We start from the raw sequence: 69,076 nt of genomic DNA on the forward strand, positions 1-69,076 counted from the left end.
TGGAAAGAGGAGGACCTTGGCAGGGCTGCAAGGGGAGCTGAAAAGTGAGGAGAGAGATATTTTTCTTTCTTTCTTTTCTTTCTTTCTTTTTAAAAGCAATTTCCATGAAGGTGTTTTGTGGTTTTTTTTTTTTTTCCAGACAAGCTTTCTGGGCACTTCCACAACGGGACTGTGTTCAGGCCTCGCTATTTCCTGAGAGGGCAGAAGCTGAGGTCGTTCCTATCGGCTCTGCAGACTTTTGTGGTCCTTTTGCTGCCTGTGAAATAGTAGCCTGAATACGATGACGGAGGGGAAAAAAAAAAAATACAAAATCTCCCCCCTCCCCTTTCCAACCCAAGGCCTTGCCAAAGCAATAAAAAACTTTAAACAATAGCCAGTCATGACATAAAGCAGTCCTTGAGCGGCCTGCCAAAATTCACCTCAAGAAAGTAGGTCCAAAAATAAACACTAACCTATAAAAAGCCCCACAGACTTAAAGATAGTCTTCCCGTTGTGCTAATGGCTTTCACATCTGGCTCAGAAATGAGGAGTGTGCCCGAGCGTGGAGAGGCCACCAATAACTCGCTTCAGCTAAGCACAAAAGCATGTGCGCAGCATCAGTCACGCGAGCCATCTCCTTCTACTCAGCAGATCTCAGATGCTGGGGCTCAGTTTCAAGTTTCGTGTTTAAATTGCAGGGAAATAATGGGGCCGGTCATGACATTAATAAACGGCACACGGTTAAATGCTTTCACGGGTGGGATATTTCAAGGCGAATATAGAGAAATGGGTTTCATTTCCCTTTCTTCCCCCCTCCGTCAGTTATCGCACCACAGCGCCGTCGGTCCTGAGCAGATTTTGCGTGGCCTCCTCCTTGGAAAGAAGTTGTCTCCCGGAGTGGTGGGAAGGTTGTGCCTTTGATAAATCAAGGGCTACACATCAAAATGGGCTGTACAATGGAAAATTAGCTGGGGACAGTTTCCTAAGGCCTTTCATAAGGCATGTAGTGATAGGACGAGGGGTAATGGCTTCAAACTGGAAGAGGGGAGATTTAGATGAGATCTGAGGAAGAAATTGTTTGCTGTGAGGGTGGTGAGCCCCTGGCCCAGGTTGCCCAGAGAAGCTGTGGCTGCCCCATCCCTGGAGGGGTTCAAGGCCAGGCTGGACGGGGCTTGGAGCAACCTGGTCTGGTGGGAGGTGTCCCTGCCCAGGGCAGGGGGTGGCCAAGGAGGTGACCCCAAAATGTCACCTTGTGCGAACTTGGTTGGAAGAACAAAGCTCCCCATCAGGCTCCTGGCAGGTCCCAGGGAGGCAGAGAAGTGGTGTGATGTTCTGCATCCTCTGCTCCGGGCTTGTGCTCGTCTTTTCTCACGCCGATGTCTAGGCTTTTAATACGACGATGAATCAGCGAGCGTGCGCAGGGCTGTCTCCTACTTGCTTGTACGCCCACTTGCTCGTGTGCTTGATTGAATTTGAATCCTTCTACGTTTTCTGAGCTCACGAATGCTGTGATTACATGAGTCGTCTGTGGCTTCACCTCGTGGATGCACAGCACGGCCTGCCCCGAGCATCTGTGGTTTGGTGGTTGTGACTCATCACGAGAGCGCAAGGAGGGATTTGTAATGGTTTATTCATGCCCCGTTTATTGTTTGGAAAGCTCAGTCAAACGCTGCTATGGTTAGACTGAATAATTCATCTGCCAGTTCTCTTTCTGATCTCTTTATCGGTTTCTCTCTTCGTTAAGAGCCTCGTGTTCGGAGGTGAGGATCCCCTAGGTCTAGAGGCAATATTCCATGCTTGATATCTTTGGAACCCAAAACTTTGAGGTTAGATTTGCAGTAGGTCTGGTCTTGCTGAAGGACTGAGGGTGTTTTCAAGAGAGCCCGGCTTCATCTGCCCTGGGTCAGTTAGACGTTTGGGTCTGGGTGTCGCTCTCTACGTCTCGTATGGGGTATGCGAGAAATGCACCTTCCCTTGCGCCATTTGCCTAATCCTTAAAAAAGCACCTAAGATAGTGCAGATAAAGGAGAGGCCTATTTCTTCCGACTGACTGTAAAAGAAAATTATGGAGGATGCAATGTCTAAACTCAGGTGAGGTGACTCCTGTTCAGCGTGTCCCCCATGAGCCAAATTGGGGCAGGTGGGCTCCTATCACACATCACGTGTAGCTCCTGAGCATCCCGAGCTCCAGGGCAATATTGTGTGAGGTGTATCCGCATAAAATGGCATTTGTGTCTCCACACAGCGGGTCTCGCTGGTTTAACTCCATCATTTTCTCAGTGCCCTTGAGAAATTTGGTGAAATGTCTTCTTGTAGATGAGACCTGATCCCTCAGTGGGGCTGGAGGTGGGACGTGCTCTGGTATCCGTCAGCACAAGGGTGCCAGAGGGATGGGAATGGCCACCCTGCCTTTGCACCAGGACAGTGAGGGGGTGGTTGGCAGGACAGGGCAGAGGTTTGGCTGTGCCTCCCCTCGCTGCAGCCTGCCCTTGTCCACTTGCAGTTGGCTCAAACACATCCCCTAAGTTTATTGATAGAGAAGCCAGGCTGGAAAAGGAGATGGGAGCTTCAGCAGAAAACGCAGGTTCTGGGAAAACCGTCACTAACCCCCTCCAGAATGTTAAAAAAAATGCACATGAAACACATAAATAAGGAATGATTCACTTGAGGTAACTGTCACTGATTTGTACAAAATATTTGGACTGTTGCTCATGCCTCTTCCAGGGCAATAGGATACACACAACATGCTTCCATCTCAGGGAAAGGAAAGGTTTCACAACACGCATTTTTAACAGTTTTTCTATGAACAGCTGCTGTGTCAGAACTGGGAGCAGGACGGGACGGCACATACTGACCTGCTGACAAGGCAAAGTGGTTTCTCGAGCCTTCGCCAGCACGTGCAGACAGTCCCGGCTGCACCGCAGCATCACAGAATCACAGAATGGTTTGGGTTGGAAGGGAGCTTAGAGATCATCTAGCTCCACCCCCCTGCCCTGGGCAGGGACACCTCCCACCAGCCCAGGTTGCTCCAAGCCCCGTCCAGCCTGGCCTTGAACCCCTCCAGGGATGGGGCATTGACTCAGCTGTGGGCTGGTTCTTCCCTGCCTTACGGTCTATTTACTGCAGAACATCTCATGGACATCTCGAAGGTCATCCCACCTTAAACCAAAGCACGGGAGAGGCGTCAGGTCCTGCTGGGGCAGCCTGCTGACGGATTGCGTTTTTGTAGTCATTGAAGGACAGCAAGGAAGTGACGCAAATGTTGGAATTAACCCCAGATTTGAGTTTGGCATTGCCCCTTATTTATACGTGGATATTTGCCCCGCTGGTCTCACCTGTCTGCCTGCAGAGTGCAGAGAGGTGCCTGCCAGCAGACTGGGGAGATGGGTTTTCTAAGAAGTCCAACCAGGAAGATGGTGGCACTTCCAGGTGCTGCTTGGAGCTGTGGAGGAGCCGGCATGAACACTTGAGCTTCTCCAACCACAGAGAAAGAACATAAGCTCTTTGAGGGGCTGTTGGCAGAGGAAGGGAGACTCCAGATGACCTCCAGTGGCTGCCCATGTCCAAAGCTGGCTCTTTCTCCTTGCCAACCTGCTCAGCCTTCTCTCCCTCTCCTCCATTTTCAGTGTCCAACTCCCCAACCCTCCTCCTGCCAGTCCCAGCCTCTGCTGTGGTGGCAGGGGGGCTCAGTCATGGCCATAACCATCTTTTTCCACTGGCCACGTGCAGAGATCAAAGCAGCCCAGGCCTCACCTCGAGGGTCCTCGGCCATCCGTGTTTTGTGGTCTACTCATCATTTTCACCAGAATGCAGAAAACCCAGGAAAACCTTGGAAAATCTGTGTCTCCTGGCCAGACGGATCCTGCAGGAGGACTAAGCCAGCCTTGGTTTCATAAGGAGATAAAATGTTGAGCTTCTTTGAATCCCTAAAGTATCCCTGGGCTGGACAGGAGCGTGCGCTGCCTATGCGCATCCTTGTCCTTTGGCGTGACAGCATGGGGTGCACCACACAGACTTTAACTATTTTCCGTCTTCCATCAATTAATGTGACTTTTGAAAATTATTCTGCTGTTGAATAGACAATTGATCCGGTGTCTACAGGAGAGAGAGGAACAGTCAAAAGTGGCGTAAAGCTGCGACTGGGTGATGTTATGGGTACGCGTAGACTCATGACGGATGCTAGAAAAGATCTGGATCTGGGTATTTTCAGAAGGGCAGCTTACGATCCAGCGTAATGCTATATTAATAGACGGCGAGAATGCAGAGCTGCGGCAGAAAGATTGACAGCTTTTGGCAGCAGATTTTGTACTTAGGTATCTAAATGTGTCCCTTGAAATTCCAGTTTAGTCAACTAAGGCAAACCTGGGCTGACGTGCTGAAAATCGCCCCCCCTGCTTAACGTCAGCCTCCATTTTCACCCTGGGTTAGTTTGTTGTTTTCTTTTTTTTTGTTTTTTTTTTTATTCTGAGCTAAAACGGTCAAGGCTTCGGGACAAACTTTGTCCGTCAAAACTGGACGTGCCCCACCAGAACCGGGAGTGGTAGTTTTGTAATTTTAGCGAATTTGCTGCTGTTGGAGTTGTCGTCATAATTAAGGAACCCATTTTAATTACTGTGTGAATAGTCTACTTAATTTGGTGTGGTACCCAGAGCACGAGGGATTTGGGGACCACTTAATGTGTGCCGTTGATAACTTCTTGCCTGAGGGTCCCTTAGCTTGTGGATTTGACGGTTTTACCCATGCCGATTTTCCTTGTCTTTGCAGCTTTTAGGTACGTCATGAGCCCTGCACTTGAAAAGCCGCTCCAGACGCGATGGTGGGACCAAAGCTTCATCCATTTTGGTGGGTGTCCCCTGCTGTCCCTCCCCATCGCGGGGCCCATGGGAGCTTCCCCAGAGAGCCCTGCTCTGCGTGCTTTGCAGAGCACCCCTGGGCCTTTTACGATATTATCTAATTATTATTGCTTAATTTAGCAAATACTTCGAAAATGGTGTGGTTGCCTACAACAATTAGTGGTATCCCTCGTCGTGCAGTGATTCATCTGAGCAAAATTAGCTCCGGGCAGGGGGGGAGAGCGGGTGAAGATGGAGGCCGGGAGGGTTGCGAGGACCAGAGAGCAGGGCTGGGCCGAGGGTCCTGCCGAGGGGCAGAGGTTGCCTTGCTGGAATTGAAATTCTTTTCCCTGGTTTAGCTATGGAAAAGCAGTTTGTGTGTGCTGAGATTTTTACTTCGGTTTGATTAAGGTGATTCTTCACCCGGCTAAAGCAAGAAGTGTGTTTAAGGTGAAATCAAAGCGTGCTAACCTTTGTAGACGCGAAAGAGTTTGAGCCATCTTTTCTGTCAGATCCCTGGCAGCAGAGGCACGGCTCTCCCGTGGAGGCCGGCTCCGTGTGTGTGTGCGCACAGAAAGCAGGAGCGCTGGGGCAGGGTGTCACTGCGCTCACGAGAAGCTGTAAAACATGTTGGTACGGTCTGAGGGGCTGGAGCGTGTCCAGAGAAGGGCGACGGAGCTGGTGAGGGGTCTGGGGCACAAGTCTGGTGAGGAGCGGCTGAGGGAGCTGGGGGTGTTCAGCCTGGAGAAGAGGAGGCTGAGGGGAGACCTTCTCGCTCTCTGCAGCTCCCTGAAAGGAGGGGGTAGCTGGGGGGGGTCGGTCTCTTCTCCCAAGGAACAGGCGATGGGACAAGAGGAAACGGCCTCAAGTTGCGCCAGGGGAGGTTTAGGATGGATATGAGGAAACATTTTGGCACTGAAAGGGTTTTAGGCACTGGAACAGGCTGCCCCGGGCAGTGGTGGAGTCACCATCCCTGGAGGGATTTAAAAGATGGGCAGACGTGGTGCTTAGAGATAGGGTTTAGTGATGCTTTTTGTCAGTGTTAGGTCGGTGGTTGGCCTCGACGATCTGAAAGGTCCCTTCCAACCTGGGCAATGCTATGATTCTGTGATTCAGTCCGCAGCTGCAAGAGCTGGGAAAAGGAGAGGCGACGGAAAACAGCTATGAGAAGACAGAGGTGTCAGCCTGGCACGAGCCATTCACACAGCTCACAGTTCATCTAAAGCGGTAAAATGAAGCCAATGAGAATGTTTCCTCTGGATAAAGCGGGACACAGAGGTCATGGCAGCAGACTTGATGGGTATTTTCAGCAGCTGGAGAGAAAGCCCCTTGGGTTAGCCGGAGCAGCTGTGCTAACCACCCCCGGCTGGGCTGGGCTCCTCCTCTTCCAATGCCTTTTCTCAGGCTAAAGCCTGAAATAAGTGGGGAAGGACCCTCTCCCAGGAGAAGTTCCCAGTGTCACTGGTGCACGGTGCCCTGGTGCTGCGAGAGGCTGTGCCGTGGTGGGGCTGCTGGGGACATCGTGCATCTCCTCACCAGCACCCCCACCATGGTCTACCTGCCTGCCCCAGCGAGCCCTCTGCTCGCCCACGGGCTGGCCCAGCAGCACCACTGCTGCCACCGCCTTGTCCAATGAGGGCACCAGTTTGCCCAGGGGTGGCACTTGGTTGCCCAGGGGTTGCACTCGGATGCCCAAGGGCTCTTTGGGTTGCCCATTGATGGTGCTGGGGGTTGTCCAGGCAAGGGATCAAGTTGCCCAGCAGAGGCACTAGGATGCACGCAGTCTGCACTGACTTGCCTAGGGGTGGCACTGGGTTGCCCACTGAGGGCCGTGAGTTCATAGGATCATAGAATGTCTCAAGTCGAGAGAGACCCATGAGGATCATCGAGTCCATCTCCCTGCTCCTTGCAGGACTACCTAAAACTAAATGATAGGACTAAGCCGCTCAACAGTTGCCCAAAAGCTGCACCTGGTTGCCCAGGGGCTGCAAAACCTGCCCATGGAGGGCAGTAGGTTGTCCAGGGCAGGATCTAGGATGCCATGTGAGGGTATTTTCTTCCCAGGGCTGGCCCCGGCTTGCCCATCCACAGCAATGCGTTGCCCAACGGCTGCATTGGGTTGCCATAGCGGCTGCAGGGAGTTGCCCGCGTAGAACCCGGTTACTGAGCACCCTGCGCCAGCGGCAACGCTGCCCTGGTTCTGTGACACAGAGGGCACTGGGGATGCTGCAGTGTCTGGCAGTGCTGCCACCCAACCTGACAGCACAGCACTGAGTAGCAGCCCCCCCCGCACACCCCCAAGCCTCTGCAGGGTGAGTATGTCCCTGAACTGGGAGGGAAAAAAACAGGTCATTCTCCTAATCCCCCTCCATATCTCTTCTGTCCTCTAAATGTACCCAGATGAGGTGGTCGGGGGCTCCTGTCGTGTGTCCGTGTTCAGGGGTGGCACAAAGTGTCGCCCTGGGATGGCTTATCCCAAGGGGGATGCAGGAGCATTTATTTCAGCTGGAAATGCAGGGAAAAGTAGCCCTGGGCCGTTCCCAAGGGGTTTTCCCTCCCTTTCCTAAACGTGTGTCTGTCAGTGTCTGAAAGGGCAGAGTTTATTTGTGGGGGTGGGAGCCAGGGAAGCTGCCTCCCACCCTCCCAAGGCTGTTTCTCAGGTATAAAGCGGCACGGAGCTAGGGAAAGCGCCGTCATTTATCCCTAGCCGGGACAAAAGGGCTGAAGGGAGCGGTTTGTGGGAAGCGGCACACACGGTGGTTTTTGTTGGACCTGAGCGCAGACATTTCGTCCTCGGTTCTGCCAAACTGGCTCGGAGGGTCGTGTTTGCGAAAGCTTTTTTTTTTTGCTAAATCTGAGGGTTTGAGTTTCCTGCTGCCTGTCCCACAGCCTCTTCGGCCGGGCTGGATCCCGGGGCGAGAGTCAGGTACTGGGGCAGCTCATGGCCAAAAACTGGGCAAGGCTTGAAAATCCCAAAGTGCCATGGTTTCCCAGCTGCAGGCCGTGCACTTTTGCCCTCTGACTCATCCCTATTTTTTTCTGATCTGCCCTGACTAAAGGACCTGTTATTCTCCTGCCTTCGCCCCTCCTTTCTTTTAATAGCTGCGTTTTGCGATGCTGCGCACCTGAGCGCATCAAACGGTTCCAGGCACGGGTGAGGGTTTAAAGTCACCTTTCCCCATAGCTAGGTGTTGGAAAAGGTGTTGTTTAATGAGTTGTGTTGTCTGCTCGTCACCTGGTGTAAATGGGCATGTCTCCAAGAGAGGTAAGGAATGGGCTGGAAGCATCTGGCATGAAAGAGGAGTAACAGCAGCTCACAGGCAGAGCCTGCCTGTCTCTGTACGTCTCCCATCCATCCCCTTTTAAGCTTTCCAGGAGGAAACCATGACTCCCTGGCACTGCCCTTGCGTAGAGTGAGGCCTCCCTTGTTGCAGAGGTGACTAAAATGAAAGAAACTCTCTTTCCCCAGGGTTTGCTGATTTTAAAAATCGGCCGGCCTCTCTCAGCTCGCCTACGCACGCAAAGTGATCAGGGTAGCCCAGGAGGAGCAATTAAACCTCTGGTCATGTGCTTGCCTGCGTGGATGCTTTGTTCTAGAATAAAAGAGAGTTTGTTCCATGCAAACATCCCATTTTTAAAGGAATAAAGTGGATTTCGTGCTGTAACAAATGGGATTTAGCACATGCTTTGTGTCAAACCCCACTCCCATCAGGGATCTTGCTGTAGCACACCCGTGTCCTCATCTTCCCCTGGGGCTCCGAGCCAGGCTGGGAGCAGTGGGGACGGGACGGTGTTAGGGGAAGGACACGTCAGGCTGGCTACAACAGCCGTATTGAGGGACTTATTCCTGCCCGTGGGTGACACTTGTAACCTCACAAGAGCTTCGTACCGAGCACCACGTACCCCTCCGGAGTGTTTGTCCTCAGATGAGGTGTGTTTGGTGGCCCCCTGCCTTATCTTGCTGATAACCATCGATTGACAGCCTCAAGCTGGAGAGGACAATATGCAATTCTTGGTAGCAAAATCTTCATGTGTGGCCATTCCTCCTAGGGCTACTGCAAGGCTGGTGTTTCCCAAGCGCTCTGAAAAGACTGTGGGCCATCTCCTTCCCACGCACACTGATCTTACACCAGGTGAGCCATCGACACCTTTCCTCCTTTGCAAGGCAAGAGGCGGCCCTTCTTTTGAGGCTGAAATAGGGGTGTGGGGGGGTCAAATTTGGATATAGTCCTGCAAAGCTCAGCTCACCTGCAGGCTCCTCACTCCAGCATTTAAGGCAAGGGAAGATAGAGGGGGTGAGGATGGAGTCCCTCACCCACCCACAAATGGCGCTGGGCCGGTAGCAGATGTGTGTCCAAAAGGGACGCAGCTCTCGGGGCTGGGAATGGAACTTTTACAGAGAAAATGACCTCTGGAGTATCAGAAGATCAGCAGATACGCCAGCCAAAAGAAACAAAGGAACAGCAGAGAAGGAGCAACTCCAGTTTGACTGGATTGACAGATTTAAGGAAAAGGAAGGCACGGTATCTGTCATTCTCCTTACGGCCGTGATTTGTTTTTCTCCGCATTCCAAGACCTGATGCTAGATACTAACAACCAAGTCAAACGCTTTTATATACAAATGTTTGGGATGCTGTCAGAAGGGATTTGTTTTCAAGGGGTTTAGGCCTGTTCAGGCGCTGTGAGGGCGCTCTGTGCGTCGCTGTTTGTGTTTGCAGTTGCGGGTGTTGCTGTAAGAAGTAAGGCAAGTGCAGGAGGTTGCTGAGGTTGTCCTCTCTCTCCTCCTCTGTGCAGGACACGGACGGGACACACGAATAGCAGCGGTGGAGCATGGAGTCTGTCGGCTCTCCCTTACCAGCAAAGTTCGCCCATCCCAGAGCCATACCCACCAGATTTCTCCCTGCCATCCACACCATGGCGTCAAGCTATAAGAACCGATTTCCTTACCGCCCCTTGCCTCAGAGCTACAGCCTCCCCTGGATGCCCAGCACCTACTACAAAACGGCTGCCAGCAAACCAACTTTGGCTGCCTTTTCCAAGAGTTCCCAGGGGATAACCGCCGGCGAGAAGCTTCCTTCCGTTTCCACCAGAACCACCGTCTTCACCCGCTACAGCCCTGAAGACTGGTACAAGTCCAACGTGACCAATTACAGGGAGTCGGAGGCCTCCCAGAAGAACGCGGAGCGCCTGAGAGCCGATACCTCCCGCTTGATTGACGACAAATACCAACAGACCAAGAAAACCCAAGTAGAAAGCACCAAAAACCTGGGAGTGCGCGCCAATGACATCGCGTTTTGGAAATCGGAGCTCTGCCACGAGCTAGATGAGGTGATCGGGGAGACCAACGCGCTCACGGAGGTGAAGACCAGGCTGGAGAGAGCCTTGGCCGAGGTGGAGGCCCCTCTCCAGGTAAGCACCCGTCCCGGCGCGCTGCAAGCTGTAGCCTACTGCTGAAACATCTGCAGCCCTTCAAACGTCTCATTAAGTTTCACTGCAGCTCCGGAACGTCTAGAAAGTTGTTATTAAGAGGCCATTAGTTAAGTTAGTAGTAACCAAACCCCCCTTGCCATCTGCTGGATCCCCTATCAGCACAGGCTGAGCACGTCAGAGCAGCGTTTACTTAACTCAATATTTTTAGAAGTGGTACATCCAGAATCCTGGTTTGGGAGACAAAAGCCCATGTCTTACCACGAGGCTCTGGCGAGGTGTGCGTCAAGGCTGACACAGGTCCCCCGTTTCAGCTGTGGCTGCACCAGGGACACGTCTGCTCCCTCATGATGGTTTAATGCTGATGTTGCAGCTCGGCTGCTTTTTTTCTGCAAAACCAGCTGCCCCGGGCCACTTTTTTCCCTTTCTTGTCATCTCCGTGCCCACCTAGAGTTTCTTTTCTTACATTACTGGAGATGGGGATGGTCCCCATAGAGAGCCCTGCCCCTGCAGCCAGCGGTGATGGCGTGTCCCCAACAGGTCGCTCAGGAGTGCTTACTTCACCGGGAGAAGAGGATGGGCATCGACCTGGTCCACGACAACGTGGAGGAACAGCTCTTGACAGTAAGTTGGGCAACACAGATCATGCGTTAAAGCTATTTTTGACCTAATCTGCCCTAAAACAGGCTTTGCAGCCTTGTTCCCTAACGGCCTCCTTAGTGCTGGTGAGGTGCCAAACTCTTCAAAGCCCCAAAACCTGCTGGGGCACGGGACGGGGTGTCCGCCCATGCAGCAGCATGTCCGCACGCATCTCTATCACACACATCCATCTCTCTCTCTCTATATCGCACACATATGCTCACACAGATACGGGGAAGGCAGCGTGTGCCTGATAACTTGCCCGGTTTTCCCGACTAGATTAGTAGGTCTAATAAAAGATATTCAATCTACCCCCAGCTTTGCTTTGCTCAGAGCGGCGCGGCCGCGGCAGGACTGCCGCTACGTGAGCTCAGCCAACGTATTTTATAGAAATCATGAAAACGCGCAGCCCTGCCTGCCTTTCTATAGTCTGCTTTAAATTACGAATAAAAAGCAAACACTGTATGAGAGCTGGCAGAGAAGATGGGCTCCTAACGCGGGGTACAGTGACACATAATCACGGCAAAGGCACCGTGAAACCGGGAAGGAAATCGCAGCCCCTGGGACTGTGAAGCCACTGCTCCGTTAGAAGATTTTTTCTGATGAGTCAGGCCCTAGAAAATTAAAAGATTAGTTTAAAGGTCATGAGATTTTAGGAAAACAATCAGAGCTCGTATCTCCACCGTGGATTTTAAGTGTTTGGGACACATTTAGGCTGTGCTTTTCAGTTGGCTCCTGCAGAGGGGAGGGCTTAAAAATTACAGGATTTGGAGCACTGATCACCTGCCTCCAGCAGCCGGAGCTTCACAAAGGCAATGGGTTTGTGCTGAAGTCAAGTGAGCTGAGAGCAACACACTTCCTCCGGTGGAGCTGAATGTGTCTCAGAAATTCAGCCTGGGCATTTACACCGAAGTCAAGTCCATCTCCTCTTGTCCCGTACGGATGGGATTCCTCCTGGGGAGGAAAACATTTTGGGAGCAAAAAGGGCAGGTGCTGATCTGGGGACGGAGGTGTGTAGTGGTCCAGGGAACCGCTCTGCCTGTCCACACCAGGATGTGTCCCTGTCCGTGCAGTGGGACTAACCACCGCTTGACACTGAGGTCAAGGTGAAAAAATCCTTATTGACCCACCCTGAAAGGGAACGCAAAGGCCGTGGCTGCAGCCACAGCACCCTTCTGTCCCCTCCAGGGCGCTGGGCGCAGGCTCAGCTGCGAGTTTTCCTGCCTGTTTGCTTTGGGCAGGAAGACAAGCAGGCAAGTTCTTGCTGTGTGCAGGGTTGGAGAGGTCCAAGGGGAGGAGTGTGACCAGGACGAGTGAGTATGGACACTGATGGGGTCCTCTTTTGCCTTTGCCCAGGAAGTTGATGTCATCGGGTCATGCCGGGAGAAGATGCAGCAGTTCCTGGACAAGGCCAAAGCCCAGATCACGTAAGGAGGAGCTCCTTCTCTCATGTCGTAGGGCTGATGTGCATTTCTGGTCACAGCAGAAGCCCAGCAGAAGCCCAGCAGATGTGAACCCCCAGAAGAACCCCGTCTATCCCCACACCCCGCAGGCGTAAAGCCCATGGAGGCTCCATGGCATGCGGACGGTGATGCTCGTGGGAGGACAGAGCTGCGCGGGGGGCCGGGAGCTGCTGTGGGGAGTGGAACGGGGAGGAAGCCATTCCACCCGTACGTCCCCACCGATGGCTGCTGTTTGCATGTTGAAGGTCCAACCGGGCGGCCCAGCACAACCTGGAGAAGGATCTGGCCAACAAGCAGGTGGCCCACCGGATCGACGACAGGTGCCACCACCTGATGAACACCTCCCAGGGCATCAGTTACTACCGAGGGGTGGAGCAGGTCGATGCCACGTGAGTGCATGCTGTCGGTCCCCAGCAGCAAGCTGTCCCCGGGATACGCGGTGCCTCTCCCTGGCAGGGAGCTGCTTGTCCCCAACCCAGATCCATCCGGCCTGGAGACACCTCCCTCAGAGCGGTCATTTCTCTCCGCTCCCCGGAAAGGGAGCACAACCCTCTGCTGACAGTTGGATGCCAAACATCCAGAGGGTGAAAGCCAGTCCCACCTCATTAAACATTCTACCAGGGGGTGAGAGATCAGCCTGCCAATTAATTCAGCGGAGCACCTCTGCTGAAACAGCTCATGAAGTTTATGCATATTTTCAAAGAGGTGTCAGTGCTTGCCTGAGTGCTCTTCATTGACGTAAAGTCTGGGGGGTTCACCCCGGCAGGGAGAGGGCCTGGCAGGGAGCCGAAATGACACAGGAGGTGAAGAAATAGAGAGCATGGTCCTGGGAGAGAGTTCAGCTGCTTTGGGATGCCAGGAATTCAGCTTTGGCTCTGCAGTAAATGAATGGTGACCTAAACCAGCACTCGCAGAGATATGCCCCAAGTGGCAAAGGGCTGAGGGAATAAATCTGCTGCTCACCCAGACGCAGGCACTTTAGGGAGGGGCAGAGATTGATTCAGTTTTTCTAATGTTTGAATAATTATTCACAGGAGAGCTCAGACATATTTAGACAGGGAAACGGATTGCAAAGGATTGCTGCTAAAATTCAGAGGGCGGGGTAAAATGTGCCGAGGATCAGCATGTTTTAAATGGAGCTTATGTGGTATTTAAGTCTTTTGTTGGCCTTGTTCTGGACTACCGCACCGGCGTGAACTTCATCCTGAATGCACAGACAGGGAATTGAACATTATCTCGTGCTCCCTCGGTTTAGTAGGAAACTGAGATAAGTTATGAGCAAAACGAATCGATGGCAATCTGCGCGTTGTCATGAAGCTGTGAATCACTTGGCCCTTAAATGCCTTGAATGTCTAGATTAAAATCTCTGTTCTTCTGGGTGCATGTTTTGTTTTGAGTTTTCCTAAGTATCACAGTTGTTTTCATGAACACTTCATCATTTGATAAGCGTTATTAAACAAGTGGTGTCCAGATGTTTCGCTTTCATATGGTGTCCTGGTTTCAGCCGGGAAAGAGTTAATTTTCTTTCTAGTGATTGCTGCGAAAGGAATGTCAACAATGCATATTGTCTTAGTTGTTGCCAGGCGATGTTTATACTTTTCAAGGACTCTTTTGTTGCCAGGCGATGTTTATACTTTTCAAGGACTCTTTCCAACTTCCCATAGAAGTGAGGAGGAGCATAGGCAGAACAAGGGAAAGGCCAACGGAATATTCTGTACCATAGATGCCATGCTCAGGATATAAATGGGGGTTGGTGCGGGGTGGGAATATGCGGTCGGGGCTCGGGAAGGTGCCAGTTCACTGGGTGGTGAGAGTGACTTCTCTCATTATCATTATTATTATTATTATTATTATTATTATTATTATTGTTCATTTCTGTTACTGTTCTATTAAACTGTCCTTATCTCCACCCACGAGTTTTTCCCTTTCCCCTCCTTTTCTCCCTCTTCTGCCTTCTGGGGGGAAGGGGGAGAACTGCACCAGCGCATGCGTGGTCCTGGCTGCTGGCTGGGGTTAAACTATGACATACAGTCCAATTAAAAGTGTAGATTTAAGCTATAGTGAATCCACGCTGCTCCCTGGCAGGGTCCATGCCTGCCCACATCCAGCTTACCGGGGGCCTCTCCTTTTCCCCGCCAGGATCTCGGTGCCGCAGTCCTGGGCCAAGTTCACAAATGACAACATCCTCCGCTCCCAGAGCGAGCGGGCGGCCTCCGCCAAGCTGCGGGACGACATCGAGAACCTGCTGGCGGTGACGGCCAGCCAGATGTGGCGGCAGTTCAACGCCGTGAACGTCGCCTTCGCCAACCGCATCGCCGAGACGGCCGATGCCAAGAGAAAGATTCAGACCCACCTGGCCAAGGTAGCCTGAACCCCTCCCTTTTGGTGTGACACTGTCACTTCCCGGTGACACCTCCAAAGCGGGACCCTCCACGCAGACCTGGCCCCAGCAGAGGAACGGTCACCACAAGAACCTGGTTATAGCATCATTTAGAATCATAGAGTCATAGGATGTGTTGGGTGTGAAGGGACCTCTCAAGGCCACCTAGTCCAACCCCCTGCAGTCAGCAGGGACATCTTCAACTGGATCAGGTTGCTCAGAGCCTCATCCAGCCTGGCCTTGAATGTCTCCAGGGATGGGGCCTCCCCCACCTCTCTGGGCAACCTGGGCCAGTGTCTCACCACCCTCAGTGCAAAGAACTTCTTCCTAACGTCTGATCTAAACCCGCCCTGCTCTAGTTTAAACCATTGCCCCTCGTCCTGTCGCTACATGCCCTTGCAAACAGCCCCTGCCCAGCTTTCTTGGGGACTTTCTTCTTGGAGCAGGATGAGTTGGCAGTGTAATTTCATCCCAAGGGATACTGCCCTTTGCTCATCCCAGCTGACAGCCTGCTAGCACAGGGATTTCCAGCAGAAAATGCCAGCGCTACTTGCATCAGCGCTAGTTACTTCAGAGGCGCTGGCTGCCCTGCAGAAGGGCTTTACTGGGACTCTGCTGGGGTGTCTGCTGTGGGGTTTGCAGCTTTGCTGCTCCTCCAAGGACGTGTTTTCGGTCTCAGCACTCTGTGGTTGCTGCACAGGTATCGGTGTGTTTGCTCCGCCAAGCAGATGAAGTGGAGATCAGCGATGGGCAGCAGGCTCGCACCACTGGCTCTCATGGAAAGCTTCCTGAAAAGTGCTCGGCACAGATTAACCGAGCAGAAACTGGGCTTGCAGCATCGCGGGCTGGTGCCACATCCTTCAGCGAGCAGCATCCACCAAAAACCTGCCCTCTGTTAGTTGCTAGTGATGGACGATCAGTTCCTGCAAGCAGTAATTTTGGGGAGCGGGTAATTCAGTAGATCCATCACTGCTCCAAAACCTCCTCTGATGTGACAGCAAGAGCAAAGAGAGGCTTTTCCCCGCAGAGAAATGGCTGCTGGATCTGTGCCTCCATCTATGGCAGAGTGAGAGCAGTCTGAGCCCGGGGTCTGCTAATTGAACTTGGTTTTTTTCTGCAGATGGATGGCAGAAAAGGGAAATCACGTTGCCGCTGGAGAATATATTTTTTAAATTTATGCATGTGTTTCTTTCTTACGCCAGACACTGCAGGAAATATTCCAGACCGAGAGGAATATAGAAGCCATCCAAAAGGCCATTAGGGACCAGGGGCCTCCATTAAAAGTGGCTCAGACCCGGCTGGACCAGCGCACTCGGAGGCCAAACATGGAGCTGTGCCGGGACACTGCCCAGCTGCGGTAAGGCAGGAGCGCGGGGCCGGCGGGGACCTCGAGGGCTCACGGGTGGTAGCACTCGGGAGCATCGCTGGATGACAAAATTAATCATGGGGGGTTGCTTTTTTTTCCTAAAGAGTCCTTCGATAAGTGCACCGACAAAATCAAAAGCGATGAGCGGGTATCCCAGCCTTTGGGTGCTGGGAGAGCTCTGCGCCCACAACGGAGGCTGTACCCCATGGCCGGGGGCGGCCTGATGCCACCCCATGAGGGGCTGGATTTTTCCTACTTGCGTCAACCCCGTCTTCTCTCCTGCCTGCTTCCCGGCGGCTGGATGGGCTCAGGTTTGAAGGACAAGCCCTTTACTCTCCAACAGGCTCATGCTGAGAGCTCTTAGGTCCTTGCTTTTGGGTAACCGCAAGGGTGCAGCTGCTGTGCAAGGTGCTGTGTCCAGTGCTGGGCTCCCCGGTTCCAGAAGGACAGGGAACTGCTGGAGAGGGGACAGCAAAGGGCTACCAAGAGGATGAGGGGACTGGAACACCTCTCTTGTGAAGAAAGGCTGAGGGATTTGGGTCTCTTCAGGCTGGAAAAAAGACGCCTGAGGGGGGATCTTATCAACGCTTATCAATACTGAAAGGGGGGGTGTCAGGAGGATGGGGCCAGGCTCTTTTCAGTGGTGCCCGGGGACAGGACAAGGGGTAACGGGCACAAACTTGACCATAGGGAGTTCCACCTAAACACGAGGAGGAACTTCTTTGCTGTGAGGGTGGCAGAGCCCTGGCACAGGCTGCCCCGAGAGGTGGTGGAGTCTCCGTCTCTGGAGACATCCCAAACCCGCCTGGAGGCGTTCCTGTGCCACCTGCTGTGGGTGACCCTGCTCTGGCAGGGGGTTGGACTGGGTGATCTCCAGAGGTCCCTGCCAACCCCCGCCAGCCTGGGATTCTGTGCACCACTCGGAGAAGCAGTGAGGGCTGTGCTCACCTCCCCTGGGGACACTGGAAATCCTGTCAAGGACAGAGGGAGCTCTTTGGCATTGCACCCCGAGGGGCTGGGGAGGATCAGGCACCCTGAACTTCACACCTCCTCCTGGCAGCCCGCTGGGTGAGGCTCCCTGGGAAGCCTTTTCAAAGCAATTTAAACCCAGCCCCAGAGCCTGTTTAGCATCTCTCACGCCATCCTTTGTTCCATCCTCCACTTGTTTCACCTTCGCTTTTAGCCTCTCCCAGCTGTCCTCTTTCGCTGCGTGTGCACCCGTGGGTGTGGGGAGGACCCTTGCCCGGGGAAATCCAGGAGGGGGAGCCAAGAAAGCCACAAAACCAAACAGGAACGGGAAACCACAGCTGCTTGTCCCTCTGCTTGGTGGCACCACCTGCTCTGGCAGACGCGGCTGCGCGTTGCCGAAGCCTTTGAGCAGACGTTCACTGTGCCTCCCCGCCGAGACCCCGAGGAGCTCTGCCCTCAGCTTCCCCATGGATCTGCCACAAACAGGGGGGGTCCGAGCGAGTCTGAGCGCGCTGAAGGGGGAAAACCCATGCCCCAGGGGCCCATCAGCAACGCCATGCAAGAAACCACCCACGTGACGGGACTTCTAATGAGGGCTCCTTGCTGTTTTCCAGCCTTGTCAACGAGGTCCATGACATCGAAGAGACGGTGCAGACTCTTCAGCAGCAGCTGAGAGACAGCCAGGACACCTTGCAAATGCTGGTTCGCACCAAAGCCATCCTGCAGCACGACCTGGCCGTCAAAGCCAACTCCCTGTTCATTGACGAGGAGAAGTGCATGGCGATGCGCAAGACCTTTCCCAGCACCACGCGGCTGCTGGGTCCCATCTAGGCTGGGCTCAGCCCACCCCACGGCATCCGTTGCCAGAGTTATCAGTTTTCTCAATATGCTTTAAAAAGTACATGATTAAACTTCCACTTCCTGATGGAAGCCTGGTTAGAAATTAAATTATCACTTTGCATGTCACATGGTCTACCAGGATTATTTTTTTTTCCCTTTGGTTTTTCTCTTTCCACTGCTCTTTCACGGCGTGCCAGAAAGTAACTGAAAATATCCTGGATGCAACTAAGAGTAAATCCACCCACGGGGATTCATTCCTACCCATTCGGTCTGTGATTTTAGGAGAAAAAGTGTCGTGTCCTCCTCCGTTGGAGTCTGATGTGGAAAAAGCACAGGGTGAAGCCATGTCTCGAATCACCTCCTTGTCCTCCATGGGCCTTAGCGTGGCTTTTAGGAGGATCTGCCCCATGACCTTCCCAGGCACAGAGGTGACGCCGACAGGTCCGTACCCTCCTTTAAACCCTTTTTAAAAATGGGTGCAATGTTTCCCTTTTTCCAGTGCCCGGGGACTTCACCTGATGCCATGACTTTTCAAATACCACCTTCTTCCAGGAACACCCCTTGATTCCTTTGGGGTATTGCACTGGTGTTTCCCTCCTGGCTCCTGTGACCTCAGGAGCCCCCGGCTCATCTCTCCAAGACTTCAAGCGTGAGGCAGCGTCACCAGCGCATCTCAGAGCAACAGGCCCTCGCTGGCACCCCGTCCCTCCAACCTTGGCATCTCATCCCACAGGGACAGCCCGATATTGTCCCCCTCTCCCTTCAAGCCTCGTTTAAAGCTCTGTCAATGAGCCCTGCTACCTCCTGAGCAAAGACCCTCTTCCCTCTTTGAGGTGGGTGCGGAGACACTGGCCCAGGTTGCCCAGAGAGGTGGTGGAGGTCCCATCCCTGGAGACATTCAAGGCCAGGCTGGATGAGGCTCTGAGCAACCTGATCCAGTTGAAGATGTCCCTACTGACTGCAGGATGGTTGGACTAGATGCCCTTGAGAGGTCCCTTCCAACCCAACGCATTCTATGAGTCTTGGATTCTATGAGAGGTGAACCCCATCTGACACCAGCAAGCCTGGTGCCGTGTATGCCATCCCATTACCATAAAACCCAAAATGCTGTTGGTGACACCAGCCACGGAGCCACGTATTAATAGGCTGGTCCCACCTGTTCCTTCCAGTGTCATTGCCCGCAACTGGGAGGAGAGGAAAAAACAACCTGCCTCCCAGATTCCCTTACCAACCGTCCCAAGGCCCCGAATTCTCCTTTGATGGGTTATCAAGCATTGGAACAGGCTGCCAGGGAAGTGTTTGAGTCACCAGCCCTGGAGGTACTTAAAAGATGGCTAGATGGGATGCTGAGGGACATGGTTTAGTGATGGTTTTGGCAGTGTTAGGTTGATGGTTGGACTTGATGATCTTAAAGGTCCCTTCCAACCCAGACCATTCTATGATCCTATGATCGAGACCCCTTGGATTACGCTTTGTGGCTTCATTGCCACCCACACGGGAGAACAGGAATGGGTAGTAATCCAAGGGCCATACCTCTTCTAGTTGCCTAAGAAAAGAAGAATGAGAGAATGTCCTGGAGGAGTCTGATATGAATTTGGGTGAAATCAAAGCTTGCCACAAAACATGTTAACAGGATATTGCATAACTAAGGCTTGAGGGAGAGAGAATTCCCAAAACAGCATCAGCGGTCAGAAAAAAAAAAAAACAAACTCATTGCTTTTATAAAAAAAAAAAATAAAGGGGGGAAAAAACTTTGGCAAAATGGTAAGGAAAATTTGGGCAGTGTAGGATCATAGGAATGGCTGTGCTGGCTCAGAGCAAAGTGCAGCGAGCCCCACATTCAGCCTCTGACAGAGCCAACAGCAGATGCTTGGATAAAAGCACCAAAAGAAGGCAAGCACCCTGTGATACTTTCCCAGTCTACTTTCCCAGCTTCCAGCAATTAGCATCTCAAGGACTTCCTGAGCTGCCAGGGCTGTCCTTGAATTTAATATCCCCCCGTGGATTTGTTTCACATGAGCTTGTTCCAGTTGTTCCTCGAGCCCGTGCAGACTTGCAGCATCCGCCGTGTCCCTCAGCCGGCAGCTGCAGGGGACGGAGCATCGTCACCCTCGGAGCATCGGCGGCCGCTCTCGGGACCCTGGAGGAGACCGAAAAAGGGGCCAGACCTGGCACTGCTGAAGCCAAAAGTCTAAAACTCAAGAGCTTGAGCAAAAAGCTGGTTTAGATCGGTATCCTCGGTAGGTTCAACAAAGGAGCTGGCAGGGGGTTGGCTGTCAACACGCAGGAGACGAGCACAAATCCCAGTCTCTGAAAGTATCTGAGTGTGTCCTGACACAGAGTCACGTCCCAGATGGGAACCTCGGTTGGTTTGTTTTTTTTTTTTGGCTTTTGGAATCAGTGGGTAAATTTTGGTTTCCTTGAAGCCAGTGGGATTTTCTCCAGGGATTTCAGCCTGACTCTATCAGTGATGACAACTGGCTTGGAGTTGAAAGGGAAAAAGTTGGATGAAGTCGGGTTTTGGGGCATGAATGCAGACAGGACTCCAACATTTTATGAATTCTTCTTGGTTTGGTGGAAAACAAATGTCAGGAAAAGTTAGTAAATGTCTCCAAGATGTATTAGGGCTCTTGTTTTAGAAGTTTGCTGAATTTCAATGTCTCCCCTCCTGTCTTTTTTTTTTCTTCTTGAAATGGCTTTTCAGATCGCCATTCCACCAGTTTGACCAGAAAAGGTAAAAAAACCCACTCTCCCTCAGTGCAATTTGATCCAAACAGCATTTCATGCTGCAGCAAAGGCCCATGCCCCACGCAGCCCTGCCGTGGGGCAGCCGTGGGGCTTGGTAACCCGCAGCAGCATCCTTCCCGGGGCACGGCACCCGCCTCCCCCCCGGCACCTCCCGGAGCCGGGGAAAGGGGGAGATCCTGGCACCCTCCACACTCGCTGCCAGCTGGGGACGTGCTCTCGGGGTGGAGAGCCTTCCCCCAGGCCTTCAGCTGGAAAGACTTATTTAGAGAGTTATTTCTCTCTGTATTTTTATAGAATTATTGTCGTGGTTTGGGACGGTGAGATGAATGATAGATGCTCTCCCCCACCCCCAAGGAGAGGAGGGAGAGAAAGAAAGAGAATTAGGAGTTTAGAAGGGACTAAACTACTTTAATGAAATATTAATAAAATAAAAAAAAAATAAAAATGAAATATATACCATATATATAAACTGTATCCAGCTCCCAGGATGAGATCACGTCACCGGCAGGCACTGGGAAAGTCACAGACTGGACTCAGCGACGGATGGGAACTGCGTTGTTTGGGGGAGCACTATCGGTTCTCCGTACAATGCGAGTCAAACCGTATATTGCTCTCCTTATTTCCCTAGCAGCACAGATGTTTGAAACCAGGATCTTTTTTTTTTATTTTTATTTTCCCCGTTTCCAGGTTTCTGCCCCTTCCCCTTTGCATTTCAAGTCCTCCGTTGCCAATGGTCTCAGGGTAAGGAACAGGAAGCGAGTCCCCAAAATTGTGATGACAGAGCAAAATCTGGGGGTTAAAGAAGTTTATCCACAAGAATCATAGGACCATAGAATGGTTCGGGTTGGAAGGGACCTTGAAGCCCATCCAGTGCCACCCCCTGCCCTGGGCAGGGACACCTCCCACCAGCCCAGGTTGCTCCAAGCCCCGTCCAGCCTGGCCTTGAACCCCTCCAGGGATGGGGCACCCGAGAAGACACACGGAGAAAAAGTTGTCCTTTGGTGTCGTTTGAAAATGCTTGTTTTCAGAGCGGTTTCATTCGCCTGGCCTGGGGAAGGGGGTGGTGTACGTGTACGCTGGACCGATGGCAGCCGAGCCCATGATGTGCTGGTTCAGGTGATGCCGCAGACACGGTTAAACGAGGCTTCGACCCTTTTCAGCAAAGCCCTCAAAGTCCGTCACTGCCTTGTCAGATTAGATCCGAGCCCCTTGAATTGCTATAAAACCCACTTTCCCTCCTAAATTCTCATTATTTTATTCTAGAAATTCAAGCTGAAGCATTGCAAGAATTTTAAGTGATCCCGTGGAAGAGATTCAAAGTGAGAAATCCACTTTTTTTGTTTTTTACCCCGTGTTTATAAAACCCGTCGATCTTCCAGTATTCCCAGCGCAGCTTGTGGCAAATCTTGTTTGTACACAAAACATTTTTCAAATTTATTGTGGCGCCTGCTTGTATTTAGGCGGTGGCCACTGCTAGCCACGCTCGGACGGAGCTGGGGAAGCCGGGCAGCCGTCGAGCCCCTCGATGGGAAGCAGGGTGCAATTCCCTGGCCTGTGCCGGGAAGGCGATGCCGTCTGATGCCCAGGGTTCTGCTGTGAACATCCCCCCTTTCTCACCTCCTTCTGGCCCAGCGGCGCCATCCGGCACCTCCAGATTTGCCTCCCGTGTTTTCAGATGAACTCCCTGGAGCATCCCGGTCCCCCGGCACCAGAGCTGCCGTGATGGCACGTACTCAGCAGATGGTTTTCCAAAGCCCTGCTCCGTTTGGACGATGCACCTTTCCAAGAAGAGGAGCGTCTGAGGAGCACGGGATTGATGTGCTCTTCTCTCTGGGCTTCCTCCTCCGTTTCTAATCCGCAACTCTCCGCCAAGACAGGCTTCATTACCCGCAGGCTACTCTTTGCCCTGATTGGAGTTTCAGGTATTTCTCCGGCGCTTAAAAAGCTGCTTTTGGCAGCGTTTTCAGAGCTGGAACCAAAGTGGGTTTGCTCTCCCACGTTCACGGAGGAGCTCGGGTGCGTACGTGCCCCCCCACGCCCCCCGGCTGCCTGTCACTGCTGTGCATCTCCCTGCTCTGCTTTTGGGGAAGCGGGTCAGATAATTTATCCAGAGAAACACAGCCGCCGAGAGCTCAGCCCTACAAACCCGACTCAGAAGATGGTCTCTAACGGCAGGTTGGGTGGCAGTCCTTGGGGACAAGACCCTTCTCGCCCTGTGTTTGCGCAGCCCCAAGCGCGGCGGCTCCTTCTGCTCTGAAAGCAGCAGACAGCTCAACCCGCAGAGGCAAGACAGCCCGAAATATCCTCGTTAGCGAGGAATGGACTGATGTTGGTCCAGATGTTTTAGTCCTCTGGGGCTTGCAGTCACGGATGGCACTGGCTGCCGGCGATGCCTGCGATGGCAGGCAGCAGTGTCACAGGGGGCAGGGGGGGTGGCACAGAAATGGGTGGGGTATTTTTCAGAGGGAAGGGCAAATTGCCTCCTTCGAAACCAGGCTGGGCAAACCTGCACAAGGCAGAGCCGGCGCTGCTAGAGCAGAGTTTGGCTCAGCAGCATCGCGGCGGGGCGTGCAGGCATGTCCCGAACCAGGGGCTCGAGCACGGTGGGAGGCCGGGGGGGGGTTCATTTCAGCCGCTGGCCCATCTCCCCCCCCATCCCCATAGAGCACTCCGAACTCCCACTTGCTGGCCGATGTGTGTGACGGGACCACTTAACACCAGCGCGGAGGAGCCAGAGCCCATGCTGCAGGGAACGCGCCTGTGCTTGCCAGGAGGAGGGAGCCAAGCACGCTTCTCTCCCTCTTTCTCCCAGGATTTGCAGTTTTGGTGGCTGGATGCCGAGTTCTCTCGTCTCAGCAAGCAGGACTAGTTCGGAGCTGGTGCGTGAAGAGGGGCAGAGGTGATGGGGAAAGGTGACGGGGAGGCAGGTGCTAGCGCTCAGGGCTCCCAGGGGTGCGCAGGTCTCCTGCGGGGACTATGGGGGAGGTCTGCGCGTGAGGTTGATTTCAACAGATTAGCTGGGGTTGAGGGATGAGCGAAGGCTGCCGTACCGGAGTGCAGCCACCCCTTCTGCTCCGAGCACCTAAGTCCTCCAGCATTTCGGAAAATCTCCATTTAGTGAAAGGTTGCTCAGTCCCACAGGATTCGGCTTTTTCAAGCGCTCAAAAAAGCCCCAGCCCCCGGAGCCAGAAGCCCATTGCCCATCGCGGGAGCAAATTGCAGAGGTGTCACTTTCCCGGCCGCAGCCGCACCGTGTAAACCAGAGGGGACATTGCCCCCGACTGCAGCACAGCCCGTTCCCCAAATCCCGCCCCACGGATCCCTGGCTGAGGCTACACGAACCGCCTCCGCCGGGGCGTGGGGGGCCACCCGCTGCAGCGGAGCTCTCTGTCCTCTGCGTGTCACCTCCTCGCTGACCGCGTCCCCCTCCCCGAGCATCCCCGGGGGAGGGAAGCTCCCTGCCAGCCCTCACCAGAACTCACTTATCTGCTCAGCAACACACGCGGCTGCAGCCGCCGGCCACCGGCCGCCTCCGGCACCCCGGGCTTCCTACAGCCCCGCACCCCGCCGTGCTGCGCCCCCCGCCCCCGCCCCCCACCCGCGGCCGCTCCGGAGAGCGGAACGGGGCAGAGCCGCCTCCCGGCACAGCCCCCCCGGGGCGGGGGGGGGGGGGGGTCGGTCCACGATGGGGAAGCTGGGGGTCCTCGCTGGGGAAGCAAAGAGGGGGGCAACCCATTCCGTGGGGTGCCCCCCCCCCAAAAAAAAAAAAAAAATATCCCCCCGCTGAGCCAGCGGGATCGGCCGCGCCTGTGTGCGGGGGACGGGGATGGGGCAGGGAGTGACTCCCGGCTGGGGGGGGCCGGCGGAGGAGGGGTGGGTGCTGGCGGGGCCGGGGCGCTGCCGCATTTATAGGAGGAGCGGCCGGGCGCCGCGGCAGGGCCCTCCCCGTCCCGCAGACGCCAGCGGGGCGGTGGCCCCGGTTAAAGGGGAAACTTGTCAGCGCCGCCGCCCGCTCCGCTCCGCCGCTGCCGCCCCGCGCCCCTCGGCTCCGCCGCGACGTGAGTACGGCCCGGCCCGGGAGGGGGGCGGCTGCTGCGGGCTCCGCCGGGAAGGGGAAGGGAAGGGGAAGGGGAAGGGAAGGGAAGGGCTCTCCCGATGGGGAGAAGGGCCAGAGAGACCCTCCGGGGGGTCCACAGGGGAGAGGGAGGGGGGAGCGCACCCCCGTCCCCCCGCTGCGAGGGTCCTCTAGGGAGAGCGGTCAGGGCAGCCCCTCCCTGCTTCTCCGCGGGGAGATGGGCTGCGGAAAGACCCCCCCCACCCCCCCGGCTCCCGGGGGAGAAGGGCAATGAGAGCCCCTGCTGGGGGTGTCGAGGGCAGATAAGCCGAGGAGACACCCCCCCTACGGGGGTCTTGTAGGGAGAGGGCTCAGGGCAGCCCGTCCTTCCTTCTCCGCGGGTCCCCAGGGGAGATGGGCTGCGGAAAGCGGCCCCCCCCCCGCCTCCGGGAGGAGAAGGGCAATGAGAGCCCCTGCTGGGGGGGCCGGAGGGAGATGGGCCGAGGAGACCCCCCCTGCAGAAGAGGGGCAGGAGCAGCTGTCGGGGGAGATGGGCCGAGATACACGCTTCCCCCCTCCCACCCTACGCGGGGGTCGCCAGGGGAGATGGGCTGGGGAAAGCCCCCCCACACACACCCCGGGGCGGGAGAGGGGCAAAGAAAGCCCCTGTTGGGGGTGTCGAGGGGAGATGGGTCGAGAAGAACACCCCCCCCAACCCGGGGGGAGATGGGCCTAGATAGGTGGCTCCCCCTCCTTCCCGCAGCCGTCCTCTGCGGGGGTCGCCAGGGGAGATGGGCCAGGGAAAGCCCCCCCTGGGGAGAGGGGCCGGCAGAATGACCCCCGGTGGTCCCCATGGGTAGGTGGGCAGGGGACCCTCCATCCCGGCGGAGGGGGGCCGGGGTAGCCCCTCGGCTGAGATGCGCCGAGATAGACACACAACCACCACCACCCCCCCCGCCGGGGTTGCCGAGGAGCACGCTGCCCTCGGGGGGAGGGATGGGAGCCCCCGCTTCGGAGGAGAGGGGCTGAGGGAGCCCCTCGGGGAAGCCCCCTCGGTGAGCGGGCTTGGGGGGAGCTTGGAGGATCCCCGGGGGCATCCGGGAGTGAGTCTGGGCAGAAGGCTCTGACCCCCGCCCCACCGTTGGCGGGACCCGAGGGAAGAAGCCCGGGAGCCGGGCGCTGCCCGAGCATCCCCCGGAGCCCTCCCTGCTGCCCTCGGGGACCGGCCACACACACACACACACACACACACACACACACACACACGCACGCACTCAGCCGCATCCCTCTGCCCCTCCAGTTCTGCCCTCCGCTGCCGCCAAGATGCTGCTTTTGCTGCTGGGGATCATCGTGCTCCACGTCACCGTGCTGGTGCTCCTCTTCGTCTCCACCATCGTTAGCGTAAGTACGGACTTTTCCTCCGGCACCGGGGTACCAGCGAGGCAGGGAGTGGCCGGCGGGGGTTTAGGGCATGGCAAAACCAGAAGGTGGTGTTTTTATTTTTGGTTTATTTTCCAGCCTGGCTTTTAGCAGGAATTATTATTTGCTGACTGATGGTCTTCCTAACGGTGGGATTTTGGAGAATTTTGCACAGAAAGCTCTCTTCCGTATTTGTGCTGTCAGGTGTCACTGGGGGGGTGGGTCAGTCAGGTGTAATGGGGGGGGTCGCTTGGTTGTGTGCGGCAGCGGGTGCTCAGGACATCCCCATCAGTCCAGAGGAGAGGGCTGTTGAAGGCCATCTCCTCATCGTCCCCATGTCACATCATAGAGCACCCAAAAGACCCTCGGTGGGGGTGACGCCGCACTCCCCTTTCATAAAGGAGCTCCACCTGCTAACGGGCTTCAGGCCACAGGACCAGTACAGCCAGTCTGAGCAAAACCCCTTGAAACGGGACTGGTTTGGGCACTGGCTCCTCAGCACCAGCAGTTTTGCTCTGCAGCTCTGCTCCTTTGGGGCTGTGCGTTGGGCACAGCCTCTCGCTCCCCACCCGCATGGGCTCCTCCTGGCAATGTTCAAGGCTTAAGCTGTGCAAGCAGTGGGAAGATGGAGGGTTGGATGCTGCACAGAGGGTTCCCAGCACCGTTCTCGGTCCAGAGCCCAGTTAACACGTCATCTACTTAGGAAGAGGTTTGCCTTGGTTTTAAGGCAGCAGTTTTGTAGAGCTGGTGAGTTCCAGGCTTGCTTCACCAGGTTCTTCTTTCCCTTAATTTTTTTTTTCTTATTTTGTTTTTTTTTGGGTGGTCATAGTAGTAGAAGACGTTAAAAAAAAAAAATCTTGCGAGTCGTTAGAAATCACGTGGAACCATTCAAATAGCCCGGCCCGGCGCTGGGCGAGGACGGCAGAGGGGAGGGAAGCGCGCGTCCCCCGCGGGACTTGGTCCGTGTTTAAAGAGAATAAAGAGCTTCTGTGTTTTTTCTGCCGTTGGGGTGAAAGCGGCTAAAAGCAACTATCAGTATTTCCTTTCCAAACCCCTTTTCTGTGGAAAAGCATGTGCCTGGGAGCCCCCGGCCGGTACGCCCTGGGGCTGCTGGGTGCCGAAGCCCTGGCGGGGGGCACACGGCTGCCTGCCCCCTCCTGCCAGGGCGCTGCTCACGGGGCTGCGTCTCTTTGCAGCAATGGCTGGTGAACGGCGGGCACACGGCGGACCTCTGGCAGAACTGCACCTCCGGTAGCGTCTTCCACTGCCTGACCTCCTCCACGAACGGTGAGTGCTCCCCCCCGGCAAATCGCTGCCCCTCGCTTTTATTCTCCTCCCCAGCCTTAGGAAATCAAGGGGGATTTGCCTGTGTGGGTTACTTGTGATTCCCTCTTGCTTTTCACTGCACACCCCCCCTCCGCCCCCGAAATTATTCCCTCCCTCCCCATCCCCTCCCCTCCTCTGCTCTGTCCCCAGATGGAGGGACAGGGACCCACCGCATTCCCGGCGTCCTGGTGGGGAGATTGCGCCCCCCCCCAGCTTTACCAGTCCCTGAAACTGGGCTGGGGCTTAGCGTGGGTCCCAGCCCCGATGCCCATTGCTCTGCCCCCCAGCTGTGGGGCAGCTCCTGGCAGCACCATGGCAGGGTGTTCAGCGCGCCCAGCCGCAGCGGAGGTGACCGGCTCGAGTGCTTTTCGGTAGCCTCCTGTTATTAGCCCCTTTCGATGACACTGGGATGTATAAACGCGAGGCAGTCCTTGGAGCAGGGCTCGCTGGGCGCCCATCGCCCTGCTGGGAGTGGAGGGGCCGTTTTCATCACGCCTCCCTCTTGCCTGTGTTAAAGTGGTTTAAAGATGCCGCGGTGCCCTGAGGACACCCCGTCTCCAGGGGACACCCTGTCCCCTATCCAGAAAGTTGCCCTGCTTTCTGCCGCTGCGACAGGCTGAGTTTTGGGGCACTCTCCTCGCTCCGTGGTTCGCTGCCGAGCCCCATGGGGTGGGACGTGCTGAGCCCTCAGGCCCTGCCTCATCCCACCGCTGACGCGGCACCTGCACATCTGGAGTGGCCGAACGGCCACCTCTGGCCTGGGCTGGGTGGAGGCTGCTGTGGCGCTGGGTGACGTCACCCAGCGAGCTGTGTGCTGAGGTCAGCAGGGGAGGGGTGCTTGCTGAGATGCCGTGACGCAGTTTGCAGGGCACCTAGCGGTACCAGTGTCATGAGACCTGTGCTCAAGGAGTCAGACAAGCCCGTGCCTCAGTTTCCCCACAAGGCAGGGCTAATGCCAGTGGTGCCGCGTCCAGCGTTTGTTTTCAGTTAGCCTGGGTTTTGCTTTCCCCTGGAGACGGATTCTCCCAGTGAAACCAGTTGTGAATCATACCGATGTCACACTACGCCGGAAACACGCTCCTGGCGTAGGAGCAAACCGATGCCACGTGGTCTTGGCAAGTTGCAGGGAAGAGCACTGTGTGCTTTCAAAGGGTCTTGCGGTGATGGGAGACTGTCAGGGGTTTGTGGAGATTCATGTCGCCCTAGTCCCCAGCCTGGTGGGAGCAAAACTCTTGTGGGTGCCCGACGTGGGGAGATGGGTGCTGATGCTCACTCTCCCTTTCCTCTTCCCTGCGCCGAAAGCAGCCCAGTGAGGGGCCCAGGCTCTGGTTTCGGTGGGAGCGAAGCCACCGCCGCGGGTCTCTGCTGACGCCTGGTGGTGTCCGGGCTGGCTGGGAAGCGGCTGGACCCCGTCCCAGCCCGGGAGCCTTCTGGAGCCATGGCCTTCATCAGCAGTTGGCTGGTGTTGGCCGGCTGCAGCGTAGGCAGGCTGCTTCACGGCCATTCATGCGTGCGCCAAAACTGCTGACCTTGCGCTTTGAAATAAAAGGCAGCGATTGCCCCCCCTTCCCCCGCCGCAGAGTCCCAGAGCCCAGGGCTGTAAAGCCTCCCCAAATCTTTTGCTTTTCAAATCTCCACTGCTTTTTTTTTTTTTTTTTTCCTGGGTGTTTGCAGGGTGCCGTGTGTTGGGGAGTTTTTAAGTGTTGAGAGGGGCTTGTCCAAAACGTGGTTGGGGTGGTTTCCTCCACGTCTGACTGCCCTGCTGGGGGTTGCCAGTCTATATTGCCCCGTTCCCAGGAGCTGCTCGAAGAGGGGCTTCCCTCTGGATCCTTTCAGTGGTGAATTTTTGTCATTGAAGGGACTATAGTCGGAAAGGCCCTGCTAAAAACGCCGTCAAGCGGCTGAGTTTGGTTCATGAGGTGCCCCAGTGGGCAGCTCTTTGAGTAGAGGTGCATTGTGCTCGAGCCTTAAAGAGCTCTCTGCCAGCTCTTATTGATGTGAAGGCTCTGCTCTGGCATCAGGAAAAGGAGGTTTTGCTTGGGCAAAAGCTTCTGCCCCATCCACCCTGCGGCCGGGCTGGGGGAGCAACGCCGCTGAGGACCAGTCTTCATCTGGTGGGACCCTGGATGCAGGAGCCAGAGCTCACCGGGGCTGTAGGAACACAGAATCAAAAGATATTTCCTGGGCTTTTAAAGCAAGGCTTTTAAAATCTGTCGGTAAAAATGGCATAAAAATAGCCCGCAGTATCCTTTCCGGTGGGTCCCTGTGCCCTCCCTCCCTGCTGCCCGTCTCCGAGCCCCTCCGCTGCCGGGGGACCCGCGGTCGGCCACGATTCGGAGCGATAACAGGGACACGGAACAAGGATGCTGTGGCAGGACCAACTCTGGGGCTCGTCCTCATCCCCTGCCTGCTCCTTGTTAACGCTCCTGAGACTCTCTTTGCAAGGAACGTGCTTATTTTCAAAAATACGAACGATCCTATACCAAATAACCACAAACCGTTCTCATTTAAGTCTCTCTCAAAACACAGGCTGTGCATGCCGCACTGCGTTGTAGAAAGCGGTAAGAATTTGTTTCTCTGTGCCTGTGCCAAGGACGGTACTCAACGGTTAATCGCCGAGTGCCAAGGTCTGCTCTGGGCTAAGAGCAAGAAATCCTCGGTCGGGAATTTTTGGCAGAACTTGGTCTTTACGTAGAGGCATTTTTTTTTTCTTCTGGCCATCGCAGTGGCCGCCGCAGTGCAGTTATTTCTTCCTCTCTTTTTGAAAAGGAGCGGTACTCGGTGCTCGGAATATGTGGAATTAGGTAGGGTTCAGCATGGGGGGGGGGTTGTTGTGTGCTGTGGTGTTCCCCTTTGGTCTCATCACGGTGAGGGTGGATGAGCCTCCTCTCGCCCGCTGTCCTGCCGCACAAGGATGCTTTTGTTCAGGTGACCGTTATGTGAACGCCCAAGGAGAAGCTGAGCTTGCTAAAACCAGGTGCCAGCAAGATTAGGAAGAGATTTATCACTGTGAGGGTGGTGAGCCCCTGGCCCAGGTTGCCCAGAGAAGCTGTGGCTGCCCCATCCCTGGAGGGGTTCAAGGCCAGGCTGGAGCAACCTGGGCTGGTGGGAGGTGTCCCTGCCCAGGGCAGGGGGTGGCACTGGATGGGCTTTAAGGTCCCTTCCAACCCAAACCGTTCTATGATTGTATGACTTCCTTGCATTTAACCCTGGGGCAGGTTTGGGACGGTGCTCCTAACCTTATAGATTATCCCCAGGGATGGAATACGCAGCAAAACAACCCCAAAGTTGACCGCAGGACTGTCAGACCGTGGCTCCCCGGGACATTAGCACAGGATGGAGTTGGTCTCAGTGGAGGCTGAGGTCCCACCACCCAAATTCCTCTTGGCGGGGCTTGAACCCCCTGCGCGTGCGAGGGCTGAGTGGCCCTGATGGGATCCAGTGCAGGGAGGGAGGAGGACGCGCAGGGTGGGAGGAGGACGCGCCGGGTGGGGGCAGATGCCCACTTCTTCGCCTTTTACAACCGCCTGCTCGTTGCTATGATTTCTGCATTTGCTCGTTAGATAATGCCTTTTTTTTTTTTTTTTTTCAAGAGGAGGAGAACTATGGAAAAAATGTTGCAATCTTCTCTCCGTTTGCGCTGTCAGACATTCCTGGAAAAGACTTATCTCAAGAATTCAGCTCTGAATCCCAGAATTGTGCGTCGGCACGGCCGCGCGCCAGCCCCCAGCTGTGCGGTCCCGCTCGCAGGCACGGGGCGCACGGCCGGACCTGAGCTGCTCAAGTGCTCTTAAGTAGATTCCACCTCAAGTTTCCAGACAGCGATATTTATTTTTTTTCCCCCTCCAAAAATGGCCTTTTTTCTCCATAACTGAATTTTTTTATTCAGGCAAGATTAGTTTTGTGGTTTTTCTCTGCTGCTTTCCACTGCTCTTCCTCTGATTTTGGTGGGAATGCTGAATGCTGGGAAGCAGTAGGAGATTCCTACATCCTTCTGTAACATCAGGAGACATTTTTCCTGGTGTCTCCTGCCAGTTTCTCCTGTCGCTGCTCTGTGGTTTTTGCATGAGTGTCTTGTTCCCAGGCCAGCTGGTGTTTGTTTGGCTTTTTGAAAGGGAAACGAAAAAACCCCAAACCTTGGGAAACGCGCTGGCTGCCAATCCGCATGCTTGCTAGGTACCGTGAGCCCTGTGATGCTGATGACTTGCTGCTGCGACGGCCACGGGCAAAGCCCAGGTGGGTCCCCCCAGAGCAGAGATCTGCCCTGGAGCACCCGGGCGGGCAGGGATGGAGCTCCCATCCATGGGGCAGGCAGTGCCACGCACCCGGGGGGGTTGGCCCAGCTCTTCTGCACGCTGACCTTCCCTCTCCCAGAGCCCCTTTGCTCTGGCAGACGGGACCTTAAGCAGCACCGCCGGTGCTTGAAATGCATTTTCTTTGCGCTGGAAGAGGCAGGAAAGATCTTCCTCCCTGGCACGAGGCAGGGGCACCTGTGCCCTGACCCGCCAGCAGTTCCCAGGAGGAATTACGCTGCTTCTTCTCCCCTTTAAAATGCGTAACTGAACCATCTGAACCCATTGCTTTTGCTGTGTCAGCCCCCCCAGGCTGGCTTTGCTGCCCTTATTCTTTCAAACTCTTTCTTCCAGCAGTGCTGGGCTCGGGTGACAGAAAAGCTATGGAGAGACGGAGGTGCCTTTCAACTTGCCGTAATCCTCCTTGTGGCTGAAAACGATGTCGCGAGGCTGCGGTGAAGCCTTGCGCCGAGGAAAATGATTTCTCAGTGTCTAATTCCATTCTCGACAGCGGGTATAAAAATATCTGAACAAAAAGAGATGGGGGCAAATTCCACTGGAGGAACCCAGACTGCACCAACTGGAGACTTGGTCACGGGTGAGGGGACACTTGGAGCAGGAGGGTGAGATGGAGGCGATGGTCCAGTCGCCCCTGCAAATTAGGAGTTCAAAAATTTAAAGATTCAAAGATTTAAGACAGAGTGTGTCGACTTTTCATTGAGTGCTAAAGTCACCTTCTGCCCTTAGGCTGTGCTGTCTTGCTTTGCAAGCCTTTTGGCTTTATTTCTGCCGGGCAGCTGCAAACGAGCAAGAAATTACCCGTGTTTAAGGCTGCTGAATCTGTTGTAATGAAGCCATGTGGTAAATAATGTATAGTTTGTTTGTGTGGTAGCGCGTAGCCTTTGTGCTTGAGGTTCTAGACATCAGCTGGGCCACATTCCGCTTATCACAGAATGGTTCGGGTTGGAAGGGACCTTAAAGCCCACCCAGTGCCACCCCCTGCCCTGGGCAGGGACACCTCCCACCAGCCCAGGTTGCTCCAAGCCCCGTCCAGCCTGGCCTTGAACCCCTCCAGGGATGGGGCAGCCACAGCTTCGCTGGGCAAATGTACAGATCCCTTGATTTGGGAACAGCTCTGGTCCTTCGGGGTCTTCGCACTTTGCGGCAGAGGAGCAAAGAACCAGCTTTTAACCTCAGCGGTTTGTGGGTTGGGGCACCCGCTTGGTCAGTAATGACGGAGAACATATTGGCTTAACTCGAGCAGGGTTGAAGCCCTCTCTGCCAGCTTGTGGGTGACTGTGGCTGGCCCCTTAGTCGTCTAAAAATAAACCGTGGGGTATTCCAGGAGAATATTTTGTATTTCAGATCAGTTTCTACCGTAGTTGTGTTGCTTGCGGTATGGAAGGGACTTCCTCTGTTTAAAACCAGGGTTTTATTGTTGTTTGTTCTTCTTACAAAGAGCATCTGATAAGGAGAGGTAGGGAACCGGTGCTGTTTTTTTTCCTCAGCTGCTCCAGAGCTCTTTGGCTATTTCTGCGTCGGGGGGGTGTCCGTCAACCCTCCCTGCTGGGTGAGGGCTTTGGCCCGTGGAAGAGGAACAAAAGGAAGGAAGAAGGCAAAGTGTGGGCAAACAAAACCCAGAAGAATGGGTGGGGGAGTCCAGTGTAGAGTGCACTGCTGGAAAATCCTTCACCCAACGTTTTTTCTGGCCTCGATGAGACTCTCGGGTGTCCCCGCGGCCTCAGGCAGAGTGTAGCCCAGCAGCTTGTCTGCGGGTCCAGGCAGCGCCGCTCCCCATCCCTGCTCCTGCTGCCTGGACTCGAAATCGGTGGGAGTTGGTACCTAAGCCCTTCGGAGGACCTGAAATGATGTATCTACAACCTCAGCTCGTTCTCACACACAAGCCGAAAAAGGAGGTCAGAGCCGCCACCTCGAGGGTCTTGGAGAGGAGCCGCCTTGGGCATCGTGGAGCTGTTGGAAGGTGTTTTTCATGGCGCCAGCAGCTTTCTGCTGCCTCGGCAGCATCAGAGGTTGCCTCTGCGGGATGTGAGCTTCGACGGTCGATGGGACGCCAGCCGCGGCCTCATGGCTGAACCACAGAGATACGGAGGACAGGCCGTGCTCCGCAAACCGCTCAGGTTTGAATGTGGCAGCTTGGGGAGCTCTGGACACCTGGCCTCAGGGGCTTCTTGGATGGAGCTTCAAGGAGAAGACAAAAGGGAGAACAGCCCACCAGAAAAGAGGACAAGAGGAGAAAAGAAGAATTTGAGGGTTTCATCTCCTTCTGAAGGGAGCTACAAAAGACGACCAGCAATTGCAGCACTGTGTTCATTCACTGCCTCCCCGCAGCCCCGGTGTTTCCCACCTGCCCATCCCCTGGCTCTTACAAATACCTTGGGAGCTCTTTAAAATCCCCCTTTTTCTGGCGGGATTTCCAGGAATACCTCCATCCAGCACCCTGTGGTCCTCTCCAGGGAGTGGACATAGGAGGGTAGGAAAAGAGCAACCGTTGGCTGAAAAACCTGCTTTTCCCAGCTGGAGCGTCCAGCAGCCCAGAGCGCGGCGTGGGCCGGTTTGACCTTGTGCTGGTGGGATGTCTAGGACCGAAGGAGAAGAAAGTTGCAATGTCATGGAGCTGGATTTTTTTTCCCCTGGAAGAGCTTAGTGGCTCAGCTGGTGGTGGCTGACGAAGAGCGATGCTGTTCTCCTCAACAGGAGAGATGCTGGCTTTGAGCGGTGGGGCTGGGGGGGTGCCGGGGGGGCTGTGCTGCTCGGGAGTAGCGCTGCGGGTCGCTGAGCTTTTTTGCCTTTCTGGGTTGCCAAGGAGCAGCGGTGTGAAGTTCAGCCCCAGCAGAATGATGCAATTGAGCTAGGATTTCTGCATCTTCGCTTCACCCTTTTTCAACCCTCTGAAGGACTATTTGAATATCAAAGGTTTAAAACCATCGCAAGCCCCAGCGCTTGTGATGTGACGGCTCCATAGGTGAGGATGCAAGTTGGGTCCGGGTTCTTGATCAGACCTTGAAGCCTGAGAGTCTGCTTTGGAAAAACTCTGCTCAGAAAACACGTCTTTTCCCTGGCAGACCTGGGCGGGCACCTTTGTGCCCGTAGATGCTTGTGCTGTTCCTGACCCTGCGCGTATTTAGCGTGCAGCATTGAAGGAGCAGGTTTTACCATGCCGAATGGTCATGAATTTCCCCCTCCCGCTAGTTTTGTGTATATTATAGGCTACAGTTACCTCCTCGGTGGAATTTTTCTTCCCGAAAAGTGGTTGCTTTTTAAGTGTACGGTTCATCTGCAGTTTGCAAAGGGAAAGCTGCGCGTGCAAAATGTTACTGTCAGCTGCAGGTCACGGCACAGAGGTGTTTTTAATACATAGCACTAATTTAGTGATGTCTTACCAGCCGGTGTTTAACCTGATGGCTTCAGGAAGTTTCTTCTCAGTTTGTGCTTTATTCTTTCTCCTTGGCTGGGCCAAAAGAGGAGAGGGTGTCTGTGACCGAGCGGTGAATTAAACCCTGGGGAGCCAGTGCTTGTCCTTTAAGGCTCTTTGCTGCTGGCCGGGGGGGTGTTTCTGCCAGCCCCATCAATCCTCAGCTGCACCCCTTGTCTGGGTGTAAAACCTCCCTGCGAGCGGGGCTGGGGCTCTGCTGTCTTTCGGCGGGGGAGGGGGAGGTTCAGCTGTAATTTCTACTCTAGGTTTCAATTTCCGCTCCTAGTTTCAATTTCTGTTCTGGGTTCCTTTCTTTTGTGTTAGACTTTGGGGCAGCGAAATGTGGTCTTTAGCATCCCAGGGGTGAAGCCTTTTTCCCCGCTGTTCTAAGTGGCGGCGTGAGCGCATCAGGGCTTGCAGAGCTCCGGGAAATTTTCAAATTTGTTTTGTAAAAACTTCTCCCCTCATTTCTGACTGCCGGAAAGGGCTCTAAAAATGCTCCCGATGGCTCCTCTCCGGAAGCGGCGTGCAGGGTGTTATCTGTCCTTTCCACTCGGTTTCCTTTTCTTCCTCCTCCTCCTCCTCCTGGAGAACAAAGATATAAACACGGAGCTGAAGAGTTGCCGGAGAAAAATGGAATAACCGACTCGCCGCCCAGGGGAAACCACAAATAACAGCCTGGGAGTGAAGAGTGCTGACAGCCCTCGCCGTACCACCCCCGGGGCCCAGGCCTCCCGCTGGGAAACTCCCTTTAGTTTTTTAAAAAGCTACAGGCAGGACACAGCGCTAACAGCAAGGGAGTTAAGAGCATATGGAGCTGAGGAGGTAGCCATCCTACCTGCAGTTGTGGTGGTGTTTTTCAAGTGAATTAAAGGCAATTAGCGAGCCTGATGCGGCTGGGCTTGGGTTTAATGGGAGTGTAGCGGCTCGCGTTTGTGGGTCCGTGAGTGACGAGCTGGGGCTCCTTCCCCTCGCTTTTACAAAGGAGGCCAATAAAAGTCAGCAAAGGGCCGGATGGGAGCGGGCTCAGAGCTCTGGTCTGTGGGATCATCTCCTGATTTACCGTGGCCAGCAGATCCAGAGAGGGGATTCTGCCCCTCTGCTCCACTCTGGTGAGACCCCACCTGGAGCACTGTGTCCAGCTCTGGAGCCCTCAGCACAAGAAGGACACGGACCTGTTGGAGCGGGGCCAGAGGAGGCCACAAAGATGCTGGGAGGGCTGGAGCCCCTCTGCTGTGAGGACAGGCTGAGAGAGCTGGGGGGGTTCAGCCTGGAGAAGAGAAGGCCCCAGGGAGACCTTCCAGCCCCTTCCAGTCCCTAAAGGGGCTCCAGGAAAGCTGGGGAGGGGCTGTTTGCAAGGGCATGTAGCGACAGGACAAGGGGCAATGGTTTAAACTAGAGCAGGGCAGGTTTAGATCAGACATTAGGAAGAAGTTCTTTACCCTGAGGGTGGTGAGACACTGGCCCAGGTTGCCCAGAGAGGTGGTGGAGGCCCCATCCCTGGAGACATTCAAGGCCAGGCTGGATGAGGCTCTGAGCAACCTGATCCAGTTGAAGATGTCCCTGCTGACTGCAGGGGGTTGGGCTAGGTGGCCTTGAGAGGTCCCTTCACACCCAACCCACTCTGTGATTCTATTTCCCTGTTTGTAAGCGGCTGCTGCTCCCTGGCTGCAGCAGGGCCGGCTGCCGAAACCCCTCTGGCCACGGTGGGCTTTCCCACCCCCTCTCTCAGTGCCTGCCTTTATATTCCTCTGACAATGGGATTTTGAAAAGCCCGTGTAAATCATTCACATTCAGAACCAAAAAAAGACACACGGGGAGGCGGATGCAATTAAAAGGGCAGCTCAGCTCAGCTTTCCGTCTAGACAGCCTTCTCCTGAAATAACCGGCAGTTGGAGCATCTACCTCCAAGCAGAAAGGGCTCCTCTCCGGGCCGGATCCCATGGCCTTTGAAATCACAAAAGACGGGTTTCTTGGGTCCTGGACCAAAGGGGCAGGGCTTGGGGCTGGGCAGGCTCTGGCTCAGCCGGTGCCCGGAGGTGGACCCAGCTGTAGGGCTCGGAAAAGGGTGAGATGAGAGCTCAGCTTCCCAGAGCTGGGGTGGGAAGTGCTGATGGGGTGGGAGGAGATTTGCAATTCAGCAGCTGGACATCCTCAAAACTATATTTCTCCCACCCCGTCTGAGCAATGATTCACGGCTTGGTTTTTAGCAGCGCTTGGGGCTGCCTCATCCCCTCTGTTGCCCACTGGTTCGGTGTGGCCGGAGCTGAAGGCCCAGGTGTGGTCCAGGCAGGGCTTTTCCCTGCCTGGCCAGCTGAGATAGATGAAATATATGGGATGTTCTGTGCAGGTCAATGTGAAAGCCACGCTGGGATTTCCTGGACGTGACAGAAGGGTTAGCTGCTCCTTCCTACGGAACTGGTGCCCGTGGATGTAAACCTGGTGGCACCAAAATGGGTGAAGCTCAGCAGCTCCTTAGCTGGGCCCATTAATGCTGCGGTGTAGCTTGGTGTGGGAAGCATGAAATGGAGGGGAAGGAAAAAGCTATCGCCCCCCACCCCCCGTATCAGCACCGGTGTACTGGCAGCTCAAGCGTTGTGTCCAGTTTTGGGCCCCTCACCGCAAAAAGGTCGTTGAGGGGCTGGAGCGTGTCCAGAGAAGGGCGACGGAGCTGGTGAGGGGTCTGGAGCACAAGTCTGGTGAGGAGCGGCTGAGGGAGCTGGGGGTGTTCAGCCTGGAGAAGAGGAGGCTGAGGGGAGACCTTCTCGCTCTCTGCAGCTCCCTGAAAGGAGGGGGTAGCCGGGGGGGGTCGGTCTCTTCTCCCAGGGAACAGGTGATGGGACAAGAGGAAACGGCCTCAAGTTGCACCAGGGGAGGTTTAGGATGGAAATTAGGAAAAATGCCTTCACTGAAAGGGTTGTCAAGCATTGGAAGAGGCTGCCCAGGGCCGTGGAGTCACCATCCCTGGAGGTATTTAAAAGCCAGGCAGACGTGGCGCTGAGGGACATGGTTTAATGGTTGAACTTGATGATCTTAATGGTTCCTTCCAACCTAGACCATTCTATGATTCTGTGTCTGCAATGAGCAGAGGCCGCTCTGGATGGTTTCAGGTTTCGCTCCATTTCATGACCGACCGGAGGCAAGATGCAAAGATAAGAGGTAGAATTGATGGTCCAAAGTCAAACACGCCAGACATTACTAAATTGCCTAGGATGTTCCCCGTGGGCATGGATGCCTTCCCCAGAAAGGCATCTGGGAACCAGCCTTTCATGGTTCCCAGAAAGGCTCAGGCGCGGATCATCACTGCCGTCCTGGTTGAGGGCTGTACCGCGCTCTCCGGTTCAAATTCTGCTCTCACCTCCGTGAGTGCAGCTTGCGAGGGTTTGGTGGGGAAGCGCCGTCGCTTCTCTGGGAGCAGACGCTGTTCCGGGCAGTCCCAAATGGCCTCGTTTGCTGCACCAAGTATTGAAGGCTGCTCAGCTGAAGCGTAGCTTTATTTGGAAGTTTTGCTCCGTTTCAGCTATTTGCTGCAGAAAGCTGGGTTGTTTTTTTTGCAGCGTGCAGCCAGGGGAGGCGAAGCTGGTGGGAGTAAAACTGCGGCAGGGGCCGGGACTGAGACTTTAGTGCTGCCTAATTCTGCCCTGTCTGTGAATCCAGCCCAAAGCGTGTTTTTTCTGCCTTTGACTGGGTGGTTTGTGCCTCAGTTTACCTGTACCGAGTCCTGCCTGGCTTTCGTGGTGAATTAATCAATGCTGCATCCTTAAAGACCGCTCAAGGAAAGCTGCGGATGCTCCTTTTGATCTCAAACTTTATAAGGAAAGGGAAAGGCAGAGGCATTCGTGAGCATGGCCCCGGCCCGGTGCTGTGAGGCACTGCCTCTTTCTGTCAAGCCGCAGCAGCTCATGGGATGGAGCGGCATTTCGCTTGTTTATTTATTTTTTTTATTATTTTTTTTTTTACGCTGGGAGTTACGCGCCCACGAAGCCCTGAAATAGCTGGGCCGTGACTCATGCAGGGGCTGGTTTAACTGGTCCGCTCTGGGAGGCAGCTGCGCTTGGCAGCTGGGGAAGGCTCTTCCCAAAAGGTTTGACTCCGCAAGGGCAGAGGGTGTTTTCACATTGCCGTCTCTGTATTTTACCTCCGAGCCTGGCCAAGCTCGCTGGCTCACAGCGTGTTGCGCATGGCTTTTGTGTTTCTAGTCCCGCTGAACTCCCAGGGCCTGACCTGAAGCTGGTGGTGGGCTGGGGGGGGGAGGCTTTCTTTTCTCTCTTTCCAAGAGAATCCAAAATTCTCTTGGATTTTCTCCAGGCTTTGGGCTAGTATCTCTGCTCGTATTTTATAATAAACGCTCCCCGCGAAAGCGCGCGACCCTGCGATTCATTTTACCCCAGCACGCTGGTCCATGCCACACGTCATCCTAAACCCCAGGCAGCATCGTGCCCCTGCTGAGGACCTCCCTTGGCCACGTCCCCCAGATGTTCAGAGACTGAATGGGACCCAAGGGTGGGCTGGTGGCACTGGGGAGGATGCCGTGGTGGGGGCTCGCTACCTGTGGTGCCCGCACTGAGGTTTCCTTCTGTCTGTCTTTCCCCAGAATGGCTGCAGTCTGTCCAAGCGATGATGATCCTCTCCATCATCTTCAGCGTCTTGTCCCTGTTCCTGTTCTTTTGCCAGCTGTTCACGCTCACCAAGGGCGGGCGGTTCTACGTTACCGGAGTCTTCCAAATCCTTGCTGGTAAGTGGGGGCTGGCGGATGGGGCTGTCAGCGGTGGGGAAAGGGCTTTCAGGCAGAGGAGAGGGTAATGGTGGAAACAAGCATGTTCTTGGGTACAGCAGCAGGAGGGCCACCGAGCTGGCTCCTGCTTGGCTCAGGGAGGGGAAAGGGGGATGAATAATTTGCATCCGTTGAGGTCTTGCACTCTGAGATGGGATGGAATGGGGTGGGGTCCGGCTGTCAGGGCACACTGTGCATCCAAGCTCTTCTGCCCTTGCATCCTGGAAGGTGCAAGAAAGTTGCTGCCCCAGCCGGGGAGGTTTCGGTGCCAGACCCGCCGGAGGCAGAGCTGTGCCGGCGATGGGGTGATGGAGCAGGGTGGGCACGGGGGCTGCCGGCCCGAGAGCGAGTCGCCCTGCACCTCCACCTGCTCTTCCCATGGCACGGGGTGGGACGCTGAGGGTCCAGGGTGGCCACGCTGACTCTGGGACCCACCTCTGCCGGGCTGGGTGAGGTTTCCGCAGCGGCTGGCAGGGTGGGGGAAGTAGTGACGATCCCTTTTTGGCAAAAGAGGATCCGATGATTATTTATAAACTTGCCATAAGGGGACCAGGTGCTTTCCACATCAGCAAGGAGCCGCTGGAGCGTGCAGGGTGAGCCGGCTGACTTTGAACTGTCAGCTGCTATTTTTAACTCTTCAAGAACTCAGCGCTGTAAACGGAGCACGGTTCGTGTCCCGCGTTGCAGTTCTCCAAATATAGATGCCATAAAGCCACCGTCTCCGCTTGCGTTTCCACGTATGAAACCGGTGGAGAGGATTTTCAAGCGTTCAGACGAAAAAAATTGAATTGTGCAGTGAGATTCTGGCTAAGTCATGGCAGACTGTCTGGGAAGGAAACTAATCGTTTGCTAGAGCTTTAGATGTTAAACTAAAAGCCACCCTGGGTCCTGCCACTAAATCAGTGGAAAAACTCATCCACTGAACTTTAGATAAAAGTTTCTGAGCGTCCTCTAAGCGAATGGCTTTTGCAAACCCTGGAAAAGTTTAGAGTTAAACTTTATTAGCAAGTGTGGCATGAAATCTATTATAAATGTAACTGCTTGGCCATAATGCAGGCGGTGAGTTCATATCAGTTCACCATCTCTGGAAAGAGAGATGTGCAGAAAGCCATTACGGCCATGGAGACAAGGAGGGGGAATGGGCATTAATAATGCAATTATCTGCCCGAGAGCTTGTCTAATAGATCTGGGAAGCAGAAGGCTTCTCTCTCCGGAATGATTGCTGGTGAATCCTCATTCTCAGAGGAAGAGCAAAAGGGATTGCAGCCCTCCTCTCCATGCCGTGCTGGATGTCCGAAGGCGATGCAGGGTCAAGCCATAGACCTACTGTCTCTCTTCTTGTTGGGCCCGAGGCATGAGTCAAATCCATCCCCAGCAGCTCTGGAGGACAGAAGTGTGACCTGATCCCCGTGGCCTGGGGGACCCATAGGTAGAGGTCTGAGTCCAGATGGACCATGCAGAGGTGGGCGTTAGTGACTATCCTTACCGCTCTCCCCGGCCGGGGCTGGAGGGCTCAGGGCAGATGTGGTCTTTGCACCCTAAATTTCAGGGTTGTTGATTGATAGGAAACAGGACATGGCTGTGCCAGTGCCGCCAGGAGATCCCACCTGGAGGTACGGATGGCTCTGGTCAAAGGAGATGAACCTGATGTAGTCTCCTTGCAGCTTGTTGTGTAAGGCCACCGCTGTCTAAAGCCAACGGAGGAAATTCCTGTGGCCTTCAAGCTTTGCAGGTGTTCATCTGTGCCTTGCAAAGCCCTGGCACCACAAAGCCCTGCTGCAGGTCTGCCAGGGACGTGGTCTTACCCGCTTGAGGGCTTTGTTCTCAGCTTCAGCAGAGCTGGAGAGGACCTCCCTCCTCCTGGGAGGGGATGCCCTTCCTGAAGCCATCCATCACCCTGCACCTCCTCCTGGGGTGATGCAGCTGGGCAAAGCTGAGGGTCTCCAGCTTTGGAGCCTGACCAACAGCAATGCTGGACCTGAACCAGCGGGTGCCAGGGGCAGGACTGCTGGGTGCTGTTGGGTGGCAGAGCCGGGCAGGGGCTGGGCTCCACTATGGCTCGTGGCTGTGGCTCAGGAGAACTGGGGAGTGGAAGTAAGAGCAAGAAGAGATGCGTGAGGTCGGTTGGGTGTGTTGTGCAGCGCCAGGGCAGGACGCATCCCCAGCACCTTCTCCACACTGCTTGGAAACATGCCCCGAAGTCTAGCTGAATCTGCCCTGATGGGATTTCAGCCATTACAAAGGCATCAAAAGGGGACCTGAACAGGTCCCCTCCATCCTTGGTGCGTCCATCACATCCACGGGCAACTTTTCATAGCTGTGTAAGCCCAGCACGAGAGACATGTTGGTTTGGGCCTCTCGGGGTTTGACCCAGCTTTTCCATCACTCTCTCCAGCCTCAGCATCGCTTTTATCTCTCTTTTCTTGTCCCTCCCACCCTAGAGCTGCTGTCCTCCTGGGGTGGAGAGGGCAGGCTCAGCCTCAAGGGCTGGGCCTTCCACGTATCCTGCAGCTTTTTGCAAAGCCCTGCATTGAAGAGCTGACCACGAGTGTGCACCAGCACCCGTCCCAGCTTGGTTGCGGGGCCAGAATGCCCAGACCTGCAGGAACAGAGTTTAGGTAGCGTTTGCCCAACTGGCCTGTCAAAGCAAGACTAAAACTCTTAAAATCAATCTCAAATGTGGTCATGCGTTATTGCTTGCATCGGTGCAAGCAGCTGAACGCAGCTGTCCTTCAGTTTCTGAGCGTGTTCTCTGGGCCAAAATCAGTGCAGATGCTGCAGAAACCGTCGCCAAATTCCTCACGCGGACAATTGCCACTGTATTTTCTGCTGTCTGTAGGTGACCGGCGTGGCCGCACGCCCGTGCTCTGTCCCACCAGCCTCGGCAGACAATAGTTGCGCTCTCTTAGCATGGGCCGGGGCAGTGGGAGTTGGCTCTCATGCTTAGAGAATGGAAACCGCGCCAGCGGTGCCTTAATGAAACGTATTCCCACTTCTGCACTTTCCCAGAACAAAGGAGCAGTGTCCGGTGGAATTACAGCTCAAATATCAGGGTGGTTAAATGTAGGTGGTCCCAAGGTCCGTGCAGGAGATTTGGAACTCGGCTCTGACAACCGCCCCGCGACTGTATAATAGAACTGCTGGGATTGACTGAAAGAGCTTGTTTTTGGGCAGAAATAGAGGTGGCTTTGTGTTAGTTCTGGGCAGTCCCCAATGCTGATGGGGGTTGTTTGGGGTTTTTTTTTTTTTGCAACAAAGCTAAAACGCTGTCTACCAGAGCTGGGGCCGGCCGGACAGCCCTGGGGGACCCGCGCTGGCCCGTGGCTGGCGAGGGTGGACACCAGGAGCCCAGGGACAAGGGACAAGCCGCAGGCACAGTGGGGTTTGCAGGGAGTGGGGTTTGCAGTTGAGCTCCTCTCCCATTCCTGCAGGAGGACAGGAGATCACAGGGCACAAACCTGCCCGCCCAGAGCATCCTTGGCCCCCAGCTGTGCTTGCCTGGGGGCAGGTGGTAAAGAAACTTTCATGCTTTAAAAAAAAAACAAAAAAACACCATGGTTTGTGTGTGAGCTCTTGCAGCAGCTCTGGCAGGGTGGTTCAGGCTGCCGTCTGGGGTTTAAATAAACTACCCAAGGGAGTGGGGCTGGTCCAGAGCTGGGGGATGCCCGCTGCTTGCCTCAGGGATGGGTTTAGAGGGGAGATTTAGATGAGATCTCAGGAAGAAATTGTTGGCTGTGAGGGTGGTGAGCCCCTGGCCCAGGTTGCCCAGAGAAGCCGTGGCTGCCCCATCCCTGGAGGGGTTCAAGGCCAGGCTGGACGGGGCTTGGAGCAACCTGTTCTGGTGGGAGGTGTCCCTGCCCAGGGCAGGGGGTGGCACTGGGTGGGCTTTAAGGTCCCTTCCAACCCGAACCATTCTATGATGGGTTAGCCCAGGCGATGCGCCAGCTTTCCTTGCTCCAGGGGCTCCGGCTTTGCTTGCTCAGAGCCTGGCCGAGATATCCCCACTCACCTGCAGCCAGGAGCTGCAGCATCACACCCCTAAAAAATCATACCATAGTTTTCCAGGAGACGGAATACAAGGGGGCAATAATAAAAACAGTTTCCCGTGCTGGCGTTGGGTATTATCCTCTCCGGCTCTGGGTTTCTAGCAGGGAACTGCTCCGTGTGCGGCATTGCTAATCCCTTTTCCAACGTGCTCTTCCTGGGCAGGGCTCTGCGTGATGAGCGGCGCGGCCATCTTCACAGTGAGGCACACGGACTGGCACCAAGCCTCGGAAAACACCTCCTACGGTTTTGCCTATATCCTGGCGTGGCTGGCCTTCCCCTTGGCCCTCGCCAGCGGCATCATCTACGTCATCCTACGGAAGCGGGAGTGATGCCGCGGGAGGCGGCGTGGCGTGACAAGGGCACTCATGACGTCCACGGAGGAGACGGAGGCGGGGGAAAATAGACGAGAAAACGGAAAAGAAAATTAACCAGAAAAAAAAAAAAAAAAAAGAAAAGGAATAAACCCTCCCAGCAAAATCAAACCCACACCCAACCGACCCCAAAAGGAAACACTCAAAGGGTTACTTGTTAATTGAAGATGTATATAGTATCTATGGTTTAAAAAACCTATTTATAACACTTTTTACATATATGTACATAGTATTGTTGCTTTTGTTGACCATGCGCTATGTTTTAAAGCCTAAAGCAAGTGCCTAAGGAACTATTACTCCTAACAGTGTAACAAGAGCGCGGTGATTTTTCTCTCATGCAAAACCCTCTTTGACCTGAACTCTCCTTCCCCGTCGCAGCCCAGATCGAACCGTCAGAAAACCCCATCTCTGACTGGTTTTAGGCTGGCGTAAACTGGAGTTACGTCCGTTTACGCCAGCCGGAGGGTTGGTCCTCGCTCCTGCCACATGCTGTGATCCTGGTGCCTGAAGTGCGTGTCCAGATCTGACGGGAGACGCTTCCGAAAGGTTTGAAGGATTTCGGAGCAAAGGCTTTGATTGCCCCAAGTGCCTAAATGACTTATGTGCCTAAGTCCCACTTGCCTTGCCACCACACCCGCTGGGAATTTGGGCTTTTAAATCACTTAGGTTGAATTGCCATCCGACGCGGGCTCCGGGGGTGCTCCCGGTCCCCGTGCCGGCGGGGCTGGGGTGCGTGCCGTGCCGTGCCGTGCCATGCCGAGCTGCCGGGGCACTGATGCTCCCAACCGTGAAATGTGCTTTACCCTTGCCGTGGAGCTAAAGTACTGATGAGAAAGAAGCAAACCCAGTATATCTACGAAGTCGAATACCAGATATATGAAATGGTGCTATCTATTTACCATTCCTTATATTGCTAGCCATTTAACCTTATTCACTGGAAATTCAGTTAACAATCTTGAGGTAAACAACAAAGCTAGAAATGAGAAATAATTCTGTGTAATATAAACGAGCTATAACTGCTTTTGTACTTAGACTGGCTCTTACTATTATTTTTAATAAAGCATTTATAACCGAGGTTCCTTTTTTCCCTCCCCTGTGGTCAAGAGGAACAGAAACAGCTCCGGGTGCAGCCCTCGCGGTGTTTGCTGCCGGAGCGAGATGTCTGTCCCCTGCCTGTGCGTCAGCGCTGGGTCTGGCCATGAATTGAACGGGCACCTGCGCAGACCCCAGGCTGCCCTCTGAGGACTCCAGACACTGCCTTGCTGTTGTTGTTTTTGTTTCATTTCGGGGGGTTTTTTTGTTTGGTTCTTTTTTTTTTTTTTTTTTTTTTTTTTTGCTTCGCTTTTCTGATTTTATACCGACTGTGTGGACTAAGAAGCAATGAAATAAAAGTCAGAATAACTCAGTTGCTGCTGCTTTTTGGTGTTTTCGTGGGTTGGAGCTGGGCTGTGCTCCACCAGTCTGCTTGTACGGCTATCCCGTGGAAGGTCTCCGTGGTGCCGTGCAGCAGATTTGTGGGCTAGTTCATGCCGCTGAGAGAGGCTCGGAGCTCGCTGGGCTGTCTGCGTGGCAGATGTACCTGTGCCGGAGGGGTAAGGCTGCACCAGAGTTAGTGCCAGGGCCAGGAACTGAGCTCAGGGTCCTGTGCCGTAGTGCTGGTCCATGCTCATCTTCCCACCTCCGTCCCAAGATGCTCCCATGATGTGACCACCAGCTCCCCAAAGACAGCAGCCAGGCAGCAGCTGGCAGGACCACGCTCGTAGAATCACAGAATGGTTCGGGTTGGAAGGGACCTTAAACAGCATCTCGTTCCAACCCCCTGCCCTGGGCAGGGACACCTCCCACCAGCCCAGGTTGCTCCAAGCCCCGTCCAACCTGGCCTTGAACCCCTCCAGGGATGGGGCAGCCACAACTTCTCCGGACACTTATCCCCTCCGTCTGCTGAGCAGGGAGGGTTCGGGTCAGCATCGGCTGCCCCAGGGGGACCCGGCTGACTCTGCCACCCGGCACCAACCACAGAAGCCTTTCAGTCCTGGGTGCCAAAAACACCCAGAGCCTGGGGGTGCAATTACGGCTGGGGGGATTAGCACATCATGCACAGTACGGGCAGGCTCCATGGCTGGCACGGAAGCATCCACACTTCCGTTCCTTCATTCATTTGGCTATTAAATATCCGAGCTGATGTAGCAACTGGTGCTGGCAGAAACACAACGGCTCTCGCGAGGCAGCGTGTCGAGGCCAGTTATTAACATCAGGTCAGCTCCCAAAGCCCTCAGCCCAGCCACATCCCAAAGGAAAGGAGCGGGAGCTGCCTCACGCCTCCTGGGCCCATCAGTGCCGGAGCCTGGGCAGCACAGTGTGACCACCCCGGCATCTCGCTTGACGGCTGGGGTTCCTGGTCGTGATCTTCCAGCTGGGAGTGTGTCCCTGTGTGTTCATTTTGCTGAGCCGCGACTAAGCCCGGGAGGGTATCTCGCTTGCTGAGGCAGCGGTCATACCCCCACTAGCTGCAGCACTGGGCCACACGGTCATCCTGGGTCCTGCTGGGTTTGACACCACGTATTTGGCGCAGGGGATACAAATTTCCATTCTGAGCAGCGGGCAGCAACACAGGTGTTTCCCGCCCCCCCCCCGGGAAAATTAAAGATGCTCTTTTCACTTTGGATCAATACCTCAGAAGGCACAAAAAAGCTCGCGGCTTCATTTTTGCCTCTCATTTTTGCTCTTCGTCCGTTCCCAGATGTAACTGATTGAGCAGCATCAGCTCATACCAACACCTCAGCGTTGCACGGTTGCTTTGTCTTGGGGATGCATTTTTGAAAGCAGGCAGAGTAAGACGACTTTTGAAGTGGAAACAACGTGAAGGTTTGAATCCCTGGTGGAAAGGGTCCAGAAGGGAACTGCCACCGATTCGCACCAGAGCTGATGTCCCTGTGTGTGTCCCCCACCCCGGCCCCGGCAACTGTCTCATTTAGGATGACTCCGTTGGGTTGGAAAACACCAGACCCTGTTACCCTGGCTCTCAATCATCATTGCAAACATGTCCCACACCTGGGTGGCCTGGGGGAGTGGGAGCTGCTGGGCAAGACCTGGCAGCTGCGTCTGGTCCCTCCACCAAGGTCCCTTTCACAGAATCCCAGAATAGCAGGGGTTGGAAGGGGCCTTTGGAGATCATCTGGTCCAATCCTCCCTGCCAAAGCAGGGTCATCTAGAGCAGGCTGGATTTTGAATAACCAGAGAAGGAGACTCCACAGCCTCCCCGGGCAGCCTGTTCCAGTGCTCTGGCACCTTCAAAGTGAAGAAGCTTTTCGTCACGTTGAGATGGAATTTCCTGTGTTCCCGTTTGCCCCCTGTCCTGTCGCTGGGCACCACTGAGAAGAGCCTGGCCCCATCCTCTTGACACCCACCCTTTAGCTATTGCTGAGCATTGATGAGATCCCCTCTCAGCCTGCACTTCTCCAGCTGAACAGCCCCGGGGCTCCCAGCCTTTCCTAGGCAGAGAGATGCTCCAGCCCCTCGGCATCTCCGTAGCCTCCGCTGGTCTCCCGTAGCTCCCTGTCCTTCTTGAACTGGGGGGGCTCAGCACCACGCTGGCCTCGAACGGGGCTCTTTTTGACCTTTTTGGCCTTAATTCAGCCTACCCGGGTGTCTCCGGTGCCACGGGAAAGGCGGGGGGAAGCGCTGGGGGGGTGGGGGGGGGGAGCGGCCCCAGGCTGCTGCTGCGGCTCCGGCGCCGATGGCGGTCGGCGGCCGCCGCCCGGTGGCTGCAGGCGGCACGGCGGGACACGGCGGGACACGGCCAGAGCCGGGGCAGGGACCCCCCCCGGGGCAGGGACACACACCCCTCCCCCCCCACTCCCAGGCACCCCGACAGCGGGGCTTCAACCCTCTCTCCGCTTGCGGGGGCGGGGGGGAAGGGGCTGCGATTTTTAAGGCGCTCGGTCAGGGTGTCCCACTGGGTGACAAGAGGGGCTGAAGTGATGTCCCCCGGGGTGGGAGCATCACCCGTCCCCGCGGTTGGTCAGTGGGACGCAGCCCCCAGCCCTTGCAGTATGGAGGGCTGCCCCCCCCAGTGCATCACTTACTGCCCACTGGGAACGTCTGGGATTAAAGCGCAACTAATTAATAATAAAAACGCAGGGAGCCCCAGAGGTCTCCAGTCCTGTCTCCTGCTTGGGGTGGGACCACCACCAGCGCTAGACTGGGCTGGGCTTTGTTGGGCCAAGCCTCAAAAACCTCCAGGTGTAGAGAATCTCTGACGCTCCCTTCCCAGTGAAAAAGCCTTTCTTAAATACCAGCCCGAACATCCCACGTCTTAATTTTCCCCTCATTACATCAACTGGCCACAACGACCACCCTCTGAAGCCCAGCCCAGGAACCCACCTCCACCAGGGATACGGGGACCACCAGCACCCGGGTTGAAGGTACGTCACCCACCTTGGGTGCTCCGTTCCCCACACACACACGGCTCTTCCAGCTCCCAAGATGACAGCAGACATTAAGACAGGACCCGGCCCTTCTGCCTGATCAGCTGTAAGCACACTTAGAGCTAACTGAGACTCCGAATTTTCACTGCACCCTGGGGCTAGAGCCCAATTAAAATCAAGGCAGCCCATAAAACAGCGAGCTGAACAAAACAGCAGCAGCGCGGGACGAAGCGGCAGAGGGGTGGGAAAAAAATATTAGGGAAGTTTCTTTAATGTGTGTTGTATCATAAAAGCAATTGTTTAAATGGCTTTTCTAGTGCTCTCAGCAGTAAATACTTCTGAAAAAATGCGCTGAGCAAACCTCATCCTCCTCTTTCATTTACTGCCTTGTAAATTGGAAAATTATGGCAAGAATAAAAAAAAAACAAAAAAACCCCTCGGTGCCTGGGAGCAGCTGGTTTGTTTGCAGCCCCCTTTTCGCCGCTCAGCCGGGCGGTGGCAGCTCGGAGCCGCGTTTCCCGCAGTGGCGGGGTCTCCCTGAGGCCCCGAGCAGACAGATTGGGCTGGGTTTGGCCACACTGCAGATTCAGGTGGGAATGGCCATGGTGCCAACCAGCTGCCCTTGGCCATGGTGTCAACCAGATCTACTTGGTCAGGGCGTCAACCAGATCTCCTTGGCTGGAGTGTCAACCAGATCATAGAATCACAGACTGGGTTGGGTTGGAAGGGACCTCTCAAGGCCATCTAGTCCAACCCCCTGCAGTCAGCAGGGACATCTTCAACTGGATCAGGTTGCTCAGAGCCTCATCCAGCCTTGGCCTTGAATGTCTCCAGGGATGGGGCCTCCACCACCTCTCTGGGCAACCTGGGCCAGTGTCTCACCACCCTCGGGGTAAAGAACTTCTTCCTAATGCCTGATCTAAACCTGCCCTGCTCTAGTTTAAACCATTGCCCCTCGTCCTGTCGCTACATGCCCTTGCAAACAGCCCCTCCCCAGCTTTCCTGTAGGCCCCCTTTAGGGACTGGAAGGGGCTCGAAGGTCTCCCCAGAGCCTTCTCTTCTCCAGGCTGAACCCCCCCAGCTCTCTCAGCCTGTCCTCACAGCAGAGGGGCTCCAGCCCTCGGATCATCTTAGTGGCCCTCTGGATCTCCATACGAAGCTTGCAGCAGTGGTCCCCTCCTGGGCACCCCTCCAGGGCACGTTGGCCATTGATGCTTTTTGACTGCCATGGTGAAGCCCTCTTTCTTCTGGCACCAACATGGTCTTTGCACATAGAGATAAGGTGCTTGGTGACCACACCTTGGAAATCTAACTGCTATGTCCACCTAATCACTAAGGGCCACCTAATTAGTTAATTCTGGCTTGACTTCTTTGGTCAGTGTTGCATTAACTCATGCTGGGAAGGTTTCCTTCAGACCATAGTGGCTGACAAAGAGCACGAGGCTTTAGTTTGTCAAAATGAACAGGGCAGCTCGTTCAGGAGTGGCTCAACCAGGGAGCCCTCAGATGTAGACACCTGACGATGAACCGTGACTCAACCAGGGAGTGCTCAGACACACAAAGAGGAACCGAGCGGGAGTGAGCATGGTTCTTTGCATCAGGTAAAGATGCTCTAGTCCCTTCTCAATTCCTCTTGGAGAGAATTTGTTGATGAACAAGGAAGACACCTGAAGCAAATCCAGCATTTAAGGAGAAGTTCTTTGCTGTGAGGGCAGTGCGCCCCTGGCCCAGGTTGCCCAGAGAAGCTGTGGCTGCCCCATCCCTGGAGGGGTTCAAGGCCAGGTTGGACGGGGCTTGGAGCAACCTGGGCTGGTGGGAGGTGTCCCTGCCCAGGGCAGGGGGTGGCACTGGGTGGGCTTTAAGGCCCCTTCCAACCCAAACCATTCTGTGATTCTATGATTTGTGACTGTAAAGCCATGCCAAGGGCCAATATCTTGCAGAGAGCATCAGACACGCCTCGTGACAAACTCAAGTCAATTAACAAAGTGGCAAAGTTTGTTAGAAACGTGCAATTAATTATCTCACTCAATCTGCATGGAGCAAGCAGTACAGGCAAGTGACCCTGGCACTGTAAATCAAACAGTCCTCATACAAGTAATTGCTTTCATTTTCTTTTGTACTGTGGCTCCTTAGTCTGTTTTTATTAACTACATAAGATGAACTATATCCACACTCGTTTTATGGCTGCCATGCAGCAAGAACTCAGGTGGGTGGTAATTTTTTCCCCATTGTTTTTGGTTTTTGTATGCGACACAAAGAATGCCAGATGACCTGTCCTGGATGGGGGGGGCTGCCCACTTCAGCCTTGTTCAGGACTAGCAGAAGGGGAAACTCAAATCACAGGTGATTTGAGCAGGTTTTATTGCTCCTTTATAATCAGGTTAATTAAAACAAATGTTATAAGAACATCATCGATTGGACTTGGAATAAAAGCGGCCACCGCAGACTTGCCCAGTCAAACTCTCCCGGTCACAGGGGTGCTGAGGGTTGGTTTTTTCCCCCACATGGGTTGGAGCTGGGAGACGGTTAGTGAATTATATTTAGATCCATTCAGGACTTGGCTGGAGTAGTCTCAGCCTGCTTTGCTTTTGGATTCTAGCAATGCTTTTTTTTTTTTTTTTTTTTTTTTGCATCCCATTTCCCATCCCCTGAGCCCTCCCATCCCTCAGCCGCCCTCATCCTCCAACCTGCCCTCAAACCCCTCTGCCCTCCGGCGCTGACCCCGCAGCCCTCCTATTCTCACTTGGTCAACTTTTTCCCCCGTAATTATTTAACGTGATTATTGACGCTTCCCTGAACACAACCTCTTTGTGCGGTGATTTATGGAGTGCTTCCTCGGCCGCGGCTCCCCTTTCCCCTCGCAGGGACGGGCCGCCCAGGGGCTGTGGTCAGATGTGACTTTAGCCCAAGCGCTGAGCACCAAGCCGGAGCACGCAAGTGCTGATGTCCCCTGCAAGCGCTGATGTCCCCTGCTTTGAAGGTGTCTGAGATGCTGCAGAGACACCCCGAGAGGGTTTAGTGGGTCTAACCCTGATTTCAGCCAAGGATGATCTGTGCTGGGACTGAAAGGGTGAAGCCCTGGGGATGTTCCCGCAGGGTCTGTGCCTGGGGTGGCTTCTCACCCCTTCTCCCTCGCCGCGTCTGGCATTGCCGCCACCCAAGGAGGTGCTGCCCTTTCCCTGGAGTGGGGTGGAATCATAGAATGGTTCGGGTTGGAAGGGACCTTAGATACCGTCTAGTTCCAACCCCCTGCCCTGGCCAGGGACACCTCCCACTCGGAGAAAAGGCGGCTGCGATTGCTCAAAGCCGCACAAAGATGCTCAGAGCTGGGCTGGGAGTGACGAAGCTCCTGGTCTCTGCTCTCTGCCTTGTCCCCAACATCGGAGGGACCCAGTTCTCCCCCTCTCCCGGCCAAGGGGTGGTCCCGCTCCCTGGCCCACCGCCCCGTGGCTGTTCGCTGGGGCTCACGTTCCCGCTGAGCCTCCCAGCATTAACAAGCCACTTCTTCCCGGGCTGATGAAAGGCTAAAAGCACCAAGTTGTCCCTGGTTTATTCGCTTCCTGGGGGATAATTCAACATCTTTAACTTTCCCCAAAGGGCGTGCTTTCCCGGGGGAAGCTTTGGCTAGCACTTTGCAGGATGGCTTTATTGCCCCTCTGCAGGCACCGGGTGGGGATAGGCACTTTATTTTAAAGTGCTTTAACTGCTTCATTTCAGTCTTTGTCGGTTGTGCTTCCTTTCATATGTACTTTTTTGGCTTTCATTTCCCAGGGCTCCCTCTTATCTGCCTTTGGAGACAGCCCTTGTAAAAAAAAAAAAAAAAATCTAAAAAAAAAAAAAATCAAACCCCAAAGCACTCTCCCTGGGACGCTTTCGAGAGAAAGGCCCCTGCCCCCTTCTAAACCTCTTTTGAGAAAAATAGATCCCAACCCCCGCGTACGCCGGGGCCTACAGGAAAGTCTTTGAAGTAAATTAAACCAAATTAGTGTCTATGATAGAGACGAGCAGAGGAGCTCCCCGCTGTGTCGCTGGCCTGGCCCTTTGCGTAATCTTTAACCCCTGGCCCTTGCTGGGAGCTCGCCTCTAATTGACCGTGAAGCACCTGGGGGTGATTTGGAGGAGATCCCATCTGCCCTGGCGCAGGGCAGGATTTCCTCCCGCCCACGCCGAGGGGATGGAGAGAATTTAATAGGCCTGGGAGGAAGCTGGGATAATGAATTACTTTCCACCTCCTGTTCCTTACGTTTGGTATCTAATTTTATTTTATTTTCTTTTTTTCCCTTTTTCTCTCTTATTCCCCCTTAATGAGAGACCCCCTGAGCCCAGGGGCAGCCCGGCATCGCCCCAGTGGTGCTGGTGGAGCTGGGGCAGCACCTGACCCCTTGGCAGCCGAGGAGCAGGTGGAGCAGGAGGTTCCCGAGCCCCGATGGCTGTTAAAGCTCTGCGGGGGTGTCTTTTCCCAAGGGGAAAAAAAGGGGCTTTCCCAGCCCTTTGTGTGCCTGACCCGGGACTCGGGGAATCAACTGAATTTGGCCGTGAATTGGGGTGAGGTAAGCCGGTGTTTAACTCGGTCAAAAAAAAAAAAAAAAAAAAAAAAGGTGGTGGGTGGTTTTGGGTTTTTTTGTGTGTGCATAAGGGGGAAATGAGCATTTGGGGGGATTTGAGCCTCCTTTGCTCCCCGTGTCCTGCCTGCGAAGCAGGCTGCAGGCCGGGCAGGCTCACAGCAAGGCAATTAAGAGATACCTGTGTCAAGGGGTAATTGCATGTGCAAATTAGATGCATACGCGTGCAAGGAAAGCATCGCGTATGCAAATAACCCACCGGTGGCAGGAGGTAACCGTGTATTTGATTTATCCTTCAGCCCGTGCTTTGGTGCTTGACCCGGCAGAGTTGTGCTGGGGGCTGGCTCCAGTCGCTGTGGGGAGCCCTGCCTGGCCTCCAGGTGCTGCTCCAAAAACGTGCTGCCCTCCTGGAGGTCCTGAGTCGCGTTCCCCCAGCCCTGGCCGGTGTCTCAGACACCGGGATGAGCCTCACACCTGCATGAAACCTGGGAGTCCGCTGGGCACGGTCTGTCGGCTGCTTCTCCAGGGACATTCAGCGCCTTTCGAAAGACGAATGGGGGGACTGGTCCCTCCCGGGAGAGAGCAGGGAGCAAACACAGGGGCTGAGCTCCCCCTGGGTGCTCCTGGCAGGTTTAGCTCGTGGTCCTTTGGGCAGGATCTGTGCCAGAGAGGCATTTGTGCTGCATTAGGTGCTTCCCCCACCTGCCCTTGAGGCCTGTTTGGATGCCCCTGAGCCACTGACAACTTTTTGGGGGGCGCTAGAGTCCTCCTTTAGAAACCTGCAGCAGGGCCACCCACCTCTCTTCCTGAGAGGTCTCAGAGCAAAGCTTGGGGACCCCCTTGGGACAACTGTCATTGTGTTGCGACGTCTTCATGCAGTGGCAATAGTCTCCAAAGAGCTTTGAGCTCAGGTGGTGACACAGGCTGTGTTTCCTCTGGCAGGGAATGACCAGAAGTGTGCCCAGGGAAGCGGCTGAGGCACCATCCCTGGAGGTATGTAAAAGACATAGTGCTTAGAGATACGGTTTTTGTCAGGGTTAGGCTGATGGTTGGACTCGATGATCTGAAAGGTCCCTTCCACCCTAGACCATTCTATGACATGGACAGTGAAGGGACGGGAACACAAGCATGAAATTTTCTGTTAACACCAAAGGGCTGCCTGGCTGGATGCCCTGGTCTGGGAGAAGATGCTCCGCAGTCCTGCGGCAGCCTGAGAGTGTTACCTCTGCAGCCATTCCTGCCCCGCGGCGTACGCGGCAATTATTTCAGTCCCTGCAAGCATTCATGTGGACAGGGATTTCAGAAGGGGCCGCATATTTTATAAACGCGACTATAAATAAATCACAGCCAAATGAAAGCGTGAAGCAAAAATAAAACCCCACGAAGCCGACAGGCAAACAAACAAAATCCCTCATCCCTGCAAACGTGCAGGAGAGGGCAGTAGGTTCCTACAGCACTCGCAGCAGGATGATGGGTTCAGGCTCCTGGGGAGCTCCTGTGCTGAGAGAGCTCGTCCTTTGAGCAGAGCTGAGAGCCCACACGGCCTTGTGGATCAGTTTGACAACATCAACCTGAAAACAGCGGCTTTGCGGTGCATTCCTGTGGGCAAGCCAGTGCTGCCTCAGTTTCCCCCACCTGCAAAGCACCGGTAGGAGCAACGCGTGTACCTGCCAGCCTATATTGCACGGTTGGAGGTTGGGGATTGTCCTCTGGGGAGGCAAAGGGTGTCATGAGGCTGACCCAGGCTCCCGTGCAATGCAGAGGCACCGATGTGCAAGCCACCCATTGCACTGAGCCTTCGCTGCGCCAAACAGGCACCCATAGCATCCTCCTCCTCCGGGCTGGCTGAATAAAGCCGTACCCAAGCATTTGGGTTTTGCTTATTATGTATAAGGATACAGTTGAGACCAGCTTTACTTTAAAGCATCAACTTTCCGGCTCTAGGCTGTGGGGTCGCTTCGACGCGGAGCGGCTGGGTGGTCAGCCCAGTGCCTGGGATTGTTTGGGGGGATGTGGAATTAGTCGGTTCGTAGAGCGGATTCGCACCCTCCCCGAAGCCGGGTTCTCAGCCCTTGCTGGGGCTCTACGGGGGACTTGCACAGATTTCGTCCCACCCTGGGCTTCTCTGACGAATGCCTGGGAAAAACCAAACGGTCCCGCAATGGGGCTTAATTCAAGGCAAAAGGAAGAGCCAATAAATCTCTATGAATGTAAACGATGTCATCTTTAACTGAGGCTGTGTACGGGTGAAGCTATTGCGGGGAGGGCAGGCGGCCTCACGCTGTAGGGTCAGGCTGGGTTATCTGGTGCCCTGCGGGGCTGGGGAGCAATCGGAGCAAGTTAATATCCCTTGCCCTTTCCCACCAGCCTTGTAACGTTAGGCATGGCCTGAGACCTCCCCTGCCTGGAAAACCCGAGTTGGGTTTCCTGGGGGTGGTAGGAGGAATTATCTGCTGTGATGTTCTACGTGGTCCCACTGAATGCTTCAAGTGCTCAGAGGGAGAAGAGACGAGGGGAGAAAGCAAAGGGCAAGAATTAGAAAGTCTGGCATTTTCACGTGGCTTTGCAGGGTTTCCCGATGAGCCAGGGTACCACTTATTCATGCCACGTTCTCAAGCTTCACGTGCTGTCGCGGGCAGAGTGAATAACTTCACTTGTGGACGCGCAGTGCCGTTGGTGGCTGAGCATCCCGCTTGTCTTCCCAAAGCGCTCCCTGTGCTTCCCAGACCTCCTCGGCCTGTCTCTTCCAGCCCAAACCATCTCAAACCTACCTCTTACCACCCAGACAAATAGATCCGACTCTCTCAGTCCATCAGTAACTGTGATGAGCAACTGGAGCCCACATAGCACAGGTCCAGGCGTTCAGCCAGAGCTTTATCCCAGCAAGATTCCTCTATCTGTTGCGTCCCAAATGGTGGTTTCATATATGCATTTACCTGAATTCAAACAGCCATGGCTGTTCTTTTCAAGAGTAGCACAGAATCAGTATTTCCTCCCTTTCTGAGAGGCCAAAATCTGGGATTACTTGACTTCTGGAGGCCATGCTAGCAGCAAAAGGGAGCTGGACTGGGCCAAGGACCTCTGCCCCTCTCTCCCGTGCAGTGCGGCTGTGCTGGGATTTGGAGACTCGGGTGCTGCTGCTGGGATGTCAGAGCGTGGCCTGCCCCTGGAGCAGCACAAGCGTAAGGTATGGCTCTCGCTGGGAAAAGCAGAGCGACAGCAACTGCTGCGGGGATGGTCTTTCCCAGGGTTCTCCATGGGTTTGGACCCCTGGCTGCTGCCCTCTGCTAACAGCCCCCTGGGGCTCTTGTACCAGCCGGGTGGGCACCACGACTGTGGATGAGGATTTAGGAGGAGTGGGCTGGGATCTCAGCCTCCTGTTGCTGTACCTGGAGGCGTCCCCTTGGCTTCCCCAGTGCTGCTGGGGCAGGCAGGGCTGTCTCCAGCTGCGCATGGTCCCGTCGACATGCTGTGGCTCTGGCTGGGGAGCCGGTGACGAGGCAGAGCGTCTGGCGAGCAGGCAGCACGGCGTGGCGCTGCTCACCCGTGGAAATCAGGTGAGGAAGCACTTTGGTGAGGATGGCACACTGCAGCAGAGCTGGGAGTTCGGTGGGATCGACCCTCTCCCTTGTTCTTTATGGGCTACAGTCTTATTATAAATAATAAATGGGGTGGGCAGGGGGTGAAGCGAGAGGATAAATGACTTGCCCGGGGTGGCACTGGTTCCCCGTTAAACAGCTGTTTGGAGCACCCCGGCGCCCTCGGTCACCATCCCAGGGACGGGGCGGTGCATCCCCCGCTGCCTCCTGGGGACGGCCGGATCCCAGCAGCATCCTCCAAAACCCGAAAAGGGAAGCCGAGGCAATGGGGAGAGAGGGTGGGGAACATCAACTGCTTAAATATTCTAATCGCTCTATCTTCTGGGAGATAATACTTTTAATTTTCGTCACACAAAGAATATGTCCTGAACCAGAAGGGGTTTGCCTAATTCATCATGCTTGCTTTCCACACAATACCAGGGCTGACAAGCATAACATTTTAAAATGAGAGAAGTGGACATAATTAATGCTCATGAATTGCAAACGCTTCTTTATTAAAGGGCTTTCGCTTGCCCCCGGACCATCTGCTTCATATCACTGGGCCAGGGTCCTGAGGCTATAATAACTTGCAGCTTTAATAATTTTACCTCTTAATTAAAGCTCATCTCAAAGCGTAGGAGCACAGACACGTTCCCAGCCCAGATTTGATTTTTAACGGAGGAAACCTTGAGGGATGGGTAATAGAATTTGCATCCTTTCCTTTGAAGCATCCCTCTGATGAAGGCCGTGGCCATGTGTGAGACATCCCTGTGCTGACGCTGCCCAGGGAGGACCATGGGGCCAGCGTCCTCCAAGACTGGGGGCTTTCTTAGGGATCGGAGGTCTGAGCTCTGGACCTCCGCTCCTCACGTGATGGCCATGGACCCAGCTCAGGGGGTGCTGCTGCTCCCGTGTCCCTCGAGGGATGCGAAGCCCAGGGTGGTGGGGCTGGGCTGGGAGACCTCTGAGGAGCAGCCCATGCCTGGGTCCTGCAGGGCTTCGAGAGGCCAGGCTAAGGCATCAGGCAAGCTCCTGCCTAGGCAATAAGAGGGATGATGGATCCCCTGCGAGGGGGTCCCAAGCCCGTATGCTCTGGTGTTGGGTTAAATAAAGCCTGGGGCTGCGCAGGGGAGGTGGTCCCAGGCTTTGCCTGGTGCCACCGGAGCCCTGGGGTGCTCCATGCAGTGCGCCCTGAACCCTTCCAAGGGCTGCAGTAAAGCTGACGCCATCCGCATCTGCTCTCCCCACAGATTTGGGTGACCTTTCGGGGGGGGCTGCGCTCCGTTTAGATGGCATGAGTTGACAGCGCATGAAATACGGTGGATTAATTCACACTTCACTGTTGCGAGACATGAGGCCGAAGGTCGAGCTCCATTAAGGAAACTAGGTATGAATTAATGCCCCGTAATTCATACATCACAAGCCTTCTTATGGACAGAACATTTTATTCTAAAATGTTGTTTTAATTATTTATGTGTTAATTGATTGCTAGAGAACTGGATTGACCAAAGGTGCATTAATGAGGAAGAGGCTGGGTTTTGACTGACGCTTTGTTTGTCCAAATTGAAAAATCAATAAATAACCTGAGATCCAGAGAGACGTCTTTATTTTACTTTTTTTTCCTGTTCCTAGTGGCTGAAATGTTCCGAGTAAGCCAGAGAGAAGTCTATCATCAGAGTGATCTGCTTGACTCCATCAGCCTTGGAAGGACAGAGCCATGTTTGAGGTGGGGGAGATGAAAACACTGGGCCAGGCACCAGAAAAAAAATAATGCAAAGTGATGGCAAACGGCTATTGCGCAGCCCCTTCCGCAGCGTGTCGCCAGTGGGTGTGCCCAGACTTATCATAGAATGGTCTGGGTTGGAAGGGATCTTTAAGATCCTCAAGTCCAACTATTAACCTAACACTGCCAAAACCACCACTAACCCGTGGTGCTAAACCAGCGCCACGTCTGCCTGGCTTTTCAATCCCTCCAGGGATGGCGACTCCACGGCCCTGGGCAGCCTCTTCCAATGCTTGACAACCCTTTCGGTGAAGACATTTTTCCCAATTTCCAATCTAAACCTCCCCTGGCGCAACTTGAGGCCGTTTCCTCTTGTCCCATCCCCTGTTCCTTGGGAGAAGAGACCGACCCCCCACGGCTACCCCCTCCTTTCAGGGAGCTGCAGAGAGCGAGAAGGTCTCCCCTCAGCCTCCTCTTCTCCAGGCTGAACACCCCCAGCTCCCTCAGCCGCTCCTCCCAGGGCTTGTTCTCTAGACTTGGAGCTCCAAAGGTCCATCCCGCACCCAGCAGCAGCGCGGGGCCTCTCTGTGCACGTGGCGCTGGGTGGCTGCCTGGAAGGGCTCCAGGTCTGGTAACCTGCACAAGACAATTACTGTCCCCGTCTGGGCTTGCTCCTCGAGAGCCTGGGCACGGCAAATTATTTTTTTTTTGCTAATGGAGAGCAGTTCCCCTGTCCTGCTGAAAGCCCGGAGCAGGAAAGGGCTGCGGAGGTCTGTGATGCTGCAGGCGGCGAATACTCATCCTCTGCAGCACTGTCAGGAGACTTGAATGCCGGCTACAACCAATTGAATCACGCTTTTTCTTTAGGTTCTTGGAAGTTCAGAGTAAAAAAAAAAAAACAAAAAACAAAACACATTTATTTCAGTCGTCGCAACAGTTTCCTTTTGTTTTTGCTTTACTGACCAAAGCAGCTGGCTTTCAAAAACTTTTTCAGGAGCGGTCTTCTGGTTTTGGTTACAGAAAACAAAACAAACAGCTGCTTTTCTGTAACCAACGTTTACTTTAAGGAAAATTCTTGCTTTTAGTGAGAAATTGGAACAAATGATTAATTGTAGTTTTTTTCTCTTCGTTTTCCTGCTAAAATGTCGATTTCCAGTGACGCGTCTCCAGCCAAACGCCCATTTTGGTGGCGAGTGCCGCCCGAGTTTCTGTCTGCCCGGGCTCACCCCGGCAATCGGGCAATGTCGGGGTTCGGTGTGCGACGCTGCAGGTTGCGCGGCTCAACAGGGTGCAAGGAATTACACGCGGGGGATCCCGCCCGCTCCAATTAAAAATGTCTCTCCGGAAGATTCATCACGCAGGAGCACGGCTCGCGGGGGTCGAGCGCGCGTGCCACAGCGCTGAACCAGGCTGCGGTTCAGAAATCCTTCTATCTATTATAATTATTTCCACCCCCCCCCGAATTGGGATGGAGAAAAGACCTGTTTCCTTCCTGTGCTTGGATAACGTGCTTCCTTCGCCAGCGTGCCGGAGCAGGAATTCGCAGCGGGTGACGACTTCTGGGCATCTCGTGGGCTTTTGGAGCCTCACAGGTTATGGATGGCGCTGGGTGGGCAGGGCTGTCCCCCACGAGCTGTAAATAAGCCCTGGTGTGGGCCTGCGTCTGCGTCTATCCCCGAGAACCGTAAATCGAGCTTCAGGAGAAACCTTTCCATGGCATCTAGTTACGGTTCTTGTCTCCCGTGATTGTTTGAGGCCCTTTGGATTGTCGTTGGGCACAAACCCCAAGAACCAGTGGGGTGACAGTCCCTCCTCCTGCCCTCGCGGGGGCGAAAGGGGAGTGTGTAAAAGGGGCAGTGGGACAGAAGGACAAGTGCCCTGCAGGGATGTACTTATTATTTACATATAATTATTTATTAACCCTGGAGCTGATGTTTTGCATCCTCCCTCTTCTCTTCCCCCTGTGACCTTGGGGGTGTCGTGCTGTCCCCAAGATGGGGACGCGGCAGCAAGCCCAGGAGCTGCAGGCAGGGCTGGCTCCATCACCCCTGCCCAGGCAAAAAGGCAGTTCTCCAAGCGACATTCGCCTTCTGGGTTGTGTTTTCCCAGAACTGGGAGGGCTAAAAATGAGTTTTGTGTGTTTCTGGAAAGCTGAGGTTCTCAAGGAGTTACCTGTTTCTGTAAGACGAAGTGAACGCTCTTTTTTCTTATTTTTTTTTTTTTTCAGGACTGCGATAAGCCCCCGGCGTTGGATACAGGAGGAGTGGGAGAAGGCTGGGAAAGGGCTGAAGGCTCTGCAGGGAGAAACAGCTGCCCGGGGATTCGGAAGAAAGGGGTAGGTGCAACTACATACCGCAAGGTTTATTTCCAAAATGATTTCGCAGCCTGATCCGGAATCAGACCCTGAAGTCTACAGGGATGAAGCACTCCCAGTACACCCAGTTTAACGACTCCCCAAAAAGACCGTGCAGCCCAAAGGGGCTGTTCCCAGCAGCCGCTGGAAGCTTTTGCTAATTTTGCAAAGGGTCTCGGGGCTCTGGGGACGGCGGGGAGGGCGGGTGGGACACAGGCAGCAGGTCTGTCCCATGCTGGGGGGACGTCAAGGAGACCCTGGAGCCTGTCCAAAGGCAGAGCTTGGGCTCCTGGAAGGTTAAACTGCTGCCACGAGAGGGTGCGTGTGTCCTTGTAGTTGAGCTCCCAGGGACCAGCGTTCAAAGGAATTAGTGCCAAGTCCTCGGAGATGCAGCACATCCAGGGTCTGAGGAGCTGGGAGGAAACTCAAGACCCCGACCAGCCCGGTTGCTTCTTAGCGCTCTGTAGAATCTGTCAGTTATGAGCAAAAAGTAAGGGGGGGGGGGGCGGGAAATCACTGCCGAGCACTGGTTTCAGCCCGGTTTAACCCACCAAACCGTAGTAAAACCAAAGGAAAATTCCTCTGATCCCAGCGCCCGCACTCGAGCGGTTTGTACCCAGCAGTTCAGGGGGGGCTTCGCTGGGGATATTTTATTCCAACCAAAAAAAGGCGCGTGTTAACGGGGTGACCGGCACCCGCTGCTGAATGGTGCAAATATTGAATAAACAGGAATGCCGGAGCCGAAAGTTCTGCCGCAGTCCGGAGGGGCTGTTTTCTCCCTCCCGCTCTTTTCTCCATCCCGCACGGCATTGCGGTCTGTGCGTCGGTAAATGATGCCACCTGAGCATGGCGAACTCGCAGCGTGTTCCAAGGGCGCAGAGAGGTTCAGCTTCTCTGCGCAGACCTTGGGCATCCCTAAATGACTCTGCAAATGGTCCTGTGACCACCTCCGTACATCCCAGCTCGACATCGTGGCCCAAGAAAATAGCCTTTGCTGGTCCTCGCAGCCCGGCCTGGTGGAGGAGGCACCGGTTTGCGTGATTCCTGCTCACTGATGGCTCTAGAGTCAAGCCCTGGGTGTGCTGTAATGGTCCCAACGTGCGCTGGCACCCTGAATTTTGTAGGCTGATAAAACCTAGGGGCTAATTTACAGCTCAGGTGTAATTTTAGTAATTCAAGGGGGACGGCGGACTAATTGGCTTTTCATAACAGCTCTGCTTAAATGCGGAGAGAATGGACTTTTCTTGCAGCGGGTGGGCTGCTGCGCTCCCGTGCGTCATCGTTCGTGGTCACAAGTCGCAAGGGCTCTTCGGAGCAGCAAACAGCACTTTTCCTGATCGTTCAGCTCTTCCTTTAAACCGTAGCCCGGAAAGCAAAGGAAACTTAGGAAGAAGAAAGAAAAGAAGCATTTGGCTTTTTAAAAAAATCCACCCTGAAAAGCGGTTTGCATTCTTTCCATTGCACGGACTCCAAGGGCCTCCCCCCGCGCAGCCTCGCCGGCTTGACGATGTCTGGGAGCAGACACGGCCGTGCTGCGTTCCTGATCCCAACCTGACGAGGGACGCCTCCTGCAGACTCGGTAGCCCGATTTCCGCGCCAAGTTGCCTTGTTTGTTCTTGTAGCAGCTGGCGAATGGACTCTTGCTCCTCTATGGAAGAAAAGGTAAAGAAGTGATGCTGGGAGGATGTGGGAGATCCTCTGGGAGTGGACTCCAGCCCAAGGAGCCTCCCATATGAGACGACGATGAGCAGAAGGGGGTGTCCCCTCCCAAGCAAGACACCCCTTTGGGCTTTCAGCTGCCCAATAAATGCAACCTGGTGCTCCAGGGAAGCAATTCGCTTGCCAGGGGCTCAGACAGATTTCACCCCCAGCTCTGAGGAAAGGCTGAGGGTTTTGGTGGGGTCCGTGTTGCGGTTGCAGTGCCAGAGAGTCTGGAACAAGGCTGAAAAGGGCCCGTGCAGGACAGGCAGCACGGACAGGAGGTACTTTGTGCCAAAATAGGGAGGGAGAGAGGGAAGGGTTTCACCATCAGCCACTTTCTAAAGAAAACTTCCAGATTAAAACCAAAAAAACCCATAATATTGTCAAAAAAGGGGTACCGCCCATAGACGCACCTCTCATAAAGGGTGGAAAAAGGCACCCATCAAAGGAGCTTTTCGGTGAAAAGCCGTTGCCCAGCCCATGCTCACGCCCCGTGGGGGCACACCTTGCCGAGGGGGTTTATTCATCCAGCTGGGACGCAGATCCTAAACCTTTACGTCCAGGTGATGTTGTTTAGCCCAAGTTATTTTGGGCGACCGAAGAATTACACCATGCAGGGGATAGATGGCCTCAAAGAGATGAAAAACAAAGGCTTTTGGGCACGGGCTCAAGTTTAATACAGGCGATGCCAGTTCTACTATTTTGTTGTTTCAGAGGGACCCGGTTCAGGCATTAAGAGACGGGAGCTGGAAGGACATTGAACAGAGGATGGGAAACATGGAGAAATTACAGAAGGTAAATGAATCTTCCCATTTCTCTCCAAATGAGTTATTAATCATCTCTCATTTACATATTCATTAACCATAATACACACCATATTTTTATTAATGTGGCAAAGAAACAATTATAGGTGAAAAATGGGTTGTCTGTTTATTTTATACGCGGATCTTGTTCCTCATTTGCATGATTTAAAAAATGATGTTTCTTCTTGCCACACAAAAAAGAATCTGGCTGCTCGGGACATGTTCCAGCCTGAGACTACGGAAAGGGCCATTTGGATGAAGAGCTGGGAAACAAGAAGTTGCCCACACCCGCCAGCAACTGGCGTTGGGGGATGATTTTTTAAATTATTTTTTTTACCAGGAACAGGTTATACTGAGTCATTTCTGGGCTGGGACAAGGGAGAAAAGGCTGGTTCAGTCTGGTGGTCCTCGGCTACCTCCTGGTCGTTAGATTTCGGAAGGTGCTTTGTGAAAGGACGGCAAATCAACCCAGAAATCCTCTCTATGCGTTTCCATTCGAGCAAGCGAAATGTGGGGAGCAGAAATAACAAATGACTATTCAAAGCCTAATTCTGAATCGATTCTAAAGGGTAGCCATCAAATGGTCAATGGTTTCTTTTATTTTTGTGGAAGTGACATGAACCTCTCGTTTAAAATGCTTGAGAAACAGTATCCCCAAGTTCCTTCCCACTTCCTTCCCTGCAGTTTTATGGTGAATATTACTGGATTCCAATACGTTTTTTGGTAAGCCAGACATGAGCCACTAGTTCAAAGGGGGAGCTTTGCTTTTCCCACTGCCATTTCTTTGGTCGAGAAGATTAAGCTAGACTTAAGCAAAATGATGTTGCGGAGAAAATAATACATTGCCAATTAAAATCTCAATAATGTGAGTTACTGCAGGTGAGCAGCGAGGCTGGGAAGGTTGTCTGGATTCTTGCTGAAACCAGGCAATAAATCTGGCTTTGGGACGGCTCACAGAATGGTTCGGGTTGGAAAGGACCTTAAAGATCACCCAGTGCCACCCCCTGCCCTGGGCAGGGACACCTCCCACCAGACCAGGTTGCTCCAAGCCCCGTCCAACCTGGCCTTGAACCCCTCCAGGGATGGGGCAGCCACAGCTTCTCTGGGCAACCTGGGCCAGGGGCTCACTGCCCTCACAGCAAAGAATTTCTTCCTGATATCCAATCTATATCTCTCCTCTTTCAGTTTGAGGCCATTACCCCATGTCCTGTCATTACACTCCCTGATCCAGAGTCCCTCCCCATCCTACATGTAACCCCCTTTAGGGACTGGAAGGGGCTGGAAGGTCTCCCCGGAGCCTTCTCTTCTCCAGGCTGAACCCCCCCAGCTCTCTCAGCCTGTCCTCACAGCAGAGGGGCTCCAGCCCTCCCAGCATCTCCGCGGCCTCCTCTGGCCCCGCTCCAACAGCTCCGTGTCCTTCTTGTGCTGAGGGCTCCAGAGCTGGACACAGTGCTCCAGGTGGGGTCTCCCCAGAGAGGAGCAGAGGGGCAGAATCCCCTCTCTCGCCCTACTGGCCACGCTGCTTTTGCTGCAGCCCAGGATGCGGTTGGCTCTCTGGGTTGCCAGTGTGCATTGCCTGCTCGTGTTGAGCTTCTCATCCACCAGCACCCCCAAGTCCTTCTCCTCAGGGCTGCTCTCCATCCACTCTCTGCCCAGCCTTTATTTGTGCCTGGGATTGCCATGACCCAGGTGCGGGACCTTGCACTTGACCTGGTTGAACTTCATGAGGTTCGCATGGGCCCACCTCTCCAGCCTGTCCAGGTCCCTCTGGATGGCATCCCTTCCCTCCAGCGTGTTGACCGCGCCACACAGCTTGGTGTCATCAGCAAACTTGCTGAGGGTCTTTCCCATCCCCATCTCCCTGGTCACGTTGGCAAGTGAAATAAGAGCTGGTTGCCTCTTTCTGTAGCAAGGGCAGCAACCCAGTTTCTAGGGTTCTTCCTACGCAGGGACTGAGGCTCAGAGACAGCCTCCAGCTCAGCAAATTCCCATCCTGGGCGTAACTGGGAGCCCAGGGCTGCCCAGGAGAGGCAGGGCCATGTTCTGGGCTTGCTTCCTATAAACCTTCCCTAGCTGTAGGCATTGGGCTGGACACCACGTACAGGGCAGGATGGGCTCCGAGTGCCCGTGAGGTGTCTTGGCTGCCCTGCAGGCTATAGTCTTATCATTTGGGAAAAAAATAAGGTCTTTGAAACTGTCTCTCCTCTGGGGAACGCTGTTTGCAGATAAAGAGCTTGAAGATGTTGCTGACATTGGGAACCAAGAGAGCACCCCGTGGAGCTCTAGGAGGGATGTGCTTACAGCTGTCGGTCTTGTTTGTGAGACCAGAGACCTTCCTGCGAAAATTTATCCCTGTATCAGGAGAAAACTGTGTTTTGAGTCTGCCTGGGCAAATGGAAAGGGTGTCCGGGCAGTCAGTTGGTGGAGGTACATGTATTTCTGTCCCTTCTCATGCTCGAACCCGCTGCCTGATTTCAACTGAATTTGGCAGGAAGGTAAATATCTAAATAACAAATTTGTGTGCCTCTATGGGAAATTGGCTGACGGGGAGAAGGGGGGGGAAAACCCCAAACCCTGATGAGATTTGGACAGCCTCAAGTTTGCTCTAATCACTTTGGCCCAACTCCCGCAGCCGAGCGCAGCAGCTGACATAGCCAACTTCTCCCGCGAGGGGAGGTGTAAAAGGAACAAGAGAGGAATTTTATAGGCATGGGCAGAGATGACAGAAATCTCAGCCTAATTCAGTTACAAAATCAGTCGAGGGGGAGACACGCATCTGTAGGAAAACAGAATAAGTTCACTCTGCTGTTCACAGGACTGCCGGTCTCCCGTCTACAAGCAGGAGCTGAAAACACCTTTTTGTTCTCAACAAGAACCTTGTATTTATTTCTTATTTGAATTTTTGAATTTTATTTTTTTTTTAAGCCCCTGACTGGGCAGGGGAAGCTTCTTTCAGAGACCATCTGTGAAGCGGTCGAAGATTGCTCCATTCCCATAGAAGTCCAAGTCCGCCAGCACAGGGAGAAATGGCAAAGTTTCGCGATGAATGAGGAATTATAAACATTTGTCAAAAGGCACCTGGCTCTGGGCATAAGCCTCCTTTCAGCGTGCTCCGGTGGTTTCATGCTGCCCTGCTCCCCTTGACGGCACGCAGCAATTCATGACACCTCCCATTTATTGCGAGCAGGCAAAGTGCCCCGCAGTGTCTGTGGTTTTCCATGAATTTGCAAGAGTCTGTTCGGTGTATTTGTTCTCCTTTATTAATGATGTTTTTGGTAGACTTCTGTTTCTCCATTTTCTGGCTTGAATTTCTCTCCTTTTTATTTAACGACCATTACTACTTCGGAACGCTTTCCCACCTTTGGCGTTAACGTGTCCTGGAACTGCAGCGGCAGTAGGCTGCACAGCCCCAATTTCTCTTCCCCAGTGTCACAGAACGCACGAAAACAAGACGCTCAGGAGGTTTTGAAAAAGACTTCTGTAATAAGTAAATCAAAAGAAGTCACACCGAGGGTGCTTGGTTTAAAATTCCTGGGGGTGCTGGAGGTGGAAAGCGTCACTCGGCTCACTCTAAGGTCCCCTGGGCAGTTGAGAGCTCCTGGGAAGATCAGCAGGGCTGTATTTCATGAGCATCAATTCCTCTTTCAAGAGAGAATGCCTATACCATATATAGCTATAGCGAAGCTATACGTGATCACAAGGTTTTGCTTTAATTAATTATGGCATAGCTTTTTTCCCCCTGCAGTTTGAACCAGCACATGCCAACGTTGCGCTATAAAAACACGTTGACTCTGACACAGAGCTTTCGGGCGTCTGCTAGAAATCGGTGGGTACTGCTATCCTCATTTTCTAAACGGGAAATCGAGGCATGGGAAATTCTTTGCCTCGCCTGGGAGGGTAAGGGTGCTCCTCTCCCACCTTCTTTCCGTCTGGATGGCGCAGACCAGCTGGGGCAGGATGGGTCTCGGTGTGTCTGCACAGGACCTGGCACGGCTGCGCCTCACCTCAGCTGAACCAAACTGGGTTCCTCGTAAACAAGGTGGTTAGCGTGACGGTAACCCTGAGGGTTTTTCAGGACTTGCTTACTCTGCTTTTATTCCGGTCAATCCATCAATACTGTGAGAGGGAATGATTTTTATCTCCTTTATAAAGTTTGAGCAGCTGCTGCCGTCGGTCTTCGCACCACTGGGCTACCTGGGCTCCAGATCCGCCCCCGAGCTGCCCGCCCACCTCTGCTTTTCACTTTAATATACCTCCTCTGGCTCTGTACCAGAAAACACCCACCTGCGCCCCCCGTGGGAGCAGTCGCAGGCTCACCGCTCGGCACGGGGATCTGTTTTGGCAGGATCGGGCCCCATCTTCTCAGAGCTTTCAGAGCGCACTTGGTAGAAACAATGCCTTTAAAAATCAAGCGGTAAGGAACGTGCCTCTGTCAGATTTTCTGCCTGAGTCATTCGTAGTGAAGTGCAGAGATTTATCATCAGTGAAGTCGGGGGAGCCGGTTTTCAGCAACTCCATTTCTGCATCGTAATCAGCCCTGTTAAAACCAAGTCATCTCCCCCAGCCCATTGCAGTCAAGCGTTTCTTCCCTCCTTTGTTTCCACCAGCGTTTTTCTTCTTGCCCAAGCCCTTAAACAACCTTGACTGCAACGAGCTGGCGATCAGCAGAAAACCCCATCCGTTCAAAGTGAAAATATCGATGCTTCTGCGTCATTCCATAGCACATCTGGGGTCCCCTGGGTCCACATACCATCACTGCCCAGCACGCCGGGCCAAGAAAAGCACGAGGAAGAAAAATAAATGTGATGACAGTTGGGCTCTTGCAAATGAGTCTTGGTCTGAAACAAGCCAGAAAAGAATAAGCGTCTTGCACGGACTCCCGTACGGAGCGGAGCTAGCGACGGGAAGAGAGAGGGAACGTGCGATGTTCACACCGTCAGGGCAAAGGGCTGCAACGTGAGCTTGCACCGCTAACATAGGCAGATTTCCTGTCTAATAATGCTGCGGGAAATACCTGGGCACTTGCTGATCAGCCGCGTTACAACGCCCACCTGTGAAAAACCCAGAGGAGACAGATGGGGCTGCTGGGGGTGGCAAGGGGCTGCCCAGCAGAAGCTGCTCCAGCCCTGGTTGTCCGGGCACAGCTCTTGCCCGTGCACGTGTTCAAGCTTTGGCAACTCTACAGGTGTACCTTAGGTCTCCCTTGTTTCTTAGCCAACGTGCTTCAGCTTGAGCCGCCTTGGCATAAAATCCATTCTGGCCAGGTGTACGGAGATGTGCTCGGAGTCTGTGCTTGCGTCCAGTGAGCTGCTTCTAGGGTGACGAAAATTTGCTATTCACAGGAGCTTAAATTCACTGGTCAGGGGCTCAGGCTTAAAGGACAGACACCTCTTGAGGGCAGGAGGAGTTTGACTCCATCTCCTTTGCAATGAAGAGTTAACTTGAGTCTGAACAGCACATTTGGGGTTTTATTGTCCTCCAATGCCACCGTCCAATTCCCTGGGCTGATTTTTCCAGCCTTTGGAGCTATTCGCTTTCCTCCCCCTTCCTCACACCACGAGTCTCTGGGT

General features: G+C 54.4%; 2 protein-coding genes across 2 annotated transcripts; both read left to right on the plus strand.

Moving 5' to 3' along the window:
- Nucleotides 1-8,803: 8,803 nt before the first annotated feature.
- On the plus strand, nucleotides 8,804-17,886 carry LOC141751193 (tektin-3-like). The gene is made up of 8 exons (XM_074607583.1): nucleotides 8,804-8,944; nucleotides 9,606-10,220; nucleotides 10,779-10,862; nucleotides 12,234-12,304; nucleotides 12,586-12,729; nucleotides 14,480-14,702; nucleotides 15,923-16,077; nucleotides 17,670-17,886. The coding sequence occupies exons 2-8, from the start codon at nucleotides 9,642-9,644 to the stop codon at nucleotides 17,884-17,886; spliced, it is 1,473 nt and encodes a 490-aa protein (XP_074463684.1). The 5' UTR covers nucleotides 8,804-8,944; nucleotides 9,606-9,641.
- A 6,553-nt stretch (nucleotides 17,887-24,439) lies between these two features.
- Nucleotides 24,440-45,433, plus strand: LOC141751308 (peripheral myelin protein 22-like). The gene is made up of 5 exons (XM_074607868.1): nucleotides 24,440-24,701; nucleotides 25,998-26,098; nucleotides 27,313-27,403; nucleotides 39,762-39,902; nucleotides 44,151-45,433. The coding sequence occupies exons 1-5, from the start codon at nucleotides 24,470-24,472 to the stop codon at nucleotides 44,315-44,317; spliced, it is 732 nt and encodes a 243-aa protein (XP_074463969.1). The 5' UTR covers nucleotides 24,440-24,469; the 3' UTR covers nucleotides 44,318-45,433.
- Nucleotides 45,434-69,076: the final 23,643 nt, after the last annotated feature.

This window comes from Larus michahellis, chromosome 14 (assembly GCF_964199755.1).
Source record: "Larus michahellis chromosome 14, bLarMic1.1, whole genome shotgun sequence".
NCBI lineage: Eukaryota > Metazoa > Chordata > Aves > Charadriiformes > Laridae > Larus > Larus michahellis.

Bases quoted from the DNA above. Each gene is read 5' to 3' on its own strand.
- LOC141751193 (XM_074607583.1), top strand. From the start codon at position 9,642: ATGGAGTCTGTCGGCTCTCCCTTACCAGCAAAGTTCGCCCATCCCAGA. The intron at 12,305-12,585 runs GTAAGGAGGAGC...TGCATGTTGAAG, and splicing joins AAGGCCAAAGCCCAGATCAC to GTCCAACCGGGCGGCCCAGC. The intron at 12,730-14,479 runs GTGAGTGCATGC...TTTCCCCGCCAG, and splicing joins GTGGAGCAGGTCGATGCCAC to GATCTCGGTGCCGCAGTCCT.
- LOC141751308 (XM_074607868.1), top strand. From the start codon at position 24,470: ATGGGGCAGGGAGTGACTCCCGGCTGGGGGGGGCCGGCGGAGGAGGGG. The intron at 24,702-25,997 runs GTGAGTACGGCC...CTGCCCCTCCAG, and splicing joins CCCCTCGGCTCCGCCGCGAC to TTCTGCCCTCCGCTGCCGCC. The intron at 39,903-44,150 runs GTAAGTGGGGGC...CTTCCTGGGCAG, and splicing joins AGTCTTCCAAATCCTTGCTG to GGCTCTGCGTGATGAGCGGC.